The sequence below is a fragment of the Muntiacus reevesi genome, chromosome 1, assembly GCF_963930625.1.
Source record: "Muntiacus reevesi chromosome 1, mMunRee1.1, whole genome shotgun sequence".
NCBI classification, from domain to species: Eukaryota; Metazoa; Chordata; class Mammalia; order Artiodactyla; family Cervidae; genus Muntiacus; species Muntiacus reevesi.
The window spans coordinates 129,782,178-129,841,362 of record NC_089249.1 but is presented as its reverse complement, the minus strand read 5'-3'; the positions used below and the strand labels follow the sequence as shown (position 1 = coordinate 129,841,362).

Sequence of the window (59,185 nt, the reverse complement as noted above, 5' to 3'; positions counted from 1 at the left end):
TCAGACTTCATTTTGGGGGGCTCCAAAATCACTGCAGATGGTGACTGCTGCCATAAAATTAAAAGACGCTTACTCCTTGGAAGGAAAAGTTATGACCAACATAGACAGCATATTGTAAAGCAGAGACATTACTTTGCCAACAAAGGTCCACCTAGTCAAGGCTATGGTTTTTCCAGTGGTCATGTATGAATGTGAGAGTTGAACTGTGAAGAAAGCTGAGCGCCGAAGAATTGATGCTTTTGAACTGTGGTGTTGGAGAAGACTCTTAAGAGTCCCTTGGACTACAAGGAGATCCAACCAGTCCATCCTAAAGGAGATCAGTCCTGGGTGTTCACTGGAAGGACTGATGTTGAAGCTGAAACTCCAATACTTTGGCCACCTCATGTGAAGAGTTGACTCATTGGGAAAGACCCTGATGCTGGGAGGGATTGGGGGCAGGAGGAGAAGGGGGCGACAGAGGATGAGATGGCTGGATGGCATCACCGACTCTATGGACATGGGTTTGAGTAAACTCCAGGAGTTGGTAATGGACAGGGAGGCCTGGCGTGCTCCGATTCATGGGCTCGCAAAGAGTCAGACACAACTGAGTGACTGAACTGACTGATGCAAATAACAGTAAGATCTGGTGAACCTTAAAAGATTGCTACATAACAGATTTCTAAAATATTTTGTTAATATAAAAATTATAAATATAACCATCAAATTTCTACTCCTTTTCTTTCCTAAATAATAGGATTAACAGACCCATGACTGATGGCTTTGGCAACAAAAAACATGCCTACTCCACAGACTGCAGTGACTGCAATAACTGTACTAACTCCTGGGATAGCTGAGGAATCCATAAGTTGCCCTTTTTTCTTTTTCTTTCCTAGGAGTAGGTCACACTTTTCCCAAGTAGCAGCAGTCCTGAGGTGTAAATGTGACTTCAGTAGCAGAAAGTCAGCATGATAACCTTGAGCACACCAACCTCCAGTTTCTTTTAATTTATCCCAAACCATTCTCTAACATATTTCAAGATGAAGTCAGTCACAATAATATGATCAAGAAATCCTAGAAGAACTTTATATAAAAAATAAAGCATAAGAAGTTTGTGCTTTTTAAAATTATGAAATGTTATGAATTTAAAATCTTAGAATAAAGTAATCACTAAAACTGTTATAATAATTGTGGCCGTTTACTGAACTCCTTCATGTATCAGTTGTCATTCTAGGCACTATAGCTACATTGTCAGCAAGAATTCTGTGAGTAAGATATAATTACAACTTATTTATATATAAGTAAATTGTTTAAATGATTTGCCCAAGATCATCCAGGTTGTACGTGGTAGTGCTGGGATTCTAGCCCAGGTTTGCCTGATGCCAAGAGTACCCTTTCCACTTGTATTATACAATTCTCTCAAATATTTACCCATTTCATACAAACTACTATTTTAGACACATGAATCAATCTGAAATTCTAAATTATTTTACTGATATCTTCCTGGTAGCTCAACTGGTAAAGACTCTGTCTGCAATGCAGGAGACCCCGGTTGGATTCCTGGGTTGGGAAGATCCCCTGGAGAAGGGAAAGGCTACCCACTCCAGTATTTCGGTCTAGAGAATTCCACGGATTATACAGTCCATGGGGTCACAAAGAGTTGGACACGACTGAGTGACTTTCACTTTCACTTGAGCATATATAAACTGTTTTCATCATTCTGAGTTCTCTACATTTTGGACAGATTACAAAAAAACACATTATCTAAATGTCTTCTATTTGTTACCTCTTGGTCATCATCAATGTTGTCTGTTTTATAATAACAGCTCCTCAAAGACAGAAGGTTCAACTGCAATTTATTGACTGAATACATAAATTCTATCTTGTCTATTAGTAAATATTATCAACTTAGAGTACCCTAATAAATAACAGTGATTATAACAATTACTCTACTTAAAAGTGTCAAAAGATCTAATGAAGTTTGGTGAGCTCCTAAAGGATGCATTTCATATCCAAAGATTTCTGAACACTTAAATTCAAGTGTGTTACAAATATTTTTGAGTTGCATATAACAGGGATTTATCTACTTAATTCTATCTTCATTCAGTATCTTTTTATTTAAACTATAGGTCTCATTTGGCATACAAGTACACCTAAAGTCCTTGGCCCATAATGTTTTTTTCCTATATTTAAATTGTATCTTTTTCTTAAATTTCTTTACATTAGTTATGTACAAATTTTATTAACTGGATCTGAGAAATAGTGAGTTCATAAGATAAACCTGCTAGAAATTACACTAAAAACTACTAAAGCAGTGGTGAAGGAGTAACAACAAAGGCAAATTTTCAAGACATAGAATCCATTTGACTGAAATATTAGAGAAAATCTATTCTTAGTTGTCCAATTAATTAAATAAATTTAAATACTAATACTTGATATGTCAGGGGCAGGAAGAAAAAGAAAGAAAACTATCCTAGAGGGACTGAGTCCACTTCTTTTTCTAATCCCTTTTATTTCTTGGAATCCATTTCATCCTTAATTTTGTTTGAGTTTATCTCAGTTTTCTTCATTCAGTGTGTTTCCAAGCCTTTTCTTGATAATAATTTTATTCCCCTGTCTGCCTTCTCTTGGCAACAGCTGACCGGGATGCAAGTCCAAAACATAGTAAATGGACAAATCACTACCAGATGAGTCTGCAAGTTTTACACAGAGTGTTTCCTCCAGACTCAGAACACTTTGAGGCCCAATAAAATTACTGGTATGATTCAAGCTTACAGTGAGATCCTTTTCTTCTTTTTCTTATTTGGTGAAAATCCTCTGATTCTGCTAGACAATAAAGCACTAATGACTAACCCCATTAATCTTCAAAATCGGAAAATAGTAAATAGGACAGAAATATTATAATAATGACTAGAAAAAAAATGATTAAATAAACAAATAATGACTAGAAAGAGACTTATTAAACAAAGGGTACCAGCTTTTAAATTATTTTCCAAGTGTTTTATTTTTATTTAAAAGTTATTATAAAAATTATGCACAGTAATTTTATGAAAACATAAGAAACCAAACTCTTCAAAGAAAAAAAATTGCATAATCTCAACACTAAACTGTTTGACTAAATCCTTTTTTCCAGTTTGTTAGTCTTATTTTTAAATATTTGTGACCACAGAGTATTGGTATATAATATTCTAATCAACAAATAATAAAATTTTACTTTTTAAAACTTCATTACTGAGTTTATGGGTAAGCTTTTAAGAGTATATATACAATAGTTTTTCTAAGCTCTAATGAATTTAAAAAATTAATAAAAATAGAAGACTCAATTTATGACTGTATCTACAATAAAAACACACCTACCCATCTGAATCACAAAGAAAATAATTTTAGCAACTCTTTCAGATATTTATAATGTGCAATTTTTCATCTCTTAGGAGTCTTTAGGGATCTACTTTTCTCAGTCCCCAACCATAAACATCAGATTTTAAAACTTTACTTCATTCTACACTCCATGTCACTGGTTCTGAAAAATAGCTGGAAAACCATCTCCTAAAGATACGTGGTGTAACTTAGGGGGAATATTTTTGACATACTGAAGGGTAAAAATGTGCAAAAAGTCTGTCAACTTAAAACTGAACAGCTGTAAAATGCTTTGTAAAAGAATGTAAAAAACATTCATATATCAATTTGTGGGTGTTTAAAACAATGCATATTTGCTCTGTACTTTGTAGATTTTATTTATTCTCTGGCTAAATGATGCTTGCAAAGGTTTAGCCTTTGGCAGATCTCAAGAAACCAAATTATTCTATATTTCCCTTCTCACCAAGGAATCCTCATTAAATTTTGGTGTAGTGGCCAGATCTCACAATCAGAAGACCTAGTTTTAATATTTTGTTCTTTATTAACTATGCAAATTTAAGAAAGTTACTAAGCAAAAGCCTCAGTTTCCATACCCTGAAAAATGGAAAATTGAAAATGGCCATTTGATGATGGCCTATTTAAGAAGGAGTATTTTTAGGATCAAAACCAATGCGAGATGATACACAGGTAAAATACTGTTTCAAACTATAGAGCACTCTGTAAGACTGCTCTCTCTGGCTTAGCAGTGTTTATGCTGCAACCTCTCTTCCTTAAACCTCCCTTTGATAGGCATCAATCCAAAACATCATCTTTCTAATTCTTAGGAATCAATTCAACTATGAGATACTAAGAGACCCAGATCACTACCCGAAAAATGTAAGAGCACTTCTCAGAGCTTTCTCAGAACCTGTTCCTACCATGTTGTCTAACTTATTAGCAAGTTTCCTTATTGGAATTAAGGTCTTGGCACAGTAACTGTAAAGCCTTACTTACCAAAAGTTTTGGGAAATTGACCACTTCCACATTTTTCCTAAAACTGCAACGTGGGCAAGACAGATGTAAATTAGAAGTGAGTAAAACTTTTTCCTACAGCAGGAGGAACACAGGCAGGGAAGTTACTGGTATTAAAACAAACAGAATAGGTATATAAAACAGTAAAGTTAATCCTTTTATCAGTGAAAAAAAAGTCTAGAATTTCTATGCTACCCCCATTCTACCCCTATCTCCCCCGTCCCTCACAATAAGTACTGTTCAGTTGCAAGACTGACTTGTAGATGTTATTAGTTTCTAGGTAAAAGTCTAAAGGAGTCTCAGGGTTCATTAAGGTTACCATTTTTTTAAATGTTGTACTTACAATGAACAAGGAAGGCAAGGACTATGCTGAAGACTGTGCAACCCTTTAGACACAGTCTACTGTATCCATTGAAAATTGGGTACACTGTAGGAAATGAGCAATTTTTTCCTAAAATGACAAGTTTTTTTTGAAACTTTGTCCAATGTACTAGAATCAAGAGAATTTAACTATAATGCTTTATGGAAGTAATGTAAGGAGAAAAACAATGCAAGCTTTTAAAATTAGTTAAGAAATTGTCTGAAGCACCATTCTTTTCTGTAATTATTATTACCAGTTTTAAACTGCAAATTTTTCAAGGAATGCTCTGTCCTCAGAAAAACAAAACGAACAAAAAATCACTATTGCATGACTGAGATACACTCCCTTGGACCTTCCCAATTTGCAAAGTTCTCTTCCCAACTTCTCCCTGTATTCTCCCCTGACCTGAAGTCACTGCCCAAGTGAGGGTTACCAAGGGTGATACTGAATGAATTCCAGGCAAATTCTACAGCTAGCCTCACTCTTTCTCCAGCACAGAGTACTACAGTAAATGGCTATAATAAATAAAGCAGCATCGTCCACAGATTCTGAGTGTTTAAGGCTGATGACCCTCCAAAATGAAACTGCAGTGAGCTGAAGATGGAAGTAAAAGAAACTTCAAAGGGTCACGTCTAGACGACACCTTCCTGTCTCAGGGAATTGCTTGCAACCTCCACTTAGATGCAGATGAGAGAGAAGGAAAGCCTGTCAAATCTCGTTGACCAAAGGTAATGGTACAGGGTAATTTCTTCTGATAATGTCACCCTAAAAGGAAATCCTACAGACTAAACCAATTAAGACCTCAAGGGAAATATCATATGAACAAAATTGTTTTTTGTTTTTTGCTTTTGGTGAGTTACGGATGGGACTTTTTACATTGATTCAGGCCTCTCTCTCTCTTTTTTTTTTTTTTTTGCAGAAAGAAAGAAAATGGAACTAAATTTGAGGGGAAAAAATGCTGTGATTGCTATGACATGTAATAACAGGTATTTCTTTTATAAGTTATCCCACTAGATATCTGTGAGCTCTCAAAAATCTTGGTTCCCCCCTATCAGAAACCATGTTTCTTTTCAAGATCTATTATTCCTTTAAAAAGAAATAAAGCTGGTTTAGGTAACATGGGTAGTTTAAGTCTTTTGTATGCTTCTGAAATGAGATAAGAAGATATGGCTTGTGATTAGCTAAAGTGATTTTATGAGAATATATATTTTAAATGAACACATATTTATAGCAGACATTTATTCATCTATGAACAGAGTGACTAAGAAAGAAATAAGTAAGGACATAGTATTTTCAAATTAAGATATTTTATGTGAGTAGATGCCTCTTGCTTATTATAGTACTATATATTTTTATTTGAAATGGATTTTTAAAATGAAGAAAAACTATTTTATGTACTCCTTTTGCCCAAATTCCCTTTTAAATCTTTTCAAAAAGCACAAGATTTTAGTTCTTAGACATGACCACTGATATATTCTGAAAATCATGTGTTTATTAATGTGCTTAACATTCCAAGATTATACTCCTGATAATTCTATCACAATATAAATGTGAACAGGCTGTGAAAGGTTAATCTTGTCAGTCATGCCTGGCATGTTAGATGGGTAGAAGAATTATTCTTTATTAAGAACATCTAAATTTTTCAGACTCTGTAACTAGCTGCAATCTATGGAAGCTATTAGGTAGGTCTATCTTCCTATTTACCAGGAAGGGTCCAACATTATCCTGTATTGTTTGAAATAGGGTTTGCTACACTTTTAACACCACAGTAGACATCATTAATATATCCATGTGTTATGGAGTTAAGACAGTGAAACAGCCACCTTCTACACTTTCCCCCACGAGACTGCACTTTTAGGCAAAGTAAGACTCATCTCTGATAGTCATGATTATTTAAAAAAGTTATCCACGGTATGATGGAATTTTGATTTAGTGAAAAGGATGAAACCATACTGACAGGTGGCACCATTGCTAGCCTTCTTTCTGCTGTTGTTGTATTTTATTTTACTTTTTAATTTATGTATTTTTAATTGAAGGATAATTGCTTTACAGTATTGTGTTGGTTTCTGCCAAACATCAACTTGAATCAGTGATAGGATCATACTATACCATAAAATTTTCCCATTTGAAAACTTCTTCAGAAAAAACTTTAATAACTATATAATATTCCATTATAGAAATAAATACCATATCTTAATTATTCATATATTCTGAATATCTTGCTTGATTCAAATAGCAATTATTAACAAAGAGCAACAAAAAGCTATACTGCTTTTGTACAAATCTGAGTCAATATTTTTAGGATTATTTCCTCAGAATAGATTTCTAGATATGACATAGCTTTTTTTAAGGTCCCTCCTCCCTAACTTAAAAATAAGATATTTCTCACTGTAGTAGTAGTAAATAAAAAAGCAGTAGGGAAAAAACATCCAAAATTTTTCTCCTGCAATGACATTCTATCAAATTTCCTTCCAGTCTTTTTTCATTCATTATAACATAAATCATTTTGTATATTTACTTTTGCATCCAGTTTCTTTCATCTAACATATCAGAAGTTTTTTATAAGACAATAAACTCATTTTTACTTATTGTTAATGACTACATTATGTTTCATTATTTGAATGAAGCATAATTTACTTAACCATGTCCATGAGAATTTAGTTTGTTTACAATTTTTCCTTTATATACAAAAGGTTGAGCTAAACATCCTAGAATATAAGCCTTAGTGAAAATTTTTATATTATTTCCTTTACACAGACTACAAAAAGGGAAAATACTTCATTATAAACATTTTATAAAGCTTGTTTGCTACATATTGTTAAAAGCAGAATCAAGTTTTACTTCTAGCAAGAGTACAATGACCTTCACATTTACTGGCATGATGTATCTTTAGGATTTGCTAATCTTATTTGAGCAATAAATATCTCATTACTCTGTTATTTGTCATTTTCAGATAAGTCTGAGGTTGAGGTTTTTTCATAAGTGTTTCTTAACCATTTGCATTTCCTCTATTATGAAACAGTTATGTTTCTTGTTCATTTAAGTTGTATGAGCTCTTTACTGAACAAGTTATCAATACTTTGTCACATTCATTGCAAATTTCTTTCAACCTGTTAGAAAATTTATTGGTTAAGTAATACCCAAGATATTTTATTTAACATATCATAGTCATCAAAAATTCACTCAACTATTTTAAATATTACTAAAATAATATTATATAAATTATTAATGAGTACTCTCCCTTAAGAAACACTAACTTCCACTCACATGATTACCAGTTGTAAATTGCAGAGTTTAAATTAAAAAGGTTTTTCTGAAAGTACACTACCTATCTTTTGTGCACTACCTATCTTTTGTTGCTTTAAAGACTAAGGATAACTATAAAATATAAAATAATAATGGTAGTATACATGGGGTTTCCACTTAAGAAAACCTGTGAAGGTACAGAGATACTGCTAAAGTGAACATTAATATGAGGATTTCTTTTATGACCTATTAAGAATAAAAGTATTTACAGAAGATAAGAAACAATGTATAGTGTCAACTACAGGTCTCTATAGCATCTTTAATCATAGAAAAGCAAAAATAAGCAAACAAGTTTTCAAATAATTATTTTTCTTTTAATGGATAAAAATCTAAGCAAATTTGGCAAAACTCCTCCATCCATTACATCAACAACAGGAAGTAAATTTCACAAAAATAGTATTAATTCACTCAAGATTATAAAAGAAAGTCATTTTAATCAAAGATATGAATACTAGGTCAATATAAGCACTTATCACGATTAAACAAAACTGTCAAACAACAGATTGTCTTTCTGGTTCCACAAAGTCTTTTTGAATAATTTTATTTAATTATATTATATATTTTGAAAATTATTTTGTAAATTATAAAAAGCTAACCAAATTAAGTTATTATTTATGCCCTCTCATTTTGATGCATTGGGGAGTTGAGTAAATTTTGAATAAAAATATATTTTAAAATCTATTTGGGAAAAGAATTTGATCATTCAAAATATATTTCTTTCAATTTACTGGTAACCAAGCTGGCTAATGAAAAACAATCTCACATAAGAAGCACCCTGCCTGTGTGCTAAGTCATTTCGGTCGTGTCTGACTCTGTGCGAACCTATGGACTACAGCCTGCCAATCTCCTCTGCCCATGGGATTCTCCAGGCAAGAATTCTGGAGTGGGCTGCCAAGCTCTCCTCCAGGGGATCTTCCAGACTCAGGAGATCTTCCCAACTCACAGTTTTAGATCTCCTGCCTTCGCTGGCAGGTTCTTTACCACTAGCGCCACCTGGGAAGCGCTAAGAAGCACCTCTACCCATAAATGTTCCTCTCATAAAAGTTTAACCGAGCATATATATTAGAATGCATTAGGTAACATCTTGCCAAAACAATCCAGATTATTTCCAGAAATAAAGAAATTCCAAACAATTTAGATCATTTTTCCTGGTTGAAAAAACATGCTACAAATTAAAACTAACTTAAATATTCTCTCTTAGTAATAAATTAGTAAAAGTTCAGCACTCATTTAATGTAACGTCAAGATATGGCGCTCCCTAATTTCTTTCATAAAAGACTGGAAAACTTCCATTGTTCCACACAAATATGTTCATATATTAAATTTTACTGGCTGAGATCAGAGTCATTTTTTGCATTAATAGTGAAATCAACAATCTACATTTTAAAAATCTACACTATTTCCATTAGATCTAAAGAAGTGAAAAACAATCTTTTACCATTTTAAAATGTAACCCTGTGTGCCTATGAGATATTGTATCCATTTTTTATTTGTATGTCTAGTATTTTAATTTTACAGTGAGTATATATACCATACTTAGTTAGAAAACAATAAAATAATTTTAATTAGTCTCAAAATATTTTTTCTGATTTATCTTCATTTTAAAAAGTCTGCTTAACATAGCACTACATGCTTATATCTATTGTGCAAAATGGTTAACAGTCCTAAAAAATGAAGTCATATCTACATATCTATTATAATTAATTAAATCAAATAGCTCATAAACAACTATTCTGGCTTAAAATTACACATTTTTATTACTATAATCAACCTTGAGTGAGGGCTCACTTCCCAAATTCTTATCAAAAATGGAGTGAAAATGTACTTGGAACTAAGAGGTTACTAAAATCCACCTTATTTACACTGACTCCAAAGTAAGTCAAATATAAAACAAATCTACCCTGATTAACATACATCAAAGAACTTTGTGTACAAAGGACATCATGAAAATGCTGCAAACATGCCTTAGACAAAACAGATGGAATGCAGCTAAGAAAATAAAAAGTAAAGGTCCAACTCTGAATGCACTGTTACTTTGTCTAAACATAACTCATTATTTCAAATTATAAAATATAAAGATATATCCAGTGCTGGTATACCTTATGAAATGCAAAGAAAACAAAATTGCAATGTCTTTGTAGTTTGATTGAAAATATCAATTAATTCAAACTGCCTATGTCAAGTTTCTCTCTTTTTTTTTTTTTTTTTGCTTTGACATTGACTTTGAACATTTTGGAGCAGATTCATTTCTTTCTTTTTTTCAATTTCATTTTGGTAGCTATTTCAATGGTCTATACAGAATTCTATTCAAAGAAATATAGCATAATTCTTTAAAAGTACTTGTTTTAATATTATTTTTCCCAGAAAATATTTTACTTTGCTAGATCAGTAGCTAATCTTTGTGACCTTAATATGTTATCTTCCCTTCACCATAATAGTAGCTTAACATGGAAAATCAAGATATTAGTAAACCAACAAAAAAATACTGAAACTCCTTGCTATTCAACCTTGAGTGAGGGCTCACTTCCCAAATTCTTTATCAAAAATGGAGTGAAAATGTACTTGGAACTAAGAGTCTATTAAAATTCACCTTTTTTACACTGTAATTCTGATGATTTACTTTTATACATTCATAGATAATAAATTCAAAATATTACTGATCAATCTTCTAAAAGTACTATAATAACATTTTCTACAATGCAATTGCTGTGAATTTTTTTCCAAGTGGAAAAAATGAAAATTTGAAATTTTTGTTATTCCTGCTATTATTTTAGTCATTCACAGATAACTACTTAGCATTTCTCTTTGATAATTTAAGACAAGATGTTTTACCAACATTAGCATTTTAAATATTTTCCTCTTCTCCAAGGAGAACAGTAAGAAAGAAATGCTCTAAAATTTGAGATGTTTTACTTATAATTTAAACTTGTCGAGACTTTGGCTTTGCTGTTCTCTTGAGAAACAAAAACAAAAAATAAATCAGTCATATTGAGCAACAGGTGCAATAGCTAGGCAGCCAAAATAGGTTAAACTTCAGTATGACATTATCTTTAGTTTATTCTCCCTTCCCCCCAGATGCTTAGCTATACTTTCTAGAGACAAAACACTGATTAAACTATAATATCCTCTGTAGATCTAACAGTAGTACTGGTTGGAAGACAAAAATGGTACTTTATCCATCAAATCTCATGGAACTTAAAAGATATGAAATAGCTATTGTGAACATTTTTAGTGAGTCAAATATAGATAGCATTTACTTGCAAAGTGCCCGATTTGTAAAAAAAGCACTTTCCTACACTTAAAAGTTTTACTGGATGCTCGGTTGCTTCAGTCGTGTCCGACCCTGTGATCCACCAGGCTTCTCTGTCCATGGGATTCTCCAGGCAAGAATACTACAGTAGGTTGCCATGCCCTCCTCCCAGGGATCTTCCTGACCCAGGGATCAAACCCACATCTCTGAGGTCTCTTGCATTGGCAGGCAGGTTCTTTACCACTAGGGCCACCTGGGAATTTTTACTAGGAGGAAAGAGAAAAGCTATTAGAACCCCAAGCAGTGAACATGCTTAAAATTGCACGTTCTGTATTCTAATAGCTTACTTTAAAAACCACCAATATTCTGGAAAGTTTTTATAAAATACTGACACATATGCCTTTGGTCAATTACCTATTGCCACCTCAACTGCTGAGCATTAGACAGCCTAAGAGTTAGCCAATTGGTAGACCTTATATGAGCAAATTGTAAAAAGAACCCAAACCAAAACACAAAGTACCCTACAAGTCCAGGAGAGGCCTCCACCCTAAATGTGTGCTCTGGAACTCAGTCCCCATGTTACAGAACTGCATACTTTCCCACTTAATCTCACCGTTAAAGACTGTAAGACCAGAGTCTAAACAAAAGAGAGGCACATACTGAAGACAGAGACATTTATTATTAAGCTTTTGAAACACACCCCCCACAATTAAAACAGTGAAAAGGATCTAGATGAATGGAACACATTCATCTAGAAATTTTCAACCAGCAGAGTTTAAGCCTGACTTATTCTGAACATCTGGTTAACAAATATCAGTAATATAATATTTACCTCCTGAATTTCATCATTTTCAAAAGCTTTTAAGTTGTAGATTTTAATTGCCTCTTGGTTCTATTTAAGGCAGATGTACATTTTAAGAGATATTTACAAAAACAAGAGATTACTATGCTTTACTTTGAAATACAAATATACATAATTTTTCTCTCTTTACAACATCAAAATTTAAATAACCTCAAATTTTATTTTATTACATTCTTTATTTATTAGGAATCAAGGGAAAATAACCTATGAGGAATATCTGCCCCACATAAATTCACAAATTGGAAAGCAAAAAACCAAATGAGCAGTAATTCAATGTCAAGAAAAAAGGCAATACCCCAAATCAAATTCTCAAAAGCATTCAGGAGAAAGTGTAGAAAAAAAAACAACACCCAAGTCCTTTATCAGATACTTCTGAATTAATGACTGAGTTACATATCCAACAGCTCAAAAATATTTTGTAAAGTAAAAATGGTGGAATTGGTGGTTTGATGGTTACTCAGAAGTACAAAATGCTTTCCTAAAAATGGAAGCTTCAGCTGTACTATGATAAACAAGCTAATTTGATTAATTTTCTTTGATCTAAACTATCAGGTTAGCTAGTAGCTATAAATAATTGACAGACGTGGAAAACTTCTTTGCAATACAGTTGTAAGTAGCATGTTTGTGCTGAAAGTGAGGTAGGTAGTAAATACTTAAGATTAGGCATTCTGGGACTTAAAGCTAACTCTGAAGCCAGTAACTTCTAAACAGTGTGTGTTTGCTTTTGAGATTTTAAAAAAAAATTCTTACTGCCACACAGATCATCAGATTTGGGTTTTTCTTTTTTATATATTGTTGTTTGTTGATTGTTGTTTTTCTTTTAATTAAAACTAGAGTCATCAGCTTCATAGGGTCATGGCCTGTAGGAGGGAAGTAATGACTTTAGGTTTTTAACTTTCTAGTTGAAGTACTGTCTGTTTCAACTGCCATTCCACAATGACTTCCCAAAGTGTCTTCTCTTAGTAAGAAGTCTTTTTGGATCTCTCCTTATAAACAAACACTTTAAAAAGCCCCCCAAAATTCTAAATCACTAGGTAGTACACTCTCTACCAAAATCAAGTCACCTGAGTTTAGATACGAATTACAATAGAAACCATTTTCAGATTTACTCACTACATTCCTAAGTGTTAATAAGCCCTTATCATTTTTTGTTTGCATTTAGAATATGCTCCCACAATTTATGCTTTAGAAACTCATAAGATTACCTAAGAGTTGTTTATTGTTTTACACTTTAATAGAATCTCTGAAACACTATCTCATCTGATCATCACAATGACCCTCTAAGATAGTCCAAGAAGTCATTAGTATCTTCATTTTCTAAATAAAAACTGAAGCATTGAAAGGTCCAAAAGGCTAGTAAGTAGCACAGCTGTGTTTTCAACTCTAGCTTCAGATTTTTTTAAAAACCTAGTGCAGGTATCTCAAACTAGCAATCTTTGTAAGTGTCTTCATACTCGAAGTTTTATAAAACCAAAACTAATCTGAATATGTATAAGCAAGGTATGACAAAGGTCTAAATTTTGAGTTATTAATAGTCTGTCATATGGAATGAAAACTATAGACAACTTCAGGTTAAGCTCAAACCATTAGAGATCTGAGTTAAAAATCAGTAACTATGTTCCAGAGGAGCGCCTAAGGCTTCAATTCTACTATAGACTTAATTTTAAAAATAGATCTTAAATATATAACAAAAAAAGTAGATAATGAGATGCTTTATTTCTGATATATAAGCTATATTCTATATTAGAGCTAGTTTAAAGCCACTTCAAATCTTTTATTCAGCCCTATGTATATACTGGTGTGTTCTAAATACACATGCTTTTATTATGTCAAATTCAAGGGCAAAGCCACAAAATAGAATTTACCTAAATGGAACATATTCAGTTTTCTATGCATTACCACAGGACTGGAGAAGGTCAGTTTTCATTCCAATCCCAAAGAAAGGCAATGCCAAAGAATGGTCAAACTACTGCACAATTGCACTCATCTCAGTTCAGTTCAGTTCAGTCACTCAGTCATGTCCCACTCTTTGCGACCCCATGAACTGCAGCACGCCAGGCCTTCTTGTCCATCACCAACTCGAGCAGTCCACCCAAACCCATGTCCATTGAGTCGGTGATGCCATCCAACCATCTCATCCTCTGTTGTCCCCTTCTCCTCCTGCCCTCAATCTTTCCCAGCATCAGGGTCTTTTCAAATGAGTTAGCTCTTCACATCAGGTGGCCAAAGTATTGGAGTTTCAGCTTCAACATCAGTCCTTCCAATGAACACCCAGGACTGATCTCCTTTAGGATGGACTGGTTGGATCTCTTTGCAGTTCAAGGGACTCTCAAGAGTCTTCTCCAACTGACTTGCATTGGCAGGCAGGTTCTTTACCACTAGGGCCACCTGGGAATTTTTACTAGGAGGAAAGAGAAAAGCTACTAGAACCTCAAGCAGTGAGCATGCTTAAAATTGCATGTTCTGTATTCTAATAGCTTACTTTAAAAACCACCAATATTCTGGGAAGTTTTTATAAATATTGACACATATGCTGACACAAGAGCTGACTGATTTGTAAAGATCCTGATGCTGGAAAAGATATGAGGGCAGGAAGAGAAGGGGACAACAGAGAATAAGATGGTTGGATGGCATCACCGACTCAATGGACATGAATTTCGGTACACTCCAGGAGTTGGTTATGGATAAGGAGGCCTGGCGTGCTGCAATTCATGGGGTCACAAAGAGTAGGACATGACTGACTGACTGAACTGAACTGAAATCCTTGGAAGGAAAGTTATGATCAACCTAAACAGCACATTGAAAAGCAGAGACATTACTTTGCCAACAAAGGTCCATCTAGTCAAGGCTATGGTTTTCCAGTAGTCATGTATGGATGTGAGAGTTGGACTATAAAGAAAGCTGAGCACCGAAGAATTGATGTTTTTGAATTGTGGTGTTGGAGAAGACTTTTCAGAGTCCCTTGGCCTGCAAGGAGATCCAACCATACATCCTAAAGATCAGTCCTGAGTGTTCACTGGAAGGACTGATGTTGAAGCTGAAACTCCAATACTTTGGCCATCTGACGTGAAGAACTAACTCATTGGAAAAGACCCTGATGCTGGGAAAGATTGAAGGCAGGAGGAGAAGAGGACGATAGAGGATGAGATGGTTGGAGGGCATCACCAACTCAATGGACATGAGTTTGGGTAGACTCTGGGTGTCGGTGATGGAAAGGTAGGCCTGGCGTGCTGCAGTCCATGGGGTCACAAATTGTTGGACATGACTGAGTGGCTGAACTGAACTGAATGCATTAGTTAACACTCACTAAACCTATGGATTTAGAAAAAATGCATTATACTTTAAAAACTATTTGATATTTTAAAGGCAGACTGGCTCAACCACAACATGAAAACTCTTAAGATTTCACATGTCTTGGAGTTTTTACCAAAAACTCTTATTCAGTCAAAGACTGTCTGATGGTGGTTTTGTACTCAAATCTTTAAACTCTCAACATGAAAACTCAGTATGTATAGGAAAAGAGCTAATCATTGTGCTACTTGTTCTCTGTTATATACCTTGAACTATTCAAAATATATCATTTAGGACGCTCTTGGTCAAACTAAAACCATCTAATTCAAGGTAGTTTGAACCAGAGTTACAGGTTAACACAGAGGCTCTATTTCTCATTCATTTTCTCAGCTTTGCCCTCCTCTCTTCTCCATATGTCAGTTTCATCTTTGGGCATTTCTTTCATGGCCACAAAATATATACATTTGATACAGGCTTCCGAGATTATATCTATGGAAAATAGGAACTCTCCCCAAATTCTGAGGATCAAACAAAACACCCAAGAATCATTTTCATCAGACTACCTTGCTTCATTTTTTCTTTTAGCAAATATTCACACTGATCACCTACTGTATGTCAGGTGCTATTCTAAGTGGATAAAGAATCCACCTGAAATGCAAGAGGCCTGGATTTGGTCCCTAGGTCAAGAAGATCCCCTGCAGAAGGAAATGGCAACCCACTCCAGGATTCTTGCCTGGAGAATCCCATAGACAGAGAAGCCTGGCTACAGTCCATAGAGTCACAAAGAGTCAAACACAACTGAAGAGACTTAGCACTGAGAATACAGCTATGAGCAAAACAGATTACAATATCTTCATGGAGTTTCCTGTAACCATCCCTGAATTAATCACAGTCAAGCTACACACAGGAAACTAATATCATATTTTTGATTAATTATAATTCAATTTTTAAAAATCACAGTGACAATTGGTTCACCTCCATTAGTTTGCCACTCCTGGACCTAGATTTAGAATCAATTCTAATCAAACTACATGCTATTACACAGTGATATAAAGAGTAGGACAGATATTAGTAAGGCAATTATAATGTTTAACTCTCTCACTTTTTAATATTTGGCAACAAATATTGATAATCAGTTAGATAAGTCCATGCACAATACTATAACATTTAAAATACATAGATGGAATTATTTTACATGGAAATACCCTATACCTTGGGGAGAATGAAAGTAATCCTCTGCACCTGTCAAATCGGTTACAGATCTCAGCCAGTCAGGTCGATGAGACTTCTGTTCTACTCAGCTGTTACTGAGCTGTTCATCACCTCAAAAAACATTAGCCATGTCAATGTTTTTATCACCATAATTAATGTCAGGAAATATACAGGACAGTTTTTTTTAAAAACTTATATTTTGGAAAGTAAAACATCATCACACTCCAAACCAAGCCTACAGTGTCCTAGTTTTCTTTAGTCTCTTCCATGGCCACAGTCTTCATCCTTGACTTTATTCTGCTGCCCTACAAATATCAACTAAGGATCCCTGAATTGAGGATGGCCATTTCACTCCAAATTCATTATGACCTCCAGGAAACAAACCAAAAAATACCTGTCACACTCATGATGAGAGAGAAGTGTCCTAGAAATAAATGAGAGAAAGTCAAATATGTTGAGCTAATTAACAAATGATCTATCAGATCACCTTATCAGTTCCTAGCTCTGCCTCAGCTGCATCATTACCAGGGTTTATTTAACACAAACTCTAAGGTTGATTCACCAAAAACAGAATGCCAGACCTATAGCACTAGGATAATCACATTCAGCTGTGCCTATAGGGGACACCAATTACATAGCCAAGCAACTGCCCAATTCGATGAATATGCAGCTCAAAGAAAAGAGAAATCACCTCCAACTTGAATGGAAATGCTCAATGAGAAGGCAACATTTAAACTAGGTTTTAAAGGTTTAGTGAAAAGAAACAAGAATGAGGAAGCCTGTTTGGGGATTTCTCATTCTGTTACACTTGGATCCGTACTCTGGGCTGGAGTCAGAGTTAACTTCTTAGATAATTTTATCTAGCTTTGTAAAAGGAACTGATGCAGATTAGTGATCAGAGTTCAGTCTCAACTTGATCTCAGTAAATAAACTACAACATGATGATACTCTTAAACAGGATTATAACCTGAAGAAAATTTCCTTTTGGAGAACTATCATAACAGATTTCAAAGCTGGTTTGAAAAAAATTCTTAAAAATCTGTAAACAGCCGGACGTGCGTGGCTTCGGCCCGGGCCCGCGGTCCTCGGAGCCTCCTGCGGGCTTAGGGGCAGCCCAGCCGGGGCCCCAGGCGCCCATCCTGCCCGGTGCCCAAACCCACCAGAGCGCGTCAGCCCCGCCCTTTCGCCCTACCGAGGCCCGCCCTGCCCCCACGCCGCGGGCCCAGCACAGGACCTTCCTGAGAGAGCAGAGGAGCGACAGCCAGGCACACGGACAGGCACTCGCACGCACCCACGCCAGGCAGCAATGGAAATGAACTAGACATTACATTAACCAAATGAAATATAACAATGAATGAAGCATAGTCGGTGCAAAATTTAAAAGACCACAAAATAAAAAGAAAATTCATTAAAAAAAAAAAAAAATCTGTAAACAGTGATTTACCTCTAAAAGCTAGAAAGATTTTCAATGATGACTTATTCTGAAGGCCCCCATCTCCCCCACCCCAAACTGTAGAAGCTAGGGCTTAGAAAGTTAAGTGACACAACAGTAGTCATGTACGGATGTGAGAACTAGACCATAAAGAAGGCTGAGCACTGAAGAAATGATGCTTTTGAACTGTGGTGTTGGAGAAGACTCTTGAGAGTCCCTTGGACTGCAAGGAGATCCAACCAGTCCATCCTAAAGGAAATCAACCCTGAATATTCATTGGAAGGGCTGATCCTGAAGCTGAAATCCCAATACCTTGGTCACCTGATGTGAAGAACTGACTCACTGGAAAAGACTCTGATGCTGGAAAGATTGAATGCAGGAAGAGAAGAGGACGACAGAGGAGGAGATGGTTGGATGGCATTAACAACTCAATGGACATGAGTTTGAGCAAGCTCCAGGAGATGGTGAAGGACAGGGAAGCCTGGCATGCTGCAGTCCATGAGGTCACAAAGAGTCGGACTCAACTGAACAACTGAACAACAACAAACAAACAACAACCACACAACTAACGAAAAAAGAACAGGAACTAAAACTGAGATACAGGTCAGCAGACTCCAACTGTAAAAGCTTTCACATCAGCATTCTGTCTTCTTAAGAAGCAAGGAAGTGAAGTCACTCAGTCGTGTCCAACTCTTTGCGACCCCATGGACTGTAGCCTACCAGGCTCCTCAGTCCATGGGATTTTCCAGGCAAGAGTACTGGAGTGGGTTGCCACTTCCTTCTCCAGAGGATCTTCCCCACCCAGGGATCAAACCCAGGTCTCCCGCAGTGCAGGTAGACGCTTTACCATTTGAGCCACCAGGGAAGTAGTTAAGAAAAATGAAGAGGAAAGAACAGCATATATATTATCTATGGTGAAACAGATCACCCAGCCCAGGTGGGATGCAAGAGACAAGTGCTCGGGCCTGGTGCACTGGGAGGACCCAGAGGAATCGGGTGGAGAGGGAGGTGGGAGGGGGGATCGGGATGGGGAATACGTGTAACTCTATGGCTGATTCATATCAATGTATGACAAAACCCACTGAAATGTTGTGAAGAAATTAGCCTCCAACTAATAAAAAAATAAATAAATAAATAAATAATTTGAAAATTTAAAAAAAAATTAGAAAAAAGAAAGAAAAATGAAGAGAATCAGAAATGAAGTGTGTGACAATAGCCAGTAGGAATCAACTGATCACATAAATAGATCTATGAGTATTAGAGATGCAATGTCCTCTAAAAGAAAACATAGTATAGACTTCAAAACCCATGATTAAACAAAAGAAAATTAAAATGCAATGTTTCCTCAAGAGTAAAAGGCACTCAATTCAATCAGATGATTGTTCCTTCTCTCCTAATATTTTTCATCAATGTATATAAAAGAAGAAAAGTAAACTTTAATTTCTAAAAGTATTGGAGAGAGTAATTAAAATTAACTTGACTATAATTCTTTGACATACTAAGGAAACTTAACCTCTTTTTACACTATATTCCCAACAAAACTTTCTATAAACAAAAGCATTCAACTTTTTTTTTTACAAAGGTCTGCTAAATACTTAATCCCCAACTTGTTTGTATGAAAAACAAACTCTGCCATGTAGTTTTAGAATAATTAATTCCCAAAGTTGGTAAATATATGTTGGAAAAAATAGAAAATATTGACTTCAATCATCCATTGCCTTAAATGATAGTCTTTGTAGAATCCTTCTCTCCCCTCCCAATCATCTGTAAAGGTTTTCAGTGATAAAATCTAAGATTATTTTGTAGGGGAAATGAAGAAAGTGTGAGAAAAGGAGCTGTTCCAGATTTTGGAATTGAACAAATCTAAAATTTTTCTCTAGCTCCAATATGGTGCCCTACTACTACTCTTTGTTCAACAGATTCTACAACAGACTGAGGATTTATGATGCAAGACTCAAAATAATTGAGCAGATGTTTCAGGAACATTAAGTTAATTTTGTTCTCTTCCCACACCTGAAAAAGTACCAAAAGTACTGGTTATCTCAGAAGCCATATAGCCTTCTGGGGGTAGTTTGCTTTCATTCACTTTCATTCCATATAAATTCTATGAATGATTTTTAAATTTTAAAAACCTATACAAAGTATTATGATAAGATCATCCAACACTTTATCAATTAAAAGCCCAAGGAATAGGCAACAATAGAATTGAAGGAAGGAGCTAGTTCTGTTTTTGTCAGTCTCCTTAATGGGTTGGGAATTTTTTGAGAGCAAGGACCACCCATGTCTTACTCTTCTTTGTATCCACAGCACCTGGTACCTTGTAGATACCTGATGAATTCAACTCACAAAGATGTACATAGTTTCCTTTCAATAATCAGTGACATAATTTTGAGACCATCTCACTTTTATACTGATTAAGTTGAAAAACAGTCTTCTAAGAAAATGCATATAGTTAATTACTCTTCTAATCCCAGGTTTTACATGAGGATAACTACGGATTAAATATGTATAGGAAGAGGCATTAGACCTTGAAAAGGCGCATAGAATGTTAGTGCAGAACTCCAGACTGACAAAATTAGGTTTGTTATTTTATCCATTAAATAGTCTAAGCAGATTAATTGGAACCAGACGTGTGAAGATTCATAAGGTTTGTTTTAACATCAGTTATTTAAAAAGGTTTATAGGTTACATTTGAGACATCTAAATAAACAGTTTAAAGAGAATGTAGATCTTGATAAAGTGTATATTTAGGGAGAAATGCTATGAGGCTGGTTCCAGTTCTATAACCAGATATATCTCACAGTAAAACAGTGCTAAATTCCAACTCTCTTCCTTAAAAATGTCAATTATTATGGATACATTTTATTTAGAAATTAAATATACCAAGACAAAGTTTGTTTTCCTAAAGAAACAAACATAGAGAGACTGTACACCCCTAAGCAGTTATCTAAAGGACACATCTTAGCTCATAGCATCTGCCATAAAAACAGTCTGTCCAGGTAAAACGCAAAAGGCTGTGACAACCTGTTTTTGGCAGAACTCAAATCAAAGGACAAGTTTTTGTCAATTGAAGAATGCTGATTTTGGGGAATGAATGTCAGAAGTTTATTAACCCAAGTATTATGGTTTCTATTTCTGTACTTTAATTTCACATAAAATCATGTGAAATTACCATTTTTAAGGCTTTACACTGGAGTATACACATTGGATGTAAACAAAATAGATAAGTATATCAATAGGAGTATGGTGTTCTAGAAAAGATACTTGAAAATAGCCAGTAATCATTTTTTTCAAGCCAATTCCAGTCTTATTATTATGCCACTATTAGATATATATGCCTAGCCAACAAATATAGATATTAGTACTTTAATATTTTTTGAATTGTTATAAATAGCTTTACTTCTTTCTTTTGACTGAACCTGGTTCCTCAGCGGTGATAGTACGGAGTCCTAACTACTGAACCACCAGGGAATTCCCTAAATAACTCTACTTTTAAAGAGGCCTCAAGTGGGCAACATTGCCTGTGACCTTTTGATGATACAGTGAAAAACCTTTATGAGTGTACACATGATAATATATATATATGTACATATATATAATTTTAGTTAGGTTCAATTATTAAGTTTGTATGTGTTTAATATAATTTAATATATATGTGATATAGTCACATTATAATGTTATTCTACTTTATATTGTCTCAAACCAATTGTTACACCTTTGGGAATAATGTCAAAAATACAAACTACCAAGTTTAATATATAATGAAGAAATACAAAAATCATCAGAAACATACATGAACTCCCAACAGCCACATCCAAATTCTTTGTGTGTGTGTTTGTGTGTGTGTAGCAGTTATTTGGGTAATTCTTTGATCTTAATTCAATAGTTTTGTTTCTTAATTTTTCTCAACATTTTTACTATTTTAATATTGTTCCTCCTATTTAACATTTAGCTAAACTGCTGTTGACCTGGGCAAATGAGTTTCTGATGTCGATCAGCAAGTATGAAAGCATAATTTCATTAAAGTGTATTATATATATGCTCAGGACTGAGAGAACATTATAAAATGAAGTTTGGCTAAAGTTCAACTGGGCATCAAATAGCACTGGCAAGAATTTTCTTAAACAGATGGTGTAAAATCTTACTAACACAATAGTGTGTGCTTAACACAGGAACAATATCAGAAACAGATGGTGCTGTAAATGACCAAAGTACCAAACAGAAACAATAAACATGGGATATATATTAAAAATGATGCCTTTGCCAAATGAAAAAGAAAGGGAAAGAAAAAGGGTGAACAAATGCATTTCCTTGTCAAATAAGAAATGCTACTGATATTTTTCCAGACCAAGGTTGGCATACAAATATTTTCCCTTTGGCTTCCTCTTATGCATTGGTATTAAACCTCTATCAGGGTGGCCAGAACTAAGAACATAAATTTTCATGCATGTTTTTAAAAAGTGATCACATAAAAAGGAAGTAAGGCTTTGTATTAATCTCGAAAATTTAGATGGCATGCTGCGATTCATTGGGTTGCAAAGAGTCAGACACCACTTGGGGACTGAACAACAACAAAGAATCTCTACACATCACTTGGAACTGAAAATACTCTCATCAGCCCAGAAAAATCCTTCTCTCTCCCTCTCCCTCTCACACACACACACACCTTTTATTAGAGCTGTATACAAGTGTTTGGTCATTTATAAGTATTTGCTCATGCACTGCACAACAGTCTTAAAAGTACCAAGGGCTTCTATGGCTGGCACAGAAACCAAAACCAACTAGAAGAAATTCAAATCCCTAGAAACGCCTCCCTAAAGCTAAACCCACCTCTTCCAAGTGTGGGTCGATCTCCAGGACCCTGGCCTGCCTGCCCAGAGGCCACTCCTGAAGAAAGAGCAGTACAGGACATAACTAGTCGACATCTGTCTGGAGCCAGCCTGCACTCCCAACTTGGGCATTTCGAGCCTGACTATTTTACTGATCACTTCAGTAATCAGTTCTGACCTAGTCAGGCCCCCATGGCCTGGTATGTAGTAGGCTTGGCTTTTAGGTTTTCTCTCCTCTGTAACAGCTTTCAGTGAGATACCAAGATGTACGCTCTGGGAACTGGAAGGGTTGAACAAGAATTACCTACCTATTTATGGGCAGAGATAGTTGATGGGCAGAAGGACTTGGGCCTTGAGTCTCCTCCGGCGCTGATTATTTTTATCCCCCCGGGGAAAAAAAAGCCTTAACATCCTCTGGAATCCGGATCTGATTCCAGGAGACGAATGTTTCACATTTGAAACCCAAGCTTCCGCCCTAAGGTCGCCCACGGAAAAGGGCGCTAGGAGGGCCGTGGTCAAACCCACCAGAGCGACCAGCCTAACTCAGAGCCTGGCCTGGGGTAGGCATTCCGGTTCTCGGATCCGGGGCCACTCTCCTCCCACCTTCTCCAGGAGACTGAATTAATGATGTGGGGGGTTCACGCTGGATGCCCGGCTGCTTTGGGACTAGGATATGTCGCTGGGGCGCTCGGCCTCGCTCTCCTTCAGGGCGCATCACCTCGGCGCCTCCCGGGGTGCACCGCGCGGCAGGGAATTTCCCAGCCTGCCGCGGGGCCGCCGACCGGCTACGACCAAGACCAAGGGGCTGGGAACCTCGGCCCGAATGCCGCGAGGACAAGCCGGGCTCCAAGGGCCGTTCCGGAGAGGTCACCTCCGAAGGCAGGCGCCGGCCGAACCAACCCAGGCCGCTGCTGTAGGGGAAGGGCTTCAGCCCCTAGGGGCGTAGGGGCTTGGTGTTTCCAAGGAAATGCAACAATATTTACGACCTGGCGATGAGAAAGTTTTCTCCCAGCACGAGATCTATCTCCTCTCCCTCCCTGCTCCCCCGCAGCTTCCTACCCCTCTAGCCCTTCCTCCCCTTCCCACCCTGGCTCTGCTTCTGGGCCCTAACTAACAGACAGCATCAGTCAGGTCCTTCGAGCCTCTCCTGCTGTCCCCCATTCCCCCAGCTCTTAAGAGAACTTAGGCTTCTAGGACTCCCGAGCAAGGGTGGAGCCACATGTCCAACCGGCCAGGAGGGAGAACTTCATACCCTGCCAGGCTCACTCAATATCCTTCATATATAGTACAGTGGTTAACACCTTGGAATTGGTTTGCATCTACAATCCGTTGCAAATAAGTCTTGAGAATTTGAGTCTCCTCTAAACTTCAGGCTTCTAACCCCCTTGATGACTGTGAGGAATATTCGTGACAACATATGTTAAATATAGCTGATGCTAAACAATAAATGCTATTCTTTATTATGAGTATCTACATACATGCACACATTCCTGTCTAAAAATACAAAACCTTTTTAGGAAAAAAGATATTTCAGCCTGTGTGGCGGTGGGGGGACAGTGTAAAGACTGGGGAATTATGGCTTAATTTATTAACTGCATTTTTTTTCCTATGCTGACCTTTAAAAGACAGATATTCAAGGACTGATCTAGATGTTTTGTAATGTGAGAGGTTTTCCCCACAATATCAATAAAATTAATTCTTGAAGCAGGACAAAAGTATTTTGAAAGGAGGAAGACACCTTGAAAAGGCATTTATTTACAAAGCGCCACAAGAAATTGTGCCTGCATTTTTTTGGTGACTGTGAAACCCAAAAGCAATGATAAAGGCAAACTAAGCGCTGAGCAAGCCAAGGAGTTATTTCTAAAAGGTAGTGGATGTGTAGGCACCCTTTAAAAAACAAAACAAAACAAAAAAATGCTGCTCTGAGTCCCTCCAGAGGGCTGGGCAGCTATTCAAAGGAAATAAGAGAGATTATGCTCTTCTAAAGGAAAAAACTGTTCTTCCCTGTGTTTCTTTACCTGCAGAGGCTGTGGCTAAATTTGCAAATCTTCTTGGTGCATCTGTCAAGAGACCCCAGTTTTCAAGACAAAACCCTAGGGCTTTTCTCTCAGTGTTGGTGTAAATTCCCAGTGCAGTAATCCCAGGCCAAAAGATCTCTTCCAGCCCTTCAGGACCCTAGTCAAAGGGTCCCCGGGGCCTACAATTTCTGCTTTAGAGCTCTCCTGGCTTGAGAGAGGTTGGGTCTGGGAAGAGAGGGAGCTGAGCCACCCAGGGCACACAATTATGATCTGGCAGGGCAGTGGGGCAGGGTTGGGGGCGGGGGGCACGTGAATCTACCTAGCTTAAGACTGTACACCATCACCTGTGCCTCCCCTCCATGTTCTTCAGTAGTTTTGCAGCCTGTAAACAGGGGTGCATCTCCTTCCCAAGTGGGGAAGGCCTGACAGCACCACCATTTGGCTCTGAGTGACTTCAGCTGCCATCCTGACTGTCCACCCCAGTCAAGCTTTCTACCCTAGGGCAAGCCAAAACATAGATCAACTTAGGTCAGGCCAACACACACAGCATTTCCATGTGTGCAGTCAAGAGTGGGCCCATGGAGGTTTCTCTGAGCTTCTGGGGTCCAATATGTTTCAGTTCCTTGTCCGATTAGCGTCCTCACCTATAAGTGAGGCTCAGACCTCAATGGTCTCTGAAGCACCCACAGTAGGTTTTCAGTTGCAAACACTGAAGGCTGAAGGATGATCCAGAGAGGCCCAAATGAGCCATTGTAAGTCCCTCACTCTAGAAGAAAAGTAGAGCCTGGCAAGTCCCTCAGTTTAAATTGTCAGAATATCTATGCCCTTCCTTGCCTCGTTCTTCCAAGGGATTAAAAGATTTGGGTCCTGGGCAAGAAGGTGCCACTGGAAAAAAACAGGAAACTGGAATTAAGAATACATAGAAAGGAATGAAACCCTCTGTACCAGCCAACACACATATTTATATTTTTTCACTCAAAAAGCCATCCTTTATTTCCCAGTGCCAACATACTGAACTAGGTTCCAGAGAGTCAGAACAGCACATGTTTCTTGCCTCCAGAGTGACAGAAGCCTGGAGCTGTCAAAGATCTGCTGGAGTCGACTTTATTCACCTGTTTCTCTAGAGGGGAAACTCTAAAGACTTCTCCGGAGTAGTGGTGATACAGGGTGCAGCGAGATGACTCTGAACAGCTGGAGCTGGGCACCAAGGCTTCTGCAAACTCCAGAGACTCAGTGTCCCGAACTTGGTCAAAGTGTCCAGGGGAAAGTTCAGGAAGTGAGTGCCCACCGACCTTCACACTGCAGGAGGTACGGAGAGCACCGGTCACTTATTCAAGCCAGGTTTCCACCCACTCGCTGATGATTAGTCATCGGATTCTGTAATTTGCAAAGGAAAGGAGAAAATTTTTACCACCAATGTAAATGCTCAACTCTTTCCCCCCTGTGGCCAGTTTATTTGACTTTCTAAACTATTCAATCTGTACTTTCAAACCTCGCACCGGGAAGAGTAGAAGGAAGGGGGCGCTCTGTCCCACCGGATACCGTGTTCCCCGCAGTGGCACCTCGGCAGGAAGCCGGCGGGGGCAAAGCGCTGACAGCTGGCCCACCTGTGCTGGAGCCCCGCAACCCAGGTCAACTGAACTACGTAAAAAACTGTCTCGAGTTGTGGTAAATGAATCCACTGATTAAAAGCGTAATGGTTAAGAGGCGGGCTTTTGAAAAAGAAGGAAAGTCTCAGCGTACGGTGTCTGGGTTCGAATTCTGACTCCACCTGGTAAAATGGCCTTGGGCAAGTTATTGAAGAACGGTTATGCTCCTCGGCTCCTTTTGGCAAAAGGCAACAGCTATGAGGATTGCTGCTTTCACAATATTCAGAAATTCCCGCAAACTGACAGAAGGCAGGGTGCCAATCATTTATATGCCCCAGATTAACCCCCAAATAAAGCAATGGAAGCAAAAGTTGTTCCCGTGCCTACTTGGGCTGAGATGCCCTGATTAGAGGTGGCTGGCAACTGAATTCTTCTTCAGAGCCCCTGCAGCACTGGGAGGCTCCTCCAGCATTAGAATCCGAGCAGGTGAACTACTCAAAATGGCCAACTGGAATCAAGGTCGGTGCTTAGGAGCATGGCCTGACCCCTTCCCCTGGGGGAATTAAGCCGTTGGTGACACCTCGCATCTAGACAGCTCTTGGGTGGCAAAGGAGGAGGAGGGAGGAGCGGAAGATTACATTCATTGAGAAGCTACTGTGTATCTGTTGGTGAAAATATTTCAGCATCATTAGCGCTGTCGTCCCCATTTTACTGATGAGAAAAACAAGCTGTTAAATAAATTACTCGAAAATCCATTACAGGTTTGACTAACTTCAAAAACTGTGCTCTTAGTATAACACGTAGCTCTTAAACCCTCATCTCCCACGAAGTCAGGCGGGCAAGCAGGCAGGAAGGGAGGAAGGGAGGGGGGAGAAAGCACTGCCGTAGTTACCAGAGCCCGTCTCCTCTAGCAGAAATCCTTATAGAAGTTTATTTAACATGAAAAACTATGGCTCAAGATTATTCTGCAAACTTCTTTCAATTTATCATTTCACAAGTTACATCAGATAAGCAACAATGGGACATGGAAATGTGGGGAAGTGGGGGGGGGGTAGAAACCTCGACACAGGTTGCAGGGTGAGACTTCCTGGACTTTGTTGGTTGCACCCACACTAACAACGGAGCTTCAAGTTCTCATCAAAACAGGATCGAAGCCTGCAAATGGGAGGCTCACACAGCGCCCTGCCACCACCCCCACTCGACCCAGGAAAGGCCGTCAGGCACCCAGGATTTTGCACTCGGATCAAGTCTGGCTCTCCTGCCTCCCTTGCTGGGTTTTTGTTAACTTTCCGGGATCCCTGGAGAACAGGGGGTGAGGGGAATGGATGAGAGGAAGCCTGCGTCCTCTTTCTAGATGAGTGAACTCCAAGATAGATCAGCTCGGTGGCCTCGCATATGTAATAAAAAGCTGGGGAGAAAGGACTTAGTTGTTATTTCTCTCAAACTCCTAGTTTGGCTTTTACAGAGCTGTGCGGGCAGAGGTTTGTAGAAATAGAATCGGGTTTCCACTGGTCCTGCTCTATTACTCATTCAGAACGATAAAATGCATATAAAATCAACAGCTCCAAGCCACAAGCGTGCTTAAGGCGAGATTGTCGGCTTGGAAATGTCACAACGAGTAAAGGATGTAGTGGACTTCTGCGCTTTGTGCAGTAGCATTTAGCCCGGGAGCGTCCCAGACAGCGCCCGGCCTAATTTCGGGCTGCAGACGGCTTCTAATTCTTTCCTCTCTTACCAGCGGTCCCATCTGGGAGAAAAGGTATCGCTATCTCCGGTCGCAGAAGACCGCGCAAGTTTACTTGAGCTCAAAGGGGAAAACTCGAGGAGGGGATGAGCGCACCGCCTGGAAAGAAACACGGAATCTACACAAACAACCCTTTCAGTCGCAGAACTTGGGTTTTAGTTGGTGGGTTTCTAAACCCACTGGTGACAAGTGGCCCCAGCCGGCTCACCCGACAGCAGCTGGTGTAACTGACTGCCAGCGGGGCTGGAGAGGTAGGCCGGGTCTGCGCGCTGCGGTTCCCGGCTGGCCAGTGCACACCAAACTAGCCTCCCGGGGAAGACCCTCCAGCCTCGGCCTCGGCCCGCAGTGGGGGAGATCGGTGGGTCTCAGACGGAGGCTCTCGTCACCATTGGGCGACCTCCGCTGGCATGAATAAACGCGCCCTTCCGTTTCCCTCGGAAACTGGGTGACAAGGTCTGGAAAGGCTCCTGGGGCCGGTAAGTCTCAAGGTGAGAGCATTTCCCGCTCCGCTCTCTCTGAAGGGTCACGGGTCTTCCTGGGCAAGTTTGGGGCGGGGGCAGGGCAAAACTGCAAAAAACTCTGGAAGCTATTTCCATCCGTCCTTTTCCAGATCAATATTAATAATGGTCAGACGAAGTGGTCAAAAATCAAAGGGTACTCTGAATCAAGTGTGACCTCCGCAGTTTCAGAGGGCTCTTGGCTGAGAGCTCGGAGTAAAGAGGTCACTACAAGAATCACCCAGAAGCTGTGCCTTCTTACCGCTCAGAGGTCTTCCGCCCTCCACCCTCCGACCGTCCTCTCGCCGACCCCGGCGCGGGTACCTGGGGGTAGGGGTGTGGTCAGCGAGAGCCGCCGGCCCGGGAAGATGCAGGGCCCCAATCGCTGGTCCTGGCCCTGTGCCTTCGAGCCCGGGAGTCCTGGATGCGTCTCGTTTGACTGTGTTTTCGTCCGTGTCCCAGCAGGGCCTCCCTCATGTCTACACAGGTCTGACTCCAGCGCGTCGAAGGCTGGTGGGAGGGCTAAGAGCCGGGGCGGTCGCGGATTCAGGAAGCGAGATTCCGAAGATTGCCTGAGTACCGCGAAAACTCCAGGTTAAGTTTTCTCAAACATGTGGTTACTCACCGCGAGGAGCTCAAAGGCAAAGGGTTCAATAGTCAAGTTGGTGGGGACTTTCCTTACTTAAAGTAATAATTTGCTAATTCGGATCTATTGCTTTTAAATATCGAGTTCCAGAGACCTCTGTCAATGCAGGCTTAATTTCATCCCACTGATGAAGGATGTTTATAAACGGCTCCTGTGGTGCAAGCCGAGTGTGAAAATATCAGTTTTATGCCTTTTGATAAGAATTACCGAGGTGGAAGGCTTATTAGGCGATTACAAATTTCGCAGCTGCTCGGAGCCCAATTAGGCAGCTCTTCGCGGTGAGTGGAAGCTGTGGGGGTCAGGGCGGGTTGGTGTTCCCGCTCTCCAGCCATGGACCTCCAATCAAGGCCTGGCTCAACCCAGACCCCTGCCCTGATCCCCTCGAGGTTTAGGGGGACACACCCTGCAGCTCCCAACTAGCGGAGCGCCCCAAAGCCTGGGGCAGGAGGCACTCCCAGGTCTCTGGCTTTCTCTCTCCCAACCTTGCAAAGAGCCCTATCCATCAGGGCTGTTGGCTGGGTGTTGGTTGCCCCCTAGGTGGGCTTAGGTACCCGGTTTTCATTTAAGGAGAGGTGGGCATTCCAGAAATTTCAGGTTAGTAGATAGGAATCGCTCCAGCTCCGCGATTCCTTACCCACCTGCAGACACATAAGATGATGTTTTATTGGTCCTATCCTTATTCGACCAAAATTGGTCTCCGTTGGAGTCGGAGCTAAAAAACCTCATTCCACAGACAAAAAGAATCCTGACTTTTAGCACAAGCACCTAAGGTGGAAAGGGGTACCCTGCGAAGCATCAGGCGAACTCTTCCTTTGCCGGAACCGCGGAGAAGCCTGGGTAAGAGGTGTGACGCGAGCTCCAAGGAGTTGCCACTGTGCAGGAAAGACCCCTCCGTATGCTCGCCCTCGACTGGGGGTCACAAGGTGGTTGGGCCTGGAGAGAGGGACGCTCAGCCCTGACATTCACAGCAAACACCTGCGCATCACTCGCCTCCTCCCTCCTCCACGCACTACCTCCGATCGAAGGCCTATACCGCCTGGGACACAGAAATAAATTCTCCACCCGGAGGCCTACTGAGCAAGGCCGGGTGCGAGCAATTACCCCGTGGGAAAGGTCGGTATCCTGACGGGCTCCTGGGGTAAAGCGGACGCCGGACCAGTCTTTTAGGTCTTCTTATGTCTGATGATCATTCTTCTTGTCCAAACCCAGAAGCTCTGAAAACGAATCATTTCCTCCACTTAACGCAGAGATAGGAGCTCTTAGATCAAGATTAGTATTTTGAAAACCTGATTGAGAGCCTCCTGATTAGGCGAGGGTGGGTGGAAAGACCGCATGAATGCCCGCGCCCCCGCCCTAACTTCCCAAGACAGCTCCAGCGCTCCCCGAATCTCCAAATGATCCGCGCGATTTATTCTCCCGGATGGTAACCAAACAGTACCCCAGATTTATTTTGCAGACCCTTAACAAATAGAGACTGTAACTAAATCGCCGAATTGGGTCTTTATTTTTAATTCCACTTTCAGTTCTGCTCTATACACGGCCTGATAGTCAACATTCTGCATGACTCTCCATTTAGAAGAACTATATCGAGATTGATGCTATTACATGGAAAATGCATTATGTGGATTTTTTCCAAAAACACTAATTTTGGCACTTGATGAAAAACACAAGTTTTTCTGTTCTCCAAGCACAAGTTAGCTTTTCGAGAAGTTGGTCCACTCCAAGCCTTCAATTCTGTCCCCTTCCCCCGCACCTCCGTAAATTTAAACTAGAGCTCCCAGAGAGGACCGGCAGGGGGATAGCTAATATTAACGTGGGCGCAGCTTCACGTAAAGAAAACAATGGCTGGCGTTAGGAAAATACTCTAGAGACCCTCCTGTTTATGGGAGAAAAATGTAATAGAGGAAAAACTAAATTTGCAGTCGATGCTCGGTCCCAGGCTGTTACATGGGCTCATTTTATCACCGGCAAGTCTATCTCTGCCCATTGTCCTCCCGCTAGCTTGCTGCTGACGAGTCTGGGTGGGAACGCCTCTATCTTCCTCTTCTAGATAATAAGGCAAGGAGATAATATTATAAATATATATTTTATTGAAGCAACGTTATATGATTTTGTTAAAGGCCTTTAAGAAACAGAAACACTTAGATACTCATATTAATTACTGTTTCAGAGGCTTGCTTTATTTCGTTCCTTAAAAAGGGGAAATTAGAAATAAAAAATGTTAGTCTTATCAAATTCCTCTTTATACACTACATAATGAAGTAAAATTTATGCCATAAAGAGTTATTTAAACAAACACACCCTCCAATTCTAATCAAAATTACCAGTATTCTGAGGACCACCCCCCTAAATCCCTAGCCAAAATTTGAGGCAGAAGCTGGAGGTTTCCAGGGCTTCAGTGTTGCCTAGGATGAGATGAAAGAGCAATACTTTGTCTTTCCTGTAGCCTTGATTTCAAATCTAGTAGCAAAGCTTTTGTGCTGCTCAGATGTTTCTTCTTTATCTTAATGAGAAAACTTTTCGCAAAGGGAGTGCGAACCTCTAGATAACTCAGCCTCCAGGCTGCCAGGGAGCCGTCGCGGTCCAGGGCTAGACAGGAGAGCGGCTCGTTTCAGGAGAATGACTAAAACATTCGAGTCACCCAGACCTCCGCTTCCCCTTCAGCTTGCTGCAGAAAGAGATGTAACCTGAATCTTTGTTTAGGTTTTGGTTAGGGAGTGAGAATTAAAAAGCCACGGCAGATGCAGAGAGCAGATTTTTTTGAAAGGCAAAGTTAACAGGCCATTCCTTTTTTTTTTTTTTTTCTTCTTTAATACTAAATCTGGAGTAAGTTGGCTTGTCCTGATAACGATCTTAACTTGTAAGGAAGGCGGGTGTTTCTGAAGGAGGTGAGGCTATTCCTCCTGGAAAAGACTTTCACCCCACACCCTCTTCCCTCCCTCCATGTAAGGTTCCACCCTCTGGAAAACAAAACTTTTTTCCCCCCTTTTCCTAGAGGGGCAGAGCTCAATGAAGTTGGGGAAAGAGTCTTAGGAACAGTCCATCGGAGTGGTTACGGTCACAGCGGCCTCTTTGGACGAAGACTTGTAGCCTTCCTACCCTTGTTGGCGTGTCAGCTTTCATTAATGCACTGGGGCGGGGGAGGGGGCCAGATCGACAGACACCGACAGCCTCTGACCCTCTGGAGTTGGTATGTGATAAGCAGCCCTAGCAGTGCCATGTATTGGAAAAGCGATCAGATGTTTGTGTGTAAACTAGAAGAAAAGGACGTGCCGGAGCTGGCAGTTCCCCTTGAGAAGGTGAGCGACCCGACGCCCGGCCAGACCAGCTGAATCGCAGTTTCCTTGAAACGCGAACTGTCTGGGCTCCTAAACGAGGTTCAGACATTACCTGTAACAGTCTCATCTTCAAACCCAGCAAAATTTTTTTATTATTATTACGTAGTGGCTTTAGGCAGTAATCATTGCCTCCCCTCCCCACAAGCTCACTTAACCTGAGGCATGGAGACGGTAATTTGGGAGACGAAGCCTCGAGCCTAAGGCGATGTGAGTCGTGCTTTTGTTGTGTTTGCAGCGGCGATCGGGAGGTCGGGAGAGCGCGTCGGGAGGTTCGGGCGGCTGGGGGCGGGGGTACGTGGGGAGGGACGGAGCGGAGGAGAGGCTTCTCTGTCCGGCAGCGGGCGGACGCTTGCCCGCCCTAAGGAGCTCCTCCGGCCGCAGGGCGATCCTCGCTGCCGCGGTCGCACAGCGAAACAAAAGCAGACGGAGCTCCAGGAAGACCTTTGGGATCGCAGGGAGGGCTTGAGGGCCATTTTACTTAAAAAAAAAAAAAAGAAAGAAACAAACCCTAGGGCTCTCGAGTCGCACCGTTCCTAGAGCAGATAGCGGGGAACTGACAAACTCTCACCTCGCTCTGGAGGCAGGAGCGTTTACTCACAAACGCGGGGTATGTCGCGTTTTAGGTTTGAAAATCATCTGCAGCCTGTTTGAGCGCCTCCACGGCCCCGCACTGGGCGCCACTGACTTTGTCTTCGCCCGAATGCTTGCGGGGAACGCACGGGAACTCCGGGGGCTCCTGCCTAAGCTCTGTGTCTGCGAGGATGCGGCCTCCGAGCTGCGGCGCTGGGTCCCGGCTGACAGCCCGGGGGTGGGGTCGGGGGGACTCAGGGCTTCGGACAGCATCTCGCTGGATGCTGTCAGAGGGAAGAGGGAGGCGAGGAGAGAACTACAGAAGTGTGCGCCGCTCGAGTTCCATGACACCACCCCCCCCCCCCCCAAGCTAGCGTTTCCGTAAACGAAGGCAGAAAAAGCCCAGAGCGACTGCGTTTTCGTTTAAGAACAAAACTCCTGCAAAGGCTTGGAAACACTTGAGTAATGCGCGTTGTTGCTTTAAAACATTTTGACCGAGGCTGTGTGAGTTGTTTTTTTAATGACACAAATTAAATTCAGCTGGATATTTTCCATTATTCGACCCGCTTTTTGCGCTGGTTAAAAATAATCCTTTGGTAACTCAAATGTTGACTTACCGAGCAATAAGTGGCAATTTACACCTTAAAGAAACGAGTATAAATCACTCGCAGCTCTAATTGCTGTAAGTTTACGAAAGAGCTGCTGGCTCGGTTTAATCTGAAGCATTTTCATTCAAATTGTCATCGGAACAAACACCAGGCTTCTTAAATCCCGCTGTAATTAGCTTTCAAGTATCCTATTAAACCTCTTCACCTTTCGGGCTATCCAACTCAAAAAGCTCCCATTTAAAAATATATATGTCTCTCTCTTTTAATTGAGGCTATTAAAGAAATCAAGTTTCTACCCCCACCCCCTCCTCAAATCCTCTTTTCTTCTCTCCTACTCCACCCCACCCCCCATGCACCCCCTTTAGCCCAGTGATCCCCGCTCCGCGGTGATTGACGTCTAGAAAGAAAATGCTTTGTGCGGGGATGATTGTTATTAACTCGTTACCCCTGGCAGGGGGGCGGGGAACCGGCGTGCTCCGGTGAGCGCTGGGGACCCGTAGCCCGGAGAGCGCGGCGGCGCGCCGGGCGAGCCCCCGGGAGCTGCCGTGGCCGCCTCGCTGCGCCTTAGGGCTGCGCCGCCGTCCGCTCGCCCGCAGCGCGCGGGCCCGGGCGCCCAGACGGCTGCCTGCGCGGCCGGGCGCGCCGGGGCCTTCATTAGTTCGTCCCGCGTGCCGAGAAGCTGAAGCTCCGGGCTGCACGTGCCGACTCTGAACTTTCGTCTCTGTTCCTCCCCACTTCCCGGCTCTCACCTCCTCAGTGCCAGGGTCTCATGTCGGAGGAGTGCGGGCGGCCTGCAGCCCTGGCGGCTGGGAGGACTCGGAAAGGCGCCGGGGAAGAGGGGCTGGTGAGTGGGTAGGGCCCGGGGTGCTGGCCGTGGAGCGGCGGCCCAGAACGGAGGGCTGCTGTCCCAGAGTTCCTTCCCGGGCTCAACTCGAGGAGCCGGTGGAGGGGGAGGGATCTGGGGCGGGCTGGGCAGAGCCGTCAGGCTCCCCAGGACTTTGAGGTCCGGGGTCTGCAGCCCCGGCGACTGCGCCGTGGGAGCTTGGGCCCCGGGGAGGGCGAGGAGCGGGACTTCAGGAGCTGGGGGTGGCTGGGGGAAGGGAGGGGAGGCGGCGAGGGAGCCCCCGCGGGTCTGCGGGATGGGGAGAGGAGGAGGGGTCTAGAACCGCCTGAGACCGCGCCTCGTGGCTTCCTGCAGGTGAGCCCCGAGGGAGTGGGGGACGAGGACTCGTGCTCCTCCTCGGCCCCGCTGTCCCCGTCGTCCTCGCCCCGGTCCATGGCCTCGGGCTCCGTCTGCCCTCCTGGCAAGTGTGTGTGCAGCAGCTGCGGCCTGGAGATCGTGGACAAGTACCTTCTCAAGGTAGGGCGCAGCCGCGAGGCCCAAGGCGAGCGCGGTTCCCGGGGGAGCCCTGGGGAAGGAGAGAAGTTTATTTTCCGCTTCTTTTCCACTCAAGTTCTCGCTCGAGGTTGTAGACTTTCTTAGCACAACCGCCCAGTCAAGAACAACTCATAAGGTGAGAAAAAGTGGGAGAAGAAATCTTAGAATACCCCCTGTTGTTGCAAAACTGCTTGTGCGTGTGGTCTCGGGTTGCCGATACCCGGGTGAATGCACTGGAGTCAGCCACCTACTTCTAGAGGAACGGAAGTGGGAAAATCCTTACCTATTCTGGAAAGTGGGTCCTACCTAATTGTTTTTACCGAGCCTCGGGTTGTAACCCGCAGTAACACCCAGGCGTTTGCCTACTTCTGAGGGTTCCACGTTTGTGTATGTTGACCGATTTTCCCTTTTCAGTGTCTCCTTTGCTGAGAACCACTGTGAAGTGCTTTAAAGTCTTTCCTAGACAGATATTTTTTTATAGTCTTATGTTTATTTACACCAACCTGAGGCTTTTCCAAAATAAAATTCATACTACCATTTAAATAAAAACCATTTTCAATATCTTCCTCCTCTTATTAAGGTTTAATACTTCAGGGCCACCCAGTGATTTTTTTTTTTTTTTTTTTTTAACGTAGTCTCCAGTGCTTAGGAGGGCAGTGGAAATTGATGTGAAGTTAGACAAAACAAAAAGAAAGAAAAATGCCTAGGATGAAGTGCTTCAAGTGGTGGTTTGAGAGTTGACTGTCTGTCTTAATTTGTTTTACTTCTCTCAAGATATTGTGGGGGAGTTTTGGAGTACAAATTCTGGCAGGCCAGTTATCCATGTCATTGCATGAAGGGTCATAGTCCCCTGTGTTTTAATCCTAATATCATGGAATTTCAACTTCAATAGTTTTTTTAAACCACTATTTAAAATAATGATCTCTCCTACACTAAATTAGTAGCAACCAGTTCACTTTCTATTCTCCCCACCACCCCCCACCTAGGTTCTCAAAAGAATTCATTATGTAGAACATGAATTCAAAAAGCAAGTTTGTGAATTTCTTTAAATTTCTGCCTCAGCATACAAAGCTGCTTCATCTGGGAAGTTGGAATGATACCCTGTAGATATAGCTAAGATAAAGTACCAAAAGGCATTTTGGTGAAAACTGTTTGAAAAGTAACTAAGTTACTTAATTAGTGGTTGATTCTTAAGCCTGGCAAGTTAGCATTGCTTTCTCTTTAAATCTGCATTCTTAAGATTCCCATTTCAGTGTTTCTAGACCTGAACCTCTTTGAATATTTCAAAACCATCTTTTGAATCAAAACTAGCTGCTTCCTTTCTTGAGCCCTCTCAGGAATTAGCTGTATCTTTCAGAATATTTCTGAATGGATGTGTAATGGATCCACTTCATATTAGAGAGGAAAAGGAAAAAAGCTTAAAGTGACTCTTAACATATCCTCTGAAATAGATAATTGTTTCTAGCATTCATCTCTTATATGTTAACATATGTTTATATATCAGATATATATTTGTATAAAATAATCTAAATTATCTAAATGAGTTTTTTTTAAAGCTTTCCTTTGTAATAGGACTGGAGTCCTCTCAATGAAGTCTTCTACATAGTCTTAATTTACCCTTTAGTATATGTACAAGAAAGTATGCATAAGTACATATTAGTAGACATGCAAGAAAACTGTCTTCCTATCATATAGGAAACTAACAAAAGTTTGACACTTTATGATTATATAAAAACTCTTTTGAGTTCTCAACTCCCTCACCACCACCATTTTGAGTACATATTCTTTCAGATAAGTTTGAATTCAGTTCAAGTCACTGGTGAAAAAATAGTTGTTAAATAGAATATTTGAGGATGTAACTGTTTAATATAGAGAAACACTGTATCATGAGGCAAGTAAAATGGAGTTAGAACAAAAATGTGAGAGGAGTTAGATGCCTCTATTGCTCCATGTGATACTTCAGTGCCCTGTCGTTTGAGTGATTTTTTTTTTTTTTTTTTCTGAATTGATCCTATGTATACATACAGAGACTGGATGAATGCTAGCTATCAGGAAAGGTTTATAGTTTCCAGAATTTTTTTCTGTTCACCTTATTTTCCTCTCTGGAAAAGAAAAAGAAGATGAGGGAGGTTTTTGTTTTGTTTTTTTAGTAAACTTTGAGGAAAGGTGGCAGACCAGGAATTACATCTGGCTTTAGGGAACTAGAGAATGACCATGACTCTGCCCTGAAGACTGCATCTATCCTGGCTTTAAAAAAAAAAAAAAGAGCCTGGATAAGATCAAAATGCAGAAGGCCTTAAACAGTGGAATACTAATGGAAGCCTGTACTTTTCAACTTTAATTTAATTGGACCCATTTGAGGGGAAAAAAGAATAGAAAATGCATCTCTCTATCCAGGACAGTGATCACCATTGTTAATTTTTAAAATTTTGGTTTCCTCAGATTTTTTTCCGGCTGTTTTCCATTGCTATTTTCCCTATTTTCTTGTATGGTGAGCATGTTCTTTTATAGAAAAACCAAAACTTAAAATTTCACTAAAATCATCAGTGGTTTGGAAAGAGGCACGTAACTAACTAGAAGCCAGTGAAACTTTCTTCTTCAGCTTCACAGTACCTTTTATATTTCATGTCACAGTAAAGCAAGTTGAACAGTAGTGCTAACATGATAGAATCATTGGACAAGATAGTCTTTATTATGAAATAGTGTAGCAAAAGCTATATTTCAAGTTTTCCCATTTTTTCCAATTTCCTAATTTGTATATTAGGTATCAGATCCATTTGTACAATGTAACTGCTGTTTTTGCATTATCGCTGTTCTTTTAAATGAAATTTAATTAAGCTAAATCCAGTTCTTGTGCCCATTTAACAGGGCAAACTTTAGGAGCTTGCATTATAGGTAAATTCAGTTCAGTACACATTTTCATTCCTGAAGGCTAAAGCTAAAGGTATGCAGCTTATAGTATGATGGCAACAGTTTAAGGTCAGGGTTTGTGTGATTTGTCCACTGATCTGACAGTATTTCATGCCCCTATTTACAATGTAAAGTGCTATGATTTATTAAAGCATTTTATAAAATAAAATGTCTTACTAAGTATAAATGGCAAACAATACTTGTGTGCCTTTTTAGAACCACTTATAATAGATTTACTTTTTCCTTTAATGACCAGATCATTAAAGTAGGGTTACCAGGGCTTTATGTTTTGGTGATTTAATGTTAGGTGGGAGCCAGGCCTCCTGCCATATCAACATCTAAATCTACCTTAACAGTGTCTGTTTTATTAGAGAAATGAATTGCCTGGCTTCTTTACAAGGGTAAGTATTTATCTCACAAAGCTTTTTGTCCATTTTCTTTTTCACTGTAACTAGTGAGCAGTTTACCATTATTTGGCTAAAAAGTAGATTGAGAAGGTATGTGGCTTGAATTCTTTAGTTGCAGTGTTATGATGGGAAGAACTTGGTCAAGGAAAAATTATAAAACCAATATGTAGGACTTAAAGTGACCACAATTTTCCCTATGTTCATAGATGTTGATTTAAAAAAAAAAAGCAGAATGGATGTTTGATTTAAAAAAAAAACTTGAATTTTTCAAAATTATATTTAAAAAAATAAACAGGAAGTGTAGAATATGCTGTTGTGAATTTTCTGGCTGAAATCTAAAAAACAGTATATCTAGATCGTATTTATGTAGATGATACCTCTTAGATGGAAACATTCAGAGCGTGTCTTAAAATATTAAGGGGCTAGCTTTTAAAATTGCCTGATACAGAAAACCAATGAAGGATGCTCTCAAGCGTGGTATTAGAATGGCTTCTCACTTGGCCCCTCTCTCTTCCCAGGTGAACGACCTGTGCTGGCATGTCCGGTGTCTGTCCTGCAGCGTCTGCAGGACCTCCTTAGGAAGGCACACAAGCTGTTACATTAAAGACAAAGACATTTTCTGCAAACTTGATTATTTCAGGTACACTGAAGCTTCTTTTGTTTTTTTAGTAAGTAGGTACACCCAGACATTATTTACGCAAAGAGAATTTTGTAAATAGGGTTACTAGTCCAGTTTTATTTACTGAAGCCCACTTTTTCTTGTACAACAGATTTCGAAATGAGAATGGTTCATGTTTTCGAGGTAAATTGGATTAAAACAAAATTAGCATATGTATATGTTTTAGGAACCCAGTATATAAAAATTAACTTTGAATAATTTTTTCTACCTTGGCAAATGAAAGTTTTAGGTATTATGAACAGGGAAGCTTCTTTGCTGTGCAGGGAGATAAAGTATGAAATATAAGGTGACTTATAGCAATGCTCTTTGTTCAGGCAGAGTAGTAAGACAAAATGAAGTAATTATAGGGGGAAAAAATCAAAGTGTTGTGGAGCTTTTACCAGTTTATTATAGGATGACCCCCTGTAATATACCTATAAAATGCCAGCAGTTTGAAAACTGTGATAAACCATATTATTCAGAAGAATTGACCATTCCAGTATCAGAACTACACCAAGTCTAATTATATAACCTGCCTAAAAATTCTATTTCTTTTGTCTGTTCTTTGATATTTATTTTGTGCAATTATATTTGCCTAGGGTATTAAATGTAACATTTTCTCTGCCTGGTCTCTTTATAATCATTTAAATGGAAAATTTCCTCAAGGATAGAATTCAATTCTTAATGGATAGCTATCTCAAAATTGAAGTCATCCTTAAGCATGACTTTTTAAAATTATCACCTTTTTCCTTTATTTGTATTTCCAAAGGAAGAAGAATGTTCATTGTGAAATTGGAAAGTTAATACTACATAATGAAGTTTATAATACTAATCATGTTGTTTATACTCAATTTCAAAAACTGATTTAAGAGTTTAGTGATTGATTTGAATAAAATTGGTAGGCAAGTTAAAGCACTTCACGAAACCCAGAGTCCTTTATTTTATAAAATCATAGGATTTTATAATTACCCAAATCATATATTTCTCATCAGGTTTACTTTCTATTTCCTCAAAAACAGTAGCAATTTGCCTCCTCTTTCACATAGGGTATGCTAATCTTAATTTTTTTTTTTTTTTTGGTAATGTAAAGCTGCTTGAAATGTTTGTTTTCAGAGACTTTTTACAAGTCTAGTTCTTCAGGATTTTTTTAATACCTTGTATTTTACTATATTCAGAAATTGATTTTTATGATTCAGATTAACTTAAAAACTAGCAATACCTCTAAAGATATGTTAATGACTAGACACAGACACATATACTTTTCTAGTTTAATGTGGATATGCCAGGCTATGACTGCAGTTGTGGTAGAAGATATGACAGAGTGTCACAAGGACTGAGAGAAAAAACAAATCTTTACATGTGGCATTTTGTTAAGATTAATGTGCATTTAATGTCCAGAAATGTGTCTAAAAGTTTTAGGTAATATTTCTCCTCCTCTTGTGGATGGTAATGCAAGAGCTTGTTTACCAAAGGAAGCATTTCTGAGTTTTCCTTCCTCACGCATCAGAGTGAACAATTTCTGTTCTATTCATTCTTTGATAATGTCTATTTTAAATGTTTTAACTTTTTAAAAAATTTTAAAGCATTTTCTAATTGTCTCAACTTGGCTTTAAGACATCATTATTTATATCTTCAATGGTATGGCTTTGTACTTTTAGTTTTTTCAGTCTGGAGTGTGTGTGTGTGTGTTATGTTGAGTCTCTAGATAATTTATAAATGTCCTGATATTTGTTACAAGAAGGATATTGAAACTCATATTTCATTTATTTTAAAAGAAAAAATGTTATCCTCCTTTAGAATAACAATGAGAAGTTTTTGTTTTATAAACAAGTTTGAATTATGATCCCATCTCAAGTCTTGCTGCTGCTTACCATATTGACTTTTAAAAAATAATTGATTCCTGTTTCATTTTCAAAAGATTTAAATACTTGGGTTAATCCAATGAGTAATATAATGTGTTAGTTTAATCCTAGACTGATGAATATCTCACCAAGCATTAACTCTTCACCCTCCGCACACCCCCCCTCCCCATTTATGTAGAAGGTATGGAACTCGCTGCTCTCGCTGTGGGAGGCATATCCATTCTACTGACTGGGTCCGGAGGGCCAAGGGGAATGTCTATCATTTGGCGTGCTTTGCCTGCTTTTCTTGCAAAAGACAACTTTCCACGGGAGAGGAGTTTGCTTTAGTGGAAGAGAAAGTCCTCTGCAGAGTGCATTATGACTGCATGCTGGATAATTTAAAAAGAGAAGTGGAAAATGGTAAATATATACTTAAAATACTTTTGAATCTTTTGGGACAGTGAACACAGGGATAAAAATGATTTTTTCCTAAGGTCGTCTTAAAGCATCATTTTGTGCAGAGTAATTGTGGTGAAACTCATTAAGCCCTCTACTGTTAGTGATGGTCTCCATCTGTTTATTTATAAGAAAAGCCATGGCATATGTATTTGCCTTGTGCCATATTCTCAGGAAGCAGCCTTGAGTTTAGGGTTCTGTTTTGCTTTTTGTAACCAGTTGTTTCCTTGTGTTTGCCTTTTTAAGGATGAGCCTTAGATGTTCACTTCCAACTTGGTGCACTTTTGACTAAATATATAAGCCTACAAATGAAATGTTGTTTCTACATTATGTTTCTAGTGTGTTCTAAATCTTAAGGGATTTGGCAAACTAGAAGATGTATACAGTTTCATACCAAGCCAAGAGCTGCAAGAAACCTATTATTGTATGACTGCTCCCATTTGAGTTACCAACACATTTGGTGTGTTTTTTAAATGCAGGTAATGGGATTAGTGTTGAAGGCGCCCTCCTTACAGAGCAAGATGTTAATCATCCAAAACCAGCAAAAAGAGCTCGGACCAGCTTTACAGCAGATCAGCTCCAGGTAGACATGACAATGAATTTGAGTTTTTGAAGCCCCTTTCCACCAAAAAAAAGAAAAAACCCCTATAAAAAAAAAAATACTGAAACTAACAAAAGCCAAACAAAAAGCAATGTCTATGCTGTCTTAAGACATTTTTATTTTTTCAAAAAAGTTAGTCTGTGCTTTTTGTGCAAACTGACTTGTTGAGTGTATAAAAACATTGCCCTGAATATTGTTTATCAATATTCCAAGAGTCGTGGTATGATGTGAACTTGTCCTGCAAGTTTGTCTCCCTGATGTCTGTTAACGTTAACATCAAGGTGCAAACAAATGTTGCTCTGTCCTTACTTCCTGAAAAAATTACTTTAACCCAGGTATTTATGTTACTACATGCAATTTTAGTAAAGACAGAACATTTTGGGACACTTAACAGAAAGAGATATTCAGTATGTGGGTCTGTGGGACTCTGATGTGTTCATCTTTTTAACAAACTGCATTGAGTCTTTTAATAGACAAGATTGTGCATTTTCTGAGTAGGAAGGAATTGAAAATGCCTTACCATAAGTAGAAATCTACTGATTGACTGCAATCAAGTAGACCTTTCCTTGTTTTTAAAGGGGGTAGAGGGGGTAATTCTATAATTTGATGCTAAAGTTTGATTATGTTCCCTGAAAATGGAGGGATTATTTTCAACTTAGTTGCCCTAAATATAACTGTCATAACTTCTGTTTTTATAGTCAGGAAAATAATGAAATAATTACTCTTTCCTTTTTATTTAAGTCTGTACACACAGTGATTATTTCTGGCATTTTTTTTTTTTTCAGATAAATCATTTTCTAAAAGATTAGTGTGACTGAAGTGTTTGCTTTATGTTAGGGTGAGGTAACATTTATTGAGCACCTACCATGTATGTATGGCTAGGTGCTTTACACACAGTATCCGTCTTAGCTCAGACTTTAGAAGATATTTATACAATGTTAATAAATGAGTGAAGGTAACTTTTTGAAAAATCACTGATAGTATTCTAATACTTGTCAGTATTTAAGATGAATGCAGTAAAAGAGAAAATATTTGTTTTGACAATGATTAAGAAAGAAGCCTTGATATGACATAAATATCCCAAAGGACCTTAATGTCACTGAGAAAGCAACCTAGCTTTAAAGTCTAGATCCGTTCTTAAAATAAATTCCAGAAAATAATTTTTGATTCCTTACTTCAGGCATCGACTACATAGTAAGTAGAAAATGGAAGGTAAGGCAGCTGAAAGAAATATCTGTTTGAAGCTTGTTTTTCTGGGTGCCTCATTTGGTTATCATGAAAATCATGTAAAGCCCCAGGTTAGGGGATATGTGTACCTGTGGGAGACCTGGTAGCAAAATACCCAGTACCTAAAAGGTGTCTGACTTAAAATATAATCTCTAATATAAATATGTTCTGTGTATATCTGTGTATAAAGTGGGCTGTTTCCGTGAAATACTGGCCATAATTTTAATAGTCATAAGACTGATAACTTTAATTCGATATAAAAATTTATTAGTAAAAGGGTAACTGAAAATTTGAAGCAACTTTTAGGTAGATATGTACAATCTCATCTGGAAAGTATAGATACTAATTAAATAGAAAGGGAATAATATTTGTGGAGGTCTTTCTTTAGTCCTATGCCAGATAACTTCCTGTATTTTCTTCTTTCATCTCTTAAAATTCATCCAAAAACTGCAGGGACTCCCCCAAGGCAGACAACCAAGGAATTGGCAAAGAGATTTGGACCCTACTTCCCAAACTTCTGGTCTTTTAATTTTCCTTGGCCTCCCAGGAGACCTTGAGTAGAACTGTGCCTCACCAAGACTCCATTTAACGGCTGTGGCAGCTAAAACAAGAGTGAGATTCTGAACCTTGAAGATGGCTTTATAGTTTTAAATTGCAAATGTGCATAAAAACTCCTTAAGCCATGCATTATTATATGAAAATGTGATCTGAATCATGAGTTTTTTAAAATTTATACCAAAATCATAGGTTTTTAAAAATGAAAGCAGAAATTATATTCTTTCTAAGCACGTTCTCATTTATTCAGTGTTTATTAGCATCTGTCTATGCCAGGAATGACTGAAACAATGAGGCATAATCTTGTCCTCAGGTGTTCCTTGTTGCTTAGGTATCTAGAATAAGTTGAATCATTATACTTTACTAGAAGCTTTAAAAATCAGGCCATGTACCTCATTGTTAAGTTGTCCTACTTTTCAGAAAGCTAATTATTTAAGTAGTGCTTAAATTTAGCAAAACAATAAAATATAGGTGATCAGTAAGTCAAGACTATTCATACAGTACCTACCTTGTTTGTACTTAGAAGGGTTAAAGTATGAGGAACAAACTTCCCAAATTCTTTAGAAAATTACGAGAAGAAAAAAATAGTTTAACACTTACAAAATAGACTCTTCTGTGTTGGCAAAACGATTTCAAATGTTGTCTCATTTGTATAAATTGTATTGTAAAAATTCCTGCCAATATTATGGTTTGCTTATTGTAGTTGGAAGAACTTGCTCAATGATTATTCATGTTAAACACGCCAGGGCTAGCACCTACTTGAATCTACTTTCAGATTAAGTTGGTCAGCTGCTACTATGCAGACTCGACATTTTTGGTAGACTTGCTGGCTTTAAAATGATGTGTCTACAGAGGCTAGATCCTTGACCATTTTTAAATAGCTCAGAAGAGGAATAGGGTAGATTTTTGGCATCATTAGTGACTGGAGAGCAATGAAACCAAGTCAAAATTAAAGGATTCTTTTGTGAGACAAAACACTGATGAATACATCTTACTTTTCCGTTAGCATGTTCCAGTTTTAAGCCATCAGTGTTGATTTAAGTTTTCCTTTATTCCTTAATGAGAAATTGCTTTAGTAAATGTAATTTGGTTCCATTATTAAACTTGTGAATTTGAAATGCATTTGTGAAGAGCATATGTTTTTTGTTTTATAAATTATCCATTATGACATTACAAATGAATATCTGTTCAGCTTTTCTCCTTGAAAAATTAAAAAAACAAAGACAGTAATTTGTTCATTCTTTTTTTCTCTTTGGGATGTTACATGCTCAACTACATATAAGCACAACTATTTGCATATGAAGATATTAAAGTAACACATTTGGAGTAGGAGAGGAAGAATGAAGCGATCTGGGCATGATAATAAACTTTTAGGCTGTTTCTGCCCATTTTTAAAAGCAAGAGTGCACGTGCTAGTTTACAGCAACTATGTGGACAAGTATATTGGCCTGGAATCCAGGAATGCCTTATTCTGGAAGAGTCCCTATCAGTGAGAACTTAACTGAAAAAAATACATAATTTTTAAACCTCATAAGGTTTCCCAGGACAACATTGGTCTTTTTCTCCACACTATCTTCAGATTTTCTGCACATTGTGGAGGTTCATTCAGTTAATCTGGGCATTATCTCCAGATATAATGGATAAGACATTCCCTTTGCCCTCCAGAAACTCACTTTCTCCTATGAAGAGTTCAACTTGCTAGCACATTAGCTAGCTACCTGGTGACAAGTGCAGTGGCAGAAGATGGTATTATTTGAGGAACATAGTAGAGGATGCAGTTAATCTTGACTGTTGGAAATGGTGTCAGGGTCAGCAGGACTTTAGGTTAGGTAGATTTCGCCCATCCCACGCCCAGGACATGCACAATCATTTGGATGCTAGGCTCCACTCTCTCATTCTTATAATATTTTCTTTATATTTTATACTTCCCTCTATTGACTTTTAAGTAATAAAATTCAAATATCTTGCTTGATTCCCATCACTTCCTTTTCTGAAGGAATCCAAAGCTCTTTGCTTGTGCTTTTATTCTGGAACTCCTCTTCCTCCTCCTCCTCCACTCCGTGCATCTCAGTTTAGCTTGTATTGTTGTTAATTATTGGCATGCATGTATTTTTCTCCCAGGAAGCTGAGGCCAGGTTCCAATCCAAAGGTTCACATCAGAATCACCTGGGGGCTTTTCAGTCTATGAATGTTTAGATCTCAGGAAATTCTTATGCAATAGACTGATGAGTGTCTCTCTTTTAAGGTCCCAGATGTTCCTTTGCATAGAACAAGTGTCGAAATAATGAATGATGGAGTCATTGCAATTAAGTGGAGTGCAGTCTGTTGCACTGTCTACTATTTTCATACTAAGACAAATTGATGTAGGAGCCTTGAACCTGTTTAGTTGAGTAGAAGTCAAAGATATTATTTTTATATTTTTAAAAATTGTTTAATGATAGTAATTTTTAACAAAATGGAAAAAATAGTAAATGGGTTATACTATTATGCATTTTTTGTGGGTTGTAAGAATGGAAGAAAAGGTGAGCTTATTTTTAACAGCATAGTTGAGAGACAAGTTTTTATGTTGAAATTGATTTTTTTAAAGATTTCAACATAGCAACTTGTGCATCTTTTTTACATAATATGCATTCTTTTTATTGATATATACTTCTCTGTATTGATTTTCAAGTAGTAAAATACAAGTACTCCATTTTCTTGTGCATGCCTTATCTCTCCTGTCATCAAAATTCAGAAGATTGAGCTTCTCATTTTTAGCTATTTACTATTTACTACCTACATTTTTTAAAAAAACAGGTTATGCAAGCACAGTTTGCTCAGGACAACAACCCAGATGCACAGACTCTCCAGAAACTGGCAGAAAGGACAGGCTTGAGCAGACGTGTGATACAGGTGACTATTTTAAAGGTTAATCAAGAGATACTAAAACTTCTATTCTAGGTTTTTATAAGTGTACATTCTCTGTGTGTGTGTGTGTGTAGAAATGTCAAAGCATTAGCTTCTCCTTTTATATCTCTTCACATTCTAAATCAGTTTTTTAAAAAGCCTGACAATTAATTAGCCTGCTTGATCTAGGCTACCATTTGTTAGACAGCTCTTTGCAGAAATTACTTCATTCATTGCTCAGAGCAAGCCTAAGCTCCTAAGGCTAAAAAGACAACTATGGTTTGAAGCTAGATCTGCTTCTGAAGCCAGAATTGTTTCTACTTTTCTATGATTGTGGATGTGGATATGTGCAGGGGGTGGGCAGTGCTGATGACCTTTATTAAAGATCCAGGTAGAAGGAATGATGTAAACAAAAGTAGGGAAGGATAAGTTAGAGCAAATTTGTTGGAAGATAAAATTTATGTTTGCAAATTGTGGGAAATAGAATTTTTTGAGCTGAACTTGGAGAGGCCTGTGAATATCAAGTTTGCTTCTGAGCAGGAGAAAACCATGATATGTATTTTTAGGAAAAAAGGACTGGTAACAGTACATAGGAAGACTTAGAGTTGGGAGAGGCTACATGGACATTGACAGATTAGGTGTGATGCCCAGCAAAATAATGATTTTTCAAAAAGAGATTTAGGTGGTGGTCTCAAACTCATTCTGAAGCATTTTATCGACTGAACACTAATGGCAGGCACTGGATGCAAGAGAGACAAGGAAAAAGACCTGGACACTGTAATGGTGAAGCAGAGAGACATCAAAGATGACTTATATTTGAAGTCAAAGTATCCATGGAAATGGTGTTACTGACAGGAATATTAAAGGTTGTTTAAAATGTGGGTTCAGCAGTTGGGAGGGAGATGAATTCCTTTCCAGCTCTGATTATCAGGCAATGATGGTGGCAGTTGAGCATGTAAACTGGTATTTTAAAGGATGAAACACCATTTCCATGGATACACTTCCCTGATGGCTCAGAAAGTAAAGAATCCACCTGCAGTGCGGGAGACCTGAGTTCAATGCCTGGGTTGGGAAGATCCCCTGGAGAAGGGAATGGCTACCCACTCCAGTATTCTGGCCTGGAGAATTCCATGGACAGGGCCTGGCAGCCTACAGTCCATGGGATCACAAAGAGTTGGACACAACTGAGCAACTTTTACAAAGGATGAACAAGATTCATGAAATTAGATCCTTTATAGAGAGATTGTGGACAGTAAAAGCTAAAGAATGAACTTTATGGAGCGAGCTGTTTGAACTGGACCATCACAGCCAGAACCAAGGAATGAGTCTAGTGTAGAAGCATCATGGAGACCCAAGGGCTGAGGTGGATTCAAGATGGAGGTGGTCATCTGTGTCAGGATCTTATATTTCCCTTTGATTAGGGAAATGGAAAACAATTTTAGGTTAAAAAGGTACAATGGAGTAATGATGCAAGTGACTGGCTTGAATCAAGATGAAGTTCAGTGGGGGGAAACAGTTAAGTCTAACACTGCACTATAATGTTTTATTTCTTAAATTGGCTGGTGGGTAAACAGGTGTTTATTCTTCAGTTTATTTCTAGTAAGCCTGAAGTATTTCATAATTAAAAGATCATTTATTCCAAAAAGTCAGTGGGAGAGACCTGACGATACCTCAGCTTCTCTGAAGACCTAGATTTGCAGTGGATTTGGTTAAGTGCAGTGTAATGAGGCTGGCTGAGGAGGCAAGTCCCATGAGCTCAGTACATTCAGATGTCCAGGGCATTGTGTTTGTCTGAGAGTGCCAGATTCTAGAAAGGGTCTAACAAGGAACTAATGTGAAAAGAGTGCTTCCTTTAGAGGAAGATTAAGGTCATGAAAGTCTGGAAATCGTGTGCTGTTATTAACAGCAACAGGGATATTTATCTGGAGAAAAGATCCAGAGATGGTAAGGGAAGGAAGAGTATGAACAGAGGTGTCTTTAAATGGTTATGAATGGTGGCAGGATCGTGTCTCTGCTAGGGAATGTAGGAGAAAAACAGATTTCACTCACAGTGAAGAATTTTCTCAGTATGTAAGCCTACAAAATTGGCAACGGCTACCGTTGAGCACTACTGATAAAGAAACTGCCTGCCCGTGCTGGAGACATGGGTTCAATCCCTGGGTCAGGAAGATCCCCTAATGGAGGCATGGCAACCCACTCCAGTATTCTTGCCTGGAGAATCCTATGGACAGAGGAGGCTGGCAGGCTACAGTCCGTGGAGTCACATAGAGTCAGGCATGACTGAGCAACTTAGCACATACCATTGAGGTGGTGAGTTTCCTTTATCTGGAAGTAAAACTTCCTTTGTTGAGGTAGGTCCAACTCAATGGTCTGAGAGGGTCCTCGTAATCTAAGACTCTATACATTCAGTGACAGTGATTGCTATAGCTAACTCAGATTGATGGTTATTATGTTTTAGACTATTTTGAAGTTGGAAGCAAAGGAAAATGGAGGATTTTCTGAGAGCTTTCTTTATTGTCTGAAGAAGTAAGAGCCCCAGACAGACATCTCTCATATAATTTCCAGGTATTTAGGTCACCGGTATTATGAGCAAGTTAACTACATATGCAAGCCCTAGAACTTGGAGAATATATTGTTGGGTGGTGGCTTTTAATATATAAGAGTTAAATTTACATATTTTGATAAGATGGCAAAGGAGTACTAACAACTCAAATATATAGTCCTTCACAGTATTTTTGAAGGATTAATTACTGTGAACTCAAATAGTAGTCAGAACCTCTTTGCCCAGCTACTCCTAGCATTGAGCAAACATTAGAAATGTTAAAGAAAAGAGATTTAGTAGGCCTTGATTCTTATATGCAAACTAGGTTACCCAAATATCAGGTGGAAATACTGGTCGTATACAGGATATAAGTTCAGGTCTCACCTTTACTAGCTAAAGTCTGCATGAAAGTGAAAATTGTTAGTTGCTCAGTCGTGTGTGGCTCTTTAAGACCCCGTGAACTGTACCCCGCCAGGTTCTTCTGTCCGTGGAGTTCTCCAGGCAAGAATACTGGAGTGGGTAGCTATTTCCTTCTCCAGGGGATCTTCCCAATCCAGATAACAAACCTGGATCTCCTGCACTGCAGGCAGATTCTTAACCATCTGAACCTTCTCCAGGGAAGCCCTGAAAGTCTGCATAATGAGACAGTGTAACAGAGCAGATCATCACTGAGTTGAAATCACAGAACAGAGATGGGTGATGTTATTTTTAACACTGTACATCCAGATATAATCACTGCTCACATATCCTTTCACAAAGTTGAATTATGAATTGTATATCTTACAGAAACATGACAAAACATTGCTATTTCACCCAGTGTGCTTGGAGTTCTCTTTCCATATTAAAATATACATCCTTTGTATTGCTATATAATTTATTTAGTTTATTTCGAACTTTTTTGCATCATAAAAATGCTACAATGAAGAACATTGTGTATATACTTTGTGCATTTGTTCAGTGGTGTCTATAGGATAAATTTCTAGAAGTGAGATGATTGAATCAAAAGATAAAAAGATTATAAGAGCCTTTGACTGATAGTATAAAATTCACCTTGCAGAAAGTTCATAATCAATTTATTCTCCCAGAATCTACATACGAAATTTACCTTTCCTCAATGTGGATAAATCCTATAAACTATCATTCTTTTACATCCTTTCCAATTGCCAGTAAGAAAATATCATTGTTTTTATTTATCTTTCTTTTATTATCAATAAACCTTAATATGTTTACTTATATTGTGATTAAAAAATTGTATTTTTTAGCTGATTTTTTATATTGGGTTATTTCTTTTCTCTTTATCTTACTGATTTTTATTGTTTATCATGTTAAACTTTCATAGTTCATGAATTGCCTTTTCATTTATTTTTTCCACATAGAAATTTTACATTGTTTTGTATTCAAATCTCTTCATATTTTTTTTCTGATAGCTTTGGCCTTTTTCTTGCTTCACCTAGAGAAATATATCAACATTGGCTTTTGTTTTGATAAACATTCATGGTCCCAATTATTTATATCTAAACCCTTATTTATTTGTAATGGACTTTTGGTTATATGTTGTAAAGTTGAGATTTTTCTTTTTTTTTCCCCCTAAATGATTAGTTAGCTTTCTCTAATCGATTCTATGCCAGCTCTAATTTCCCAGTCATTTAAAATTACATCTTTTTCATACATTAAATTCTTTTATTTGGCCCTTTGGGTTTTCTAAGAGATTGATCTAATGCACTAGTCTTTTCTTTTACAGAATGTCTATGTGACCTGCTTTCAGCTTATGTATTTTCCAATTCACAACTCAGATTTTTGAAAAATATGTTACTTAGAAATTTTAACTCTGTGAGAGGTTTGCAAAGCAAGAGGAGATTTTAAGTCAGTAAGGACAATCAAAAGGACTTGTATTTCATTCCTCAAGCTAGATAGTCCTCATGTCAGAAGTTTTCTGATGCCTGAAATCTTAAGCTTTGTTTAAATGTGCAAGTTACATGACACTTTGTGTTTTCAAACCTCTCTTTGCTTAATTGCCTGATGATTTTTTTCTAGGAGGTATTTGAATTACATTAAGGTAGTTATTCTACTGTTAACATCAGGCTCGCTTCATATTTATTTCCAAAGTCTGAAATTTTTTTTTAAAAACTGCATATTTTCCATCTAATATCTAATTTATTGGAGGCATAAGATACCTTGAAGAAACCCTGGGAATCGTAGTGCCATGTGTTTTGGGTTAATGTAGTTCTCTGGGGTGCCTGTCCTCTGGGCAGTGTCAGGGGAAAAGGCAGGTGGCAGCTGTCCCCGGTTAAAAGTTGGAGAATGTGTGAGTGTGTCTTCTTGGCTGGCTGGGTGACGGCAGTGGTTCCTGTTGTTCAGGAGCCTGTAAAGGGAACTGTGACTGAAGACTTGGGATGAAGCCTCTGTATAGATACCTGAGTCACGCTAGTGCTCCAGAACAGGGGTGATGAGGCTGTGACTACATCATTTTCCTTGATACGTGCCTAAGCTTGTTCCCGAAATACTCCTTAGATGCTACCCCTCAGCCACCTGCTCAGACTTCTTTTCCTTTGGTTTTAACCCCTTGAGTTTATACCTCTGTTTATGAGTCCCGAGGATAACAAGGTATGCCTTTTTAAGTCAGGCCAACTTTTTAATAAATCTTTTTTTTGTTCAGCCCTCTGTTCCACATTTTTCAGCCCTGATTCCCTAGAGCCGTCAACTAACTGCTTGCCAGTCCTGGGCAGAGACGCATGCCCCTGACCTTCTCCCTTGATCCTCAAATGTTCTTATCCTAATTTCCTTATAAAGTTTTTAATCCCTCTACTTCTCTATCTTCTTACGACAGAGTTGTTTGGAGTGACAGCAAGTAAATGCTGTAATATTTTAATAGAGGAACACTCTGTAGGCAGGTTTTATCTAAGAGGAGGAAGTCACAAGCAGGTAGCTTAGTTCCTGGAAGCATCCTGGGTGGTCTCGACTTGTTCACCCTGGCCTGCATATGAAATTCTGCTTAACCCAGAGCTTGCTTCCTTTATTTCTGTGATGGAGTGGACAACAAGGTGCTTAGCTCTTTACGTTTGGTGAGCTGTTTCACCAGTGGATGTGTTTGTATTTTATTCTACTTAAATATTGCTAGTTGTTTCCTACTGTAAGCCTGACTTTAACCTGCTTCTTAGAGAATAGCTTCTGTATTTACTAAGAGAAATTGAACTCAGCAGGTTACCAAGAGACTGGAATAACTGAATCAAGAGGTTTGTAGAAAGCCTTAAATTCTCAGTGGGGATTTTAATCATTTGAAAATGGATTTCAAATAAGTCTAGCAGGTGTCTGAGAATACAGTGAGTAGTGTATTTTTTTTAAAAAAATTTCTGATGAAAGGGTTTTTCTTTTTGTCCCAAATGTCAGTAGGAGAACCAAGGAAACTTTTCTGGAATTTTGAATCCCCTCCCCCATTTTTATTTTGGAAAATGCTGGCTTATTATAGAACCAGTTTTAAGTTAAATCATCAGATAATTATTATTTGGGCAAAGAAAATGTCTGTTGATAACTGTGCAAAATGATTTCTCTTGTGTCTACAGAACTCTTTTTTAAAGAAAGCTGCTTTAGATTTATGCTGTGCTTATATGATAAAGTTGCATCCTTTGTTGTATTGAATTGGTGTTTTACTCAGCTGCGATGTGACATAGCTCCTGTTGCTTTTCTCCTCTCTCAGGTATGGTTTCAGAACTGTAGAGCTCGCCACAAGAAGCACGTCAGCCCTAACCACTCCTCCTCTGCCCCAGTCACAGCAGTGCCGCCCTCCAGACTGTCTCCACCCATGTTAGAAGAAATGGCTTACTCCGCCTACGTGCCCCAAGATGGGACGATGCTAACTGCACTGCATAGTTATATGGATGGTAGGTATCCTAACATTTAACAGCCGCCTTTCAAGCCATCACTCATACCTTCTAGTATTATATTATTAATAGGATTCACACTTTGCAATATTACCTCAGTAGTAGATGAAAAATACTGTGGGAGAGGGATGAAGTAGGAAGAAGAACTATCCAACCTTCTTACTTCTGTGGTAGCCTTTTAAGGGGCATGCATCGCACTCACTTTACAGCTAAAATACAGATATTCATAATGACTCATAGATAGTGCTTGATTTTTACTTAGAAAAAACATTCTTTTTGTTTTGACCTGATAAACATTTGAATAATTTATTTTCCTATGGTCAGAAATAGTATTCACCCTCAGATTTTTAGATTGAGGTTTACTGAATTTTGTTAAAGAAACTTTTTTATTGAAGCAAAACCTACATATAGAAAAGTACACACATAAGTATTCAACTTGATGAATTAATAAAATCAACATATCTATGTAAATACTACCCAGAGGAAGTAGTAGGATATAATTAGCACCTCAGAGGCTTCTTTTATGACCCCTCCCAGTCATAAGGAAGAGGAAGTTCTCTTCCTCCAAAGTAACATTGCCTTGACTTCTAAAATCATGTTCTGGTTTTGCCTGTTGTTGAGCTTTATATAAATCAAACCTTGCAGAATGTATTCTGTGTCTCACTTCTTTCAACTCTGTTTGTGAGATTCCTTTGTATTGTTGCAAGAATCAGTGATTTGTTTCATTGTTATACAAAATTCCACTGTAGGATACCATTATCCACTTAGGGTTGGTAGGCACTCATTTTATTTCCGGTTTGGGCTTTTATATATATGATGCTGTGGGCCTCATTGTACACACCTTTTGGTGCACATTAATTCACAGTTTTATTTAGTATATATATGCTAAGAGTAGCATGTAGGGTCCTGGCTACACATATGTTCAATCTTAGTTGATTCTGCCAAAAAGTTTCTGATACTGGTTGAACCAATACACACTCTGACCAGCAGACCGTGAGAGTTCAAGGTGCTCTACATCCTCTCCAGCACTTGATGCAGTGTGACCTCTTAATTTAGCCAGCTTAGAGGTTGTATAGTGCTATCTCATTATTTCCGTTTGCTTTTCCCTCATCACTGATGAGCCTGAGTATTTTTTCTTTGGGCGTTTGTGTATTGTTTTTTTGTGAAGTACCTGTTCATGTCTTTTGCTTGTTGGTCTGTTGGCTTATCTGTTTTGTTTTTCCTTGATTTGTGCTAACTTTGGCTGTGTATTGCATATAGATACGTTTTTTCATGGTTATATGTATTCTCTTAAGGGTATGTTTTATGGAGCACAAGTTCCTAATTTTAATGTAATCATCATTTTTTTTTCCTTCATGAGGAATGCTTTTTTTATGACCTGTTCAAGGAATTGTTCCTACTCAAAGATAATGAAGGTATTCCTCCTATCTCTTCAGTTTCTCAGTCGTGTCTGACTCTTAGTGACCACATGGACTGCAGCACACCAGGTTTCCCTGTCCATCACCAACTCCCAGAGCTTGCTCAAATTCATGTCCATTGAGTCAGTGATACCATCCAACCATCTCATCCTCTGTCATCCCCTTCTCTTCCTGCTTTCAATCTTTCCCTGCATCAGGGTCTTTTCCAGTGAGTCAGTTCTGTGCATCAGGTAACCAAAGTATTGGAGCTTCAGCTTCAGCATCAATCCTTCTAATGAATATTCAGGACTGATTTACTTTAGGATTGACTGGTTTGATCTCCTTGCTGTCCAAGGGACTCTCAAGAGTCTTCTCTAACACCACAGTGCGAAAGCATCAATCCTTTGGTGCTCAGCTTTCTTTATGGTCCAATTCTCACATCCATACATAACTACTGGAGAAACCATAGCTTTGACCAAATGGGCCTTTGTCATATATTCCTCCTATGGTATCTTCTACAAACTTCACTAACCATGTTTTACCTTGACATTTAGATTTACAGTTCATCTAGAATTGAAGTTTATATGTAGTGTAAAATAAGGACAAAGTCTTTGTTTATGAAAGTACCAATTTCCCAGCTGATTTTCTGTGCTACATTTGTCATAAATCAAGTGTCCGTATAATTTATATGTCAATTTCTGTACCCTTAGGAGAGCCTAGAGGGCTACTGTCCATGGGGTCACAAAGGGTTGGGTGTGACTGAAGGGATTTAGCACGTACTATTCTGTTTTATTGGTCTATTTGTTTCTGTATCAATACCTAATTGTTTTACTAGTGCTGGATATATAATTCTTGATGTCCAGTAATACATGTTATCCTATTTTGTTGTTTAAGTTTGTATCGCTTATTCTTGACCCTTTGTGTTCCCATATTTTTTCCACCAAGAAAAGAGAAAACAATTGAGATTTTGATATAATCTATTAAATCAGTTTGTAGGAAACCACCATCTTAATAATATTGTCTTCCAAACCATGATCTTAGTATGTCTTTCTGTTTGTTTAGATCACCTTCAAATGCTCTCTTATATTCTGGAGTTTTCTGTTTAGGAATCTTGCACATCTTTTGTTAGGTTTTTTTATAGGTTTTTGTTTTGATGTAGTTAATTGTAAATGGCTTTTCCTTTATATGTGGAAATCTAGGTTGATTTCCACAGCTATTTTCTTTCAGCACGTTGACAATATGAATAAAATAGTTTTCTTCCATTGTCTCTGTTATTTAGAATATAGTTAATTGACTTGATACCACTTATTGTTGAAGTCAGCTGTTGGTCTCATGCTTCCTCCTTTAAAAGTGAATGTCCTTTTCCCCCAGCTTTTCTCTTTGTGCTTGGTTTTAAGTTTTATAGAATGTGCCTAGATATGCTTCTTGAATATGAAAGTTTGATGTATTTGCTTATACAAACTTTCTGTGTCTTCAAATATTATTTCTGTTATTACTGAAGTCCGTATTTTCTAGCCTTTTGATCTTCCATGTTCTGGACTAGATATTTTCTTCTGACCTGTATTCCAATTCACTAATTCTCTCTCTGTATATGCTGTAAAACTCACTTGCTGAGGTCTTAATTTCAGTTATTGTTTTCAGTTTTTAGAATTTCCATTTCATTCTTTTATATAGTTTTTATTTCTATACCAAAATTATCTATCTTATCACTTTATTCCTTAATAAAATTGTTATACTAATTATAGTTATTTTAAAGTTCATACCTGACAACTCCAATATCAGGATATTTTGCCAATCTATTCTATTGTTTTTTCCTCTTTGTTTTTAATCAAGTCATGTCTTATTTGCCTTGTTACTTTTTTATTGCACTTCAGATGTGAGGTATGAAAACTGGAAATAATTTGAAGCTCTGGATGGGATATTTTCCACCAGAGAGAATTTAGTTTTGCCATTGGCAGGGAGTTAGGTCAGGGGAAGAGCGACTTAATCCAATCAGACATCAGTTCTCACAAAGGCTGGCATGTTTCTGGGTCACCACTTCTTGGCAGTAGCCTTTTGGGATACCCCCCAAAGCTTGTGTTTTGTTTTGCGTCTGTTGTTTTTAATGAGGGCTTCTCTTTGGTGGTACCTGGTCCTTCATATTTGTTCCCCACCACCCAAAGTCTAACTCCTGAAAACTCTGCTAAACTTCTCAGCCTCCTAGACCCTCATTTTCTTTTAAAATTGTTATTACACTTGTGAAGGATAAGTAGCCTCATTTTATTTCCTTCCTTCTCTGGGACTTGACTTTGCGAACTCTCACTGCCTTGGTATATTTCAGATACCTTCAAACAGCTTTTTAAAAATTTTGTCTAGCTTTCTTAGTTGCTCTTAGAAGGACGTTTGGTTTGAAGCAGCAGAGTCTTTGCTGAGAGTGAAAAGTTCATTTTAAGGTTTGGCTAAAGTAAAAATCAGAGCCTGTATCATTGTTGCCATTTACCTACACTAGGATTAAAATTGTGTGTGTTCACATGAATGACTGTCATGTTACCTGAGTCAAATGTGTTTTCATGTATGTTTAGGAAAGAGGCAGTTAAACATTCATAAATGGGAATTTGGGGCAGGAGTCACCCTATAGAGGAAACTTCGTATAAAATTTAGCAAAATTTCTATAGACAAAGGTTTTGTGTTTCTGGCTGCAGGGTAAAGTGCAGTGAATGGGGTATGGATGGAGGACTTTAAAGTGGCAAAAGCTTGAGGCCCAAAATAGATTTTGGAGTAAACCATTCCTGGATTCTCATAATACTATACTCACTATGCTGAATAAGTTAATGCTCTGATGAAGTCAGTGGAATGAGTATAGCTTGGTGCCCTCAGCTATAATCAGTAGTGAGAGGACTTGAATTGAATTGTTTTTTGTTTGTTTTTAAGTCAGTTTTATTTACCGTACAAAACTGATCCACAAATTTCTTTCTATTTTGTAGCTCATTCACCAACAACTCTTGGACTCCAGCCCTTGTTACCCCATTCAATGACACAACTGCCAATAAGTCATACCTAATTCCTTTTTTCAGGGATAGAAATGATTAAGAATATAAACTTGTCATTTGTTATGTATAAAATACCATTGAAAATATATTAATGTTAATTTCTTATTTAACACCCAAAGCATTTCCAACATCACTTTGCTGCCCAGGTATGTATCTCTAGTTGGCCTGCAAGACACTTTTATTGATTTCTTCATTTTTTGTAAAACTTATGTTTACAAGAAGAAAACAAATCAAAACTTTTTTTTGTATTGTATGAAAATAGTTCACTCGAGTGTGTATCTGTTAATTTATTTGTCATCAAAAGAGCACTTTGCCTAAAAGAAAGGACTGACAAGTGTGCAAAATGTTTACAATCCTTTGTGAAATTGTAGTTTATCATTAGTTTGTATCTGTAAGTTATTGTTATAAATATTACCTGTATTTTTTGTTATATACAACTTTATACTTTGAAGCTTGTATCTGTGAATTTGCAATTGAAATTTATTTTGCCAATGTTTTCTGAATGAACTGAATAAAGCTTCTGTTGTAGCATGCCATGCAAACACATTATTGTGTTTGTGGTTGATGAACTATGGCTGTAAATAACACTATAGTTTAATAAGCCCACCATTCTAAGTTCATTAAACATTTTTCATTCTTGTGAAAGTTTCAACCAATTTATCCTTTTTGTGTGTGTATTTTCAGCAGTAAGTTGACTTTAGCCTCTTACACATATAATAAGAACTTTTAATTTTAAAAGTCATTTTGTTTTGAGATTTGTTATGAGTACATTTTAATAGAAAACTTATTTGTAGATGATTGCTCTTACTCAAGAAAAGAACACATGAAAATATCTCATTTGGCAAATTGTCTCTTTTGAACTAGTTAATAAAATTAATGTGAAAGAAAAGGCAGAGTGCTTTTCAAAATGACCTTTTGGGGTGTCCCAAGCCAGAAATGAAATGTGGGCTGTTAGAATGTGTTTCTTAAGGGTTGAAAAAGGAGGACAAGAAATATTTGGAGTTTGTGATCAATGCTTCTAGAGCAGAGACTCTTTACTTTTTCTTCCTAGTGAACCCTCTTTAGGGATTGTGATTGAGAGCTGAAATCTAAACCTCAGGACTTTATCCTATGTAGCAGTGGACACTTGTCTCGGAATTACAAAAGTAAGTAGTGCCACCCTCACTAATTTTTGGATTTAAAGAATTTAATCAGTACTTGCTTCTTGTCTTTTCTATACCAATCAGGAGAAAAAAAGTAGTGAGAAAGAAATCTTAAGTTGAAGTCTTTGTTTAACGTGGCAGGTTCACATCTGGCTGAGGACTGGAAGTAATAGTGGAGTATTTGTAATTCTATTCTAGTAATCATAAATGCAACCAGAGAGCAATCACATGGATGTCGGTAACTTACTATCTGCCTCAAACCAGAAGCAACAAACCTAAGTTTCACTATGGGAGAAAGGGGGTAGAAAGTGTTTTGTTTTTTTAAACTTGCTACTCCAGTTACAATCCTTTTGGCCAAAAACAAAGAACATAGCCGGTAGT

General features: G+C 38.7%; 1 protein-coding gene across 1 annotated transcript; it reads left to right on the top strand.

The window, feature by feature from the left end:
* The first annotated feature begins 32,451 nt into the window (after nt 1-32,451).
* Nucleotides 32,452-57,839, top strand: LHX8 (LIM homeobox 8). Its single transcript, XM_065928325.1, has 9 exons — nt 32,452-32,680; nt 34,655-34,741; nt 35,096-35,257; nt 39,111-39,232; nt 41,291-41,511; nt 42,027-42,130; nt 46,727-46,822; nt 53,053-53,236; nt 57,597-57,839. The coding sequence occupies exons 1-9, from the start codon at nt 32,507-32,509 to the stop codon at nt 57,671-57,673; spliced, it is 1,227 nt and encodes a 408-aa protein (XP_065784397.1). The 5' UTR covers nt 32,452-32,506; the 3' UTR covers nt 57,674-57,839.
* Nucleotides 57,840-59,185: the final 1,346 nt, after the last annotated feature.

Excerpts from the sequence above, each read along its gene's own strand:
- LHX8 (XM_065928325.1), top strand. The coding sequence starts at position 32,507 with ATGCACTGGGGCGGGGGAGGGGGCCAGATCGACAGACACCGACAGCCT. Across the intron at positions 34,742-35,095 it reads GCGCCGGGGAAGAGGGGCTG|GTGAGCCCCGAGGGAGTGGG; the intron begins GTGAGTGGGTAG and ends GGCTTCCTGCAG. Across the intron at positions 46,823-53,052 it reads TGAGCAGACGTGTGATACAG|GTATGGTTTCAGAACTGTAG; the intron begins GTGACTATTTTA and ends CTCCTCTCTCAG.